Here is a 72089-nt window from a genome sequence, read left to right as displayed (position 1 = left end):
ATATATATATATATATATATATATATATATATATATATATATATATATATATATATATATATATATTAGGGCTGTCAAACGATTAATCACGATTAATCAAAATACAAAATAAAAGTTTGAGTTTGCCTAATATATGTGTGAGTACTGTGTGTAATTATTATGTATTTATATAAATACAAACAAATTAATGTATATAGTTAAGAGAAATATCTTATTTATGAACAAAATATTTTTATTTATATATAATATAAATTATATACAAATATAAATAAATACATATACTTGTAAATATTTCTCAAATATATACATGAATGTGTTTGTATTTATATATACATAATAATTACACACAGTACTCACACATATATTAGGCAAACTCAAACTTTTATTTTGTATGCGATTAATCGTGATTAATCGTTTGACAGCCCTATATATATATATATATATATATATATATATATATATATATATATATATTTCATACAAGCATATTTGAATTAACTGTATTACAAGGACTTCAATATTAAGTATTGTATATACTTTTATGAATATGTAAACACGCCGTAACCCTAAAATGTAAACTTTAACCCTTAAGTTTACTACCCTTAAATGCAAATTTATGCTGCTTATACATTTTTGTGTCTATTTAGGTAGTGATTTTGTATAAATGTATATATGATTTGAACAAAACATATTTTTTTTAAAATGTACACCTAACCATTAGTCGGACATAAACAGATGAGATAGTACAAATTCATGTGAATTAGCCACCAATTCAACAATACATAAGACACAGATTCCTTGTCTGAGATTGTGTTGTCGGTACTTTTGACGCACAAATATCTACGAATATGTATGAGATCACTCTGTCATTATACCAGTCAAATCTCTTTTCCCAGCATTTCATCATATAATCTCAGATTCTGTGTATTACTGGTTTGATTAGAGTCATAAGAAAGCCTGGTACGTGGGTAATGACACACAAATGCATTTGTATTTGAAGTGTGGCGGCTGCCTGGAGATGCAAAGGAAGTACTAAGCACCCAAATGACATGACTCTCCCAATCCTATAATCAAGGCTCAGCAGCTTCCTGTGAATCTATCCATCTTAATGAGAACCACACACACAAGCGTTCCCCTACAACCTCTTATGCTGCTTCACTTCAAAGCACACTCAGACACAACCTCGTCTTTGCCATAACATCACAGAAGCTTCTGAACCATGGTTATAGAAGAACAACCGTCTTGCCTAACCCTCCTCTCCGAGATAACAAGATGGATATACTTAATTTTTTGATCTTAAGCTCTTTTTTCAGAGAATTGCAACACTTTTACCTTTGGTTTCTGAGTGAATAACATTGAGCTGTTGAATTAGACATGACGTGAAGGCCAAGTCCTCTGCATTTAACCCTTCCAAGTTAGTGCACACACATTAGGAGCAGCGAGTAGTGAATTCACACTGCAAACCATGGATGCACACACCTGGAGCAGTGGGCAGCCATTTGCTGTGATGCATTTTCAATACCTACATTTTCCTGCCAGTATTGAGAATCAAACTGGCAACTTTCGGGTTACTAGTCTGACTCTCTAACCATTAGGACACGACTGCCCCTGCGTAGGGCTTCAGCTATTTGAATGGAAATTTCCTGATAGTTTACTCACCCCCGTGTCCCAGGATTTTCATGTCTTTATTTCTTCAGTCGAAAAAAAAAATAAGGTTTTTGAGGAAAACATTCCAGGATTCTTCTCCATATAGTGGACTTCAGTGGGGTTCACTGGGTTGAAGGTCCAAATTGCAGTTTCAGTGCAGCTTCAAAGGGCTCTACATGATCCCAGGCGAGGAATAAGGGTCTTGTCTACCGAAACGATCTGATGTTTTTTCATTATTATTTATATACTTTTTAAAGTCCCCTTGAAATCAAAATGTAAGTTTTTTAGCTTTTAATATGAATATGTTAGCCTTAAGGTTATGAATAAGCTGGTGTGTGTTACAAAACAAAATGGTTCACGGATTTTCATGACATCCCATCAAACTTCAGCTTCTCATCAAATCATCTGTCCAATCAAATCCTCTCTAGAATCTTAAGTCCTGCCCCCTCCTACACTATCAACAGACACTGAAGCTGCAACTGAAATCGGTCCTTTGTTCAAACATTTAATAGTTTCTACATGGTAAATGGCAAATAATGCACTACATAGAGGATGGGGAACGATTCAGACAGATTCAGTTTAAATATGCTTTCCATTGACGCGAATGAAGTCCGTTTTTGCGTTAATGTCATGTGAACCGCCACAGCGCAAACACATTCTGCTCTGGCCCAGGGACACGAGAACACAGAGCTGATCATATCTGCGGACCACGAGTCGGCTCAGACCACGAAAGGTATCGGACCCATTTAAATTCTGCACAGAATGCTGTATTTTAAAGTGATATAGAGGAGATTAGGAGGATAAACGGTTAGAGATTAGAAGGAAACAGAGGTTTTACTGAGTTTAACGGTGCTGGCCGAGTTGTGGTTTAAACAAAATGCTATTGGCTATTTTAAAAAAGGGGCGGAGCTGTTCGATATGTCCTGCCCTGTCTTCTGGTTTCAGTTGAAATTACATCAACAAATTAAATAATGCTGCGCGTTCCATGGCAATTCACTAGTCCTTTAACCACAAATGCTTGTCTTGCACTGCTCTGCGATGCACCACGCATTACGTTGAAAGGTCATGGCGGAAATATGACCTATGACCTATGACGTATGACCTATGATGTATGATGTATGAGGCGGAAATACTGCGGTAGGGCGAAAAACTTTATCTAATTTTCTCCTCCAACTTCAAAATTGTCAGATAACATTGTGTTACCATTTTTTTTGTGTAAAGGGCATTTGGCTTAATCTTTACACGTTCGCTTTGTAGACACTGGATCGGTACTTCCGCCTACGTCACGCATGACCTTTGTAACGTGATTATGTCATGCGTGCAGGTCGCAGAGCTAGTGCAAGACGAGCATTTGTGGTTAAAAAGTATATACATTTTTATTTTTTTAGAAAATGACTGATCGTTTCACTAGATAAGACCCTTATTCCTCGTCTGGGATCGCGTAGAGCCCTTTGAAGCTGCATTGAAACTGCAATTTGGACCTTCAACCCAGTGAACCCTACTGAAGTCCACTATAAGGAGAATAATCCTGGAATGTTTTCCTCAAAAACCTTAATTTCATTTCGACTGAAGAAAGAAAGACATGAACAGCTTGGATAACATGGGGGTGAATAAATTATCAGGACATTTTTATTCAGAAGTGAACTGATCCTTTAATGGCTCTCTCTGTCTATATATGTCTATATATATATATGCCTCTCTCCAAGGGCAATATTTGATTTAAAAATGTTTGTGTTGTTGTTTGTAAAGCATTGTATATTGGTATCTGCAAGCATTACAATACAGTGCATATACATGTGGGATGACCGATACCGGTGAAAAATTCCTTGTACGTTATGCATACTTGGCCAATAAAAGCTGATTTGATTTGATTTGACATAGGCATATATATATATATATATATATATATACACACACACACACACACACACACACACATATATATATTGTCTGGGACAAGGACACAATGATAAAGACAATACATAATATGCATTAGGGGTTTATTTGTTAATATGACCTTCATATAAAGAAAAGAAGTTGACATCCCTCTGTTACAGTCTTATATTATTCTGAGAGCCCAGTTTCTCATTGTCATTCCATGACAGTCTTTATTGAATGACAGTCTCTCTACATGCCCAAACCCAGGCACACACAGAGGAACGATGATGTGGTTGTCATCCTGCTGTGTAAACCTCTCATTTTTCATTACATGCTGGTGATTCCAAGGGTGAAATGAACCGAGACCACACAAAGAGATGCTACTGTCAGGCCGCTCTTCCTCCCTTCATAGACCGCAGATGAAATTTACGTTTTCCAGGCTGTCTCAGGAACACCAAAGAAAAATGACTGCCTTATCACTTGCAGCTCCTCTGAAGTGTTGTAGTTACAGATCAGGCCTTCATCTATTTATTATTATTATTATTATTACTATTAATTAATTGTTAATTCAGTCAGGCTCATTTGTAACGAGGGTCCAGATCACAAAAATGAAAAGGATGCTCTGAAGCAGAGTTTCCCACACCATCTCTCTTGTTTCCATGGAGATAGCTTGGCAAATGGCAACATCCTTTTGTTTAGCAGTGTGATTGGAGGAAAAAGAAAACAATGATTAGGTCTATCTAAATCTAACTAGAATCTACAGTAGTGGTTTATATAAGTAGTCTTGTATTTCTTATCAAAACACAAACCCCCCCCAAAATGATAATCTCCTTGCAAAAGACCCCTTTTGAAATATACAGGCATCTATACATGTTCATGTTATGTATTAAGACAGATTTATACTGTAAAAATTATTATCATGATTTCTGACCAGTCTTTAGAAACAAATTAAAAAAAAAAAAAAAAAAAAAAAAAAAGACTTTTTTAAATCTGTTATCTGATATTTCTCTTAACAATTCAGAATTTCTGAATTTAATGAACTGTTTTTCAGTTCACGAGTTGAGTTGTTTAGGATGTAGAGCTGAAAATTGAATGGGAGTGACGGGAAGATGAATGTACTGAATTCCCATTCAAATTACTAAGGGATTGTTACCTTGCTTGTTGTGACCTCGTTCACTGTTTAAAGGGCCTACAAAGCCTGTATAATTTTCTTTTGTGACCACTTCCCTCATATAGTATGACAACACTGTCCTCGTTTTTTTGTCACAAAAGGTGACCGAGTTCACTCGATCTGTATCTTGTTTCCTGGCTTTGAACTGTATCTTGTTGGAAATGTCTAAAGATTTTAAGGTATGTCTATACTGAAAATGAAAATTGGGAAATCAATTGCTTATAATTAATTTATATAACAAACTATTCTCTCTTAGATACTGGTTCAAACATGTGCAGGACCTGCATAGTTTTTAAACTAAACAACTATTTTGAGTCCCTCAGCTCTCCAAAGGTCAAATATCACAGTGTGGTTTTCTTTTCAATGAAGAACACATTTGCACAAATGTGACTATGGGCAATCTACTTCCATTTTATGAAGATACAGAAAATCAAGCAGTACAGTGCTATTGTCACGATTCTGTTTAGATTCAGTTTGATTGGACTTTCAGTTTGTTTTCATCTTTCACGTGTTCTTTTGTCAGGTGTGTGTTAGTCATTATCCTCATTATGTTCACTACTTAAAGGATTTGTTCACTTTCAAATAAAATTTCTTGATAATTTACTCACCCCCATGTCAACCAAGATGTTCATGTCTTTCTTTCTTAAGTCGAAAAGAAATGAAGGTTTCTACTTACGGATTTCTACTTACGAAACAAATGTAACTGGCACAGCGTTCGTTACGTAAGTAGAATAGGGAAGGCGTAGCGTAAACTTTTTGAAGAATACAGAAATGCGGTTTTGGCAGAAGCTCTTAGAAGGCAATCATTTGTTTATATAAAGCATATACATTTACATTTTTTTTCGAAAATGACCGATCGTTTCGCCAGATAAGACCCTTATTCCTCGTCTGGTTTCGTTTAAAGCCCTTTGAAGCTGCACTGAAACTGTAATTTTGACCTTCAACCATTTGGAGGCCATTGAAGTCCACTATGGAGAATAATCTTGGAATGTTTTCATCAAAAACCTTAATTTCTTTTCGAATGAAGAAAGAAGGACATGGACATCTTGGATGACATGGGGGTGAGAACATTTTATTTGAAAGTGGACTAATCCTTTAAGTTGTATCTTCACCTTCAGTCTCTGTCTGTTTTTTAGACAATAACAGCTTTCTACAATAACAGCTTTAAATTAGCATTTTTAAATTGCCCTTACTAATTTCACTTTTTTTGTGTGTTTGTTTATATTAAACATTTTTTTTACCTTTAACATATTTGTACCATTAAACTATTATTTTTCTTAAATTTGCACTTGTATTTCCTTGAAAATGCCAGTCTTGTTTAAAGTGTTTAGAAGATCATTTTTCACAAGTTATTACTGTACCACAAATGTTTTTTTGTTTTTTTTTTTTTTTTTCACTCTCTGTTCCCTGTATAGTGCACTATACATGTTCCTGAAACAATTCTAATGTTCTAATCAACCTATTACATTTGAGGGGTAAGTTTACAGTTAATGTCCATGAGTTTGAGGTTTCTATGTTAGGGATCATGTTTTTGGACAGGAATGTTGATCCAGGAACATGTTCTGCTTGGTGGAATTACATTTATAGAAGTGTAAATATGATTTCCATTGGGACTGGTTTCATGTCAGTGTTATGCAAAGTGCCAAAGATTGTGCCTCAGTCCGGTACGAGAGCAGAACACCAATCCGACCCATTTGAATTATACACAAAATATTATGTAAATCTATGTAGGGAAACTATTAGTCTTCATTTTTGAATGCAACTGTGGCTGTCATAAGATGCCAAATGTGGATTTGCCAGGTTGTTGTGTACACAAAATGCTCTGGACAAGCGGTTTACTTAACTATGATAACGTGCATGAATTATGATAACCTCAGTCAGGATTTTTAATACATTTAAATGTCTTAAATCTAAACAGGAGAAAATATATTAGATTATTAAATGTAAATATATTTTCAAATATAATTAAAAAATGTATTTAAATATTCAATTTTGGCCACTTTTTAAAAAAATATTTTTCACTTATATTAAATGTGTAAATATATTTTTATTAGAAATATTTGTATATATTATTTCCTTCATATATAATGTTTAGATATCCATATATGTAATTACATTAATTAGAAATTATGTTAATTTCTAATATAATATTTGTTTGCATATTAGTGCTATATGTAAATCTATTTTGAAAATATATTCAAATATTCAATTAATCCTCCTTTTTAGTATAATTCTCATATATGTAAATATTTTCATTTTATATACATTTATAATATGACCCTCCCCTATAAATCAACCAGTCAAAATGCCACATTTTCCAGACAATGCAACTTAAAATGTTGAGCCGGTGGACATGCTTGCAATTGAGCAATGCATTCAGGAATTATAGGGAACACTTATTACACAAAAATAGTGGTGTCACAGATCCCTTGTCTCCTGGACTCCAATTCCCATAATCCTCCTGTTCTCCACACCTGCACTCACTTCCCTCGTCATCTCCCCATCATCACTGACCATCTACACCTGGACTCCCTCGTCAGCACTCCCTATATATATGGACTCACTCCCTTCACTTCTTGTCTGTTCTTATATGTTATACGTAGTGTTTGGATGTTGTCTCTCTTCGTTGTATTAATAAACCCATTTAATTGTGGAAGACCGTGAACGCTTCATCTCTTCAACACCGACACGTAACAGAAGAACAGACCAATACCGCTGGACCTCCACAATTTAAGATGGGACTTTTTCTCCAAGCTGTGGCTCCCCACTCCTTCACCACCTCCACCACACCAACATCTGCGGCGGAACGGCTCGCTGGACTTTTCCAGGTTGGTCGTTCACTGGAGAGGTATGTGGAGGAGTTCGTAGAGCTCGCTTATTTGACAGATTGGTCGGATGCTCAGTTGATCGCCCTGTTTTTGGATGGACTGGACGAGGACACAATTTGCTTTTATGAACCTGACGATTATGTTTCCTTAACTGATTCTATAAATTTAATTTTGTATTTAAACGGCTCCAAATTCTTTGTCCAAGAGGTTCAGGATGTTAAATGTCCCTCTCGTCCAGTCCTTCCAGAAACACGGGCAGCCTGGCCAATCTATCAACCTCCGTCTTCCTCGGAAGAGAAGATCAGCTCTAGTCTCCACGGAGCCCTTTCCAGACCCCGCTGAGCCCACTCCAGTGCCAGTGGGGGTTTTAATTGTTTATGAGGGGATGGATTGGACCCCTCTAAACGCCGCCGATCCTGCCGCTCCAGCCGCCGCGGAGCCTTCTGCTCCAGCCGCTGCCGAGCATGCCGCTCCAGCCGCCGCCGAGCCCTCTGCTCCAGCTGCCGCCGCCGAGCCCTCAGCTCCAGTAGCTGCCAACGAGCCAGTATCTCCAGTCTCCGCCGAGCCAGTATCTCCAGTCTCAGCCGCTGAGCCAGACGCTCCATGCTCCTCTGCCGAGCCAGCCGTTCCTGCCGCCGCCGAGCCAGCCGTTCCTGCCGCCGCCGAGCCAGCCGCTCCAGCCTGTCAAGAGCCTGCTCCTGCCCTCTCCGAGCCCACTCAAGCCCACAAATCCACTCCTCTCCGTGGTCTCCCCAAGACTTCCCTAAACCTCCCAAAGTATTTTTTTTTGGGGGGGGGGGGGGGGGCAGGTACCTGTGGGTGGGGTACATGTGGGCGCCACACATGTGGGTGGGCTTCCTACACCGCCATGGCACCCCACGTCTCCTGACCCGCCGTGGCAGCCCACGTCTCCTGACCCACTGTGGCTGCCCGCTGCACCTGACCCGCCGTGGCAGCCCACGTCTCCTGACCCACCGTGGCAGCCCGCTGCACCTGACCCGCCATGGCTGCCCAGGACTCCTAACCCGCCATGGCTCATGGACCCGCCCTGGAGACCTCCACTCCAGTCCACTCCAGTCCACTCCTCTCCCTGCACCAGCATGAGGTCTCCAGGGCGCCCACCCCCCCTCCCCGTTGTATCACCTAGGCCGTGAGGCCACGCCTACCGGGAGGGGGGGTAATGTCACAGATCCCTTGTCTCCTGGACTACTATTCCCATAATCCTCCTGTTATCCACACCTGCACTCACTTCCCTCGTCATCTCCCCATCATCACTGACCATCTACACCTGGACTCCCTCGTCAGCACTCCCTATATATATGGACTCACTCCCTTCACTCCTTGTCTGTTCTTATATGTTATATGTAGTGTTTGGATGTTGTCTCTCTTCGTTGTATTAATAAACCCATTTAATTGTGGAAGTCCGTGAACGCTTCATCTCTTCAACACCGACACGTAACAAGTGGGGAGCAGAGGACCCTACTGAAACACCTTAACAATGTGGGGAGGGTTCTAGTCAACATTCAACCCAGAGAACTTGCTAGTTAAAGGGAGATCACTAAGCTCAATGGCGCAACATTCAGTTGTTACAAACCCTCGGTGGATACCATTCCTGATGTTGCTGCCTCTCCAAGTGGGAGCCTCAACAGAAGAGAGGTTCAACCCCAAGGAAGCCACAAGGGAGCCAGCCTTAATTAAAGACCCCAGAATCCTGGGGAAGCAGCTCGAACCCTGCTTCAGCAGCTCACAGGGGAGTGGAGGACCCTACTTCAAAACCCTCAGCAATGAGGAAGGGTTCTACTCTACTCTCACTTACCAAGGGGAGCCTGCTAAGTGCTAGCTACAGCCATTTGAAACTGCTCTCCTATAAGGGAGCTATCAAGCAGGTCCATTAAGCCAAACCCCAACCTCAGCATTTTTCACACTGGAGGGGGGTTACCCTCACAAACTGGAACATATCTCCTGGAAGCTGCTGACTGAGAGTCACAGCTCCCAGATTTGAAAGCATCAAGGAAAAAGAATTTTCCTCCTTATTACAGATGCATCCCCATGATATCTATATCAAAACCATTAATGCCCAATTTCATTAGCCGTGTGATTTGTGGCACGGATGACTAGATCTGCTTCAGGAGATAGTACAACCTTCACCTGTGTGTGGAAAGCAGAGGGGATGGATTTATTAATAACATATGCTTCATCTCACTCTGCATCCAATTCCTCAGAATTAGACATCCCACCTTAATCACATGAAAATATCAGAGCTAGCAGGAAAGTCCGAAAGGGAAAAGACTTCCCATCAGACTGCTCCCACGCTATGCCTACAACCCCCACGATCAATCTGCATTGCCGCTATGGTGGCCTCGGGAGCCGAACCGCGGGTTGCAGGTGCTCAACTCTCACCCCTCAAGAGAGAGTCAGAAATAGTGATCACATCACAAAGTGTGCATTCATGTCCCTCGAGAGCTGAACGGGTTCTGTTGAAACTATAGACTGTAACAAAAAAATGGACGACGCACCTTTCACTCTCTTTCATTGTAGAGAAGTGAAGCAGCCAATGTCCACATATGGCACTGACATCTTGGAACCAGAGAGTTCACAGTAGTTAACTTGCAGGCCGAGTCTACGCAGTAGTGGAGCAGCGTTATCAAATAATGTCAAATTACATAGAAAACAACTAACTTTCAGGTTAATCTGTGTAAATTTAAGGTTTTATTTTATAATAATGCTTTGTCTATCTACAGTACTTTACTTTTAAAATATAGTTTTTCCATCTACAATAACAAAGAAATGATTTATAAAAACACAAAAGTACATAAATTCAAAAACAAATGTTTTGTATATTTAAAATTTTAATTTTAATTTTTACAAATCCAATCTCACAACTTCTTTGACCAATCTCTAAATTAAGTACTTAGAAATAGCAACATTTACAGTCAATTTCTGTTGAATTAACAAAATGTATAAGTACAGAATACATACTTTTAATCAAAGGAACCTGCACATTAGTAGCACAGTATTAGTCATTGTACAGAAACACTGCATGTCAGGATATGTAAATTATAGAAAATATAAGCTTAGTATATCATTTAGAACAATGCAATTGCTGTATACTCTTTATACTGTAATATTACTGTTATTATTTTATACATTTACAATTACATTTATACAGAGAACAATAAAAGCAACAAGTGTAGTGACAAGCCCCAGTTAGTCTAGCACAGTACACATAGCATGTTTTTGTTTGTTTTTTTTGTTTTTTTTAATTAAAGATTAGTATCATTGGGTGAAGTGTTTACAAAAAAAGATGCATCTTTAACAGTTTCTGGAAAATGGGTGGAGATGGGCTGGTCATTCCACCAGCAGGAAGAAGTCAAGGTAAAGGTGAAAGTGATTTTGTGTCTCTTTGGGTTGGCACCACAAGGTACTGTTCACTTGCAGATCTCAAGCTTCTGGAGGGCACACAAGTCTGAGTTTAGTGAGTTTAAGTATAGGGCTACCTTTAAATAACGTCTCGTTAAGGGCCACTCTGGCTGCTACATTCTGGATCAGTTGGAGAGGTTTGACAGCATGTTGGAAGGCCTTCCAGGAGAGAATTACGATAGTCCAGTCTGGATAGAACAAGAGCTTGGACAAGGAGTTGCTTAGCATGCTCCGATAGTAATGGCCTGAACTTCCTGATGTTGTACAAGGCAAATCTGCAGGATCACACAGCAAGGATGGACTGGCTGAAACCACAAGCAGTTCTGTCTTGTCAAGGTTGAGTTGAAGGTGAAGGTCATTCATCCAGCAAGACATTTCCATTAGGTAGGCTGAGATGCAAGCAGCTACCATAATCAGGCTGGAATGAAAGGTAAAGATATGTGTCATTAGGACAGGAAAAGCTATGTTTCTAAATGACAGAACCTGGTTACAACAACAACAAAATCAGTACAAAACAGCTTCATAAGATAGTACACAATGAATAGAATGATGCAGTTATGACATCAGAGTAATTTACCACTGGTTCCTATGATTCCTAATTTTTGGTGGATTTGCACACAAAAAATGTTTGATTTTTCACACAAAAAAGTTGATTAGCAATTCATTTGTTTGTGCTGGGATGTGTTGTTTTTGAAATCATGTGGCGCATGTAGTGTTCTCTTATCGCTTGTGCACATTGCGCAGTCTTCACACAGACGAGCGCTTCAGTCTATCGCTTAAAGGGTTAGTTCACCCAAAAATGAAAATAATGTAATTTATTACTCACACTCATTCCACACCCCCGAAGACCTTCGTTCATCTTCTGAACACAAATTAAGATATTTTTGATTAAATCCAATGGCTCAGTGAGGCCTGCGTTGAAAGCAATGGTACTTCCTCTTTCAAGAGCCATAAATGAGAATATTTTTTGTGTGCCAAAAAAAACCCAAAATAACAACCTTTTAACAATATCTAGTGATGGCTGATTTCAAAACACTGCTTCATGAAGCTTCGGAGCTTTACAAATTGAACCAGTGATTCGGATCGCATGTCAAACCGCCAAACCTGCTGAAATCACATGACTTTGGCGGTTTGACATGCGATCCGAATCACTGATTCGACACAAAATATTTGTTACGCTCCGAAGCAGTGTTTTGAAATCAATCATCGCTAGATATAGTTAAAAAGTCATTTTGTCATTTTGTTTTTTTGCCGCACAAAAAATATTCTAGTCGCTTTATAATATTACGATTGAACCACTGAACTCACATGAACTGATTTAAATATGTTTTAGTACCTTTATGGATCTTGAGAGAGGAAGAACCATTGCTGGTGATGCAGGCCTCACTGAGCCATCGGATTTCAACAAAAATATCTTAATTCGTGTTCCGAAGATGAACAATAGTCTTAGGGGTGTAGAACGACATGAGGGTGAGTAATAAATGACATAATTTTAATTTTTTGGTGAACTAACCCTTTAACGCTGTTGCAGCCGGAGCCTCTATTCGTTCCAGTGAAATCACAAAACCCATAGCACATAAACGTGTCCCTGCTCTTAATATACAATCACTGATGAACATCTTTGGCTTTAATGAGAAAAAAATAACATAGATTACAAAAGGGCAGATTAGAACCCAAAACCTCTGTTACGCTGAACAAACATTTTACAAAACCAACAGCCATAGTGGCCTCACAAGGATCAAATGGATATTCACATGGGAAAATATACAGTATAAAACAAAAGTAATTTTTTGCCACTTGCAGTGCAATCATATGGAATGAGACGACTCGTTCATACAGATTTTCTTTAAGTTAATTCTTCCCACACTTAGTTGGCCATGCTCATCTGCTGTAGATCTCTGTTTTTGGAGTTGTTTAATCATCCTCTGCTAGACAACTATCTAAATATAATAGCCCCAAAAAATCGAGTAACCAATGAACTAATAAACATGATTTGGGCAGATCATGCTTTACCTAGTAACAGAAGGGTTTGACATATAATAGAATGCTTTCCCATGCTCCAATCCTATATAAACTGCTGTATTCTTTTTGCTGGGGTGATTCTCTGTGATAAATATGAGGTCCTCCGGCTGTAATTAAAGCATATTCTAAGGCATAGTCTGGAGTCTGTCTGTTTTTTTGCTCTGCAGCAAGTTAGGGAACACCCAAAGACCTTATTCCCAAGTGATAGTGTTCAAAAGGGGACGAGATGTCTTGACTGAGACTCTTAGGCGGGGTTCTGACTGAGGTCAGGTAACTATAATTCTTAGGCATCATATGCAGTCAGACATAGGCGGAGCTTGTGAAAGGCTTAGCCTTCCCCTAGCCGTGGCTTGGCCAAAAATGCACCTACACATTTAAACTAAATCTAGTAATAAAGTGAAAATGAAGTGAAAGTGTCGATTGCGGCATTATATATAGATCTCTCAAGTTGCACTATACTGTACTTTTTACGTGTTTTACAGCACTATAACCAATCACACACGATTCTGTTGAGATTATAATTGCAATGGCCAATCATAGGCATTCAGATTAGTCATCGTTGAAACGCCAGAGTTTTGTTCAGTGCGCGAGCTGAACTCGGAATTCTGACTGAATTCTTCACTCTCGCTAATGCTCTGTCTCATCATAAACTGATAAACATAAACAGATTTGGTGATTGTGCTCATGTGTATCAAAACTAATATAAACAGTTTTTGTTGAATTTCTTAAATGCATTGGCCAAAATGCCTGAGTTTTTGTCCACTGCTGAGATCTGCACACTCAAATCCTTTCGTTATTTAACTTTTAACAAAAAAAAACAAAAGATATTATGTAGGCTAAATAAGATAGGCCTATCATTGTACAGTCAGCTTAATCGATTAGCAGAACTTTGTGAGATCACAATGAATTAAGATGAGTAACAGCTTAGTGATTATAAAGGGAACACTTTTATCCACGCTTTCTAGGCGATATATAATTCATTCAAAATTTGAAGATAGCTTATTTTTTACTGCATTAGGTAAGACAATGGTTTGGCTATTTATTTTTCGAACTTGCTGTCATGCCAAATCACAAAACAGTGCTTACCTATTCAAATTAATTATAGTGGTTTGTGAACATAACCACATTAATAACAAGAGCGTTTATGCTGGGATGTGTAGGTTGTTGTTAGGTGACACATAACTATTTCATGACATTCTGTTTAAATGTGCTTTTGTGGAGGAATGGCATCTATCTTTGGTCCAGTAGGCATCAACCTTTTCACCTGAGGATAATATTGTGGGTATCTGGGACACCCAAGGGGTATTGCACAAACATAGAATTAAGAAAGCCAGGATAACAGAAAAAGCGTGGCTTGACCTAGTTTAATCACCGCATCCTGGCTTAGTCCGTTGCAGGTTTGCTGAGCCAGGATTAGTTTGTGCAGATATGTCAAGACAGGTTTAGATAGTTGGGATAAGTGCACGTTCACGGCATTCTTAAACAGACCACAGGATTGATCACAGAATCAATTATGCAAAAATGGATAGCCTAAAAACCTGTGAGCAACAGCTTCTAATGGAAACATGAAGAGGTGAAACATATAATCAGTGTTGCCAAGTAATTTTCAATGGAAGTTGCTAAAGGTGGGTCGATTTGTTTCTAAAAGTTGCAAAATGACATTGTGATGTCTTCGCGTAGCCATGACACAAAACTGCGTTTTTGAGTAGTATACACATAAAAAATATTATTTTGAGCAAAAACAGTTTTAGGCAGTGCATTGGTTAGTCATGTGCTACACTCTAAGAAAATTCTGTAAAAATAGTGCACAATATGAAGGAATTATCCATATTACTTTTTCACAGGTGTTATACCTGTGTTTTAAATTACGCATTGCATTTTGTGTTTTAGGGTTTCACAGGGTTACAACTTAACATGTAATGTCCTGGCAGAAAATTAAAAAAAAAAAAGTCTTAAGGCCTGTACACACCGGGACGAATATCGCACATGTTTATCGCCAACGTTTTTTGTGTTCATACCTAAGTGATTTTCACTGCCGATGTGCAGAGTGAACGTGCAAATTCACTCCCTGACAGTATATGGCGCTTGTGCTTAACGGTAGTGCAAATAAACATATTTATGATATTGTTAATAAAGTAATAAATTTAAATAAGATTTCAATGCTGAAAAAAAATGGCATATATGGCATATGACATATGAGAGATGGTAGTCAGAAATAGTAGTGCAAATAAGTCACAATGACAGTAGTGCAAGTGAACAGTAGTGCAAATAAACATATTTATGAAACAGACATTCTCAAATATATTTCTTGAATGTAAAAGACAATAACAGTAAAAATACAAAAATAATACACATCTATTGGTGTGGCCAAGAACTGGCAGAGCACCCATAGCGTGCATCTCAATCAGCTCTCTAGTTCAGTAGTCAGGGCACTGATTAGGGAGTCAGCCACATTCATTTACACGGTATACTGATACATGACCTAGGAAGTTAGGGAGCTGTTTGAGACGCAGGGATAGTTTGTAGGGGTCTTCCTCGTCTACTTACTTCCTCTTCGTTGTCTTGGTATCAGTGTGTGCTAGGCAAGACCGTTTTGTGCTTGAGCACCACCAAGTTGTGTTTTACTGTAACTTCAGCAGCTCCAGGAACGTGAACAAAAGTGCCAGTCTCATTGGTCCCGTTTTTAACGCGGCACGTCAAAATGAACCCGAGGCGTTTTTTTGTTTTTTTTAAATGACACTTTTACGTCTGCCGTTTTTCATGTCTGTGTGCACACTCACACTGGCGCCCTTTGTTTAGTCACGAGGCGTTAAATGTCGGCGATAATCACGCACAATATTAGTCCCTGTGTGTACAGGCCTTTACAGTGTACCTAACTGAGCAACAATTATAGGTATAAGATAATAACATGCTCCAAATAACCAGTGCTCCACTGAAACTATCATAAGTACAGTTCAAGGAGTTACTTGTCATTTCCACAAATTAACAGGATGACGGATGACGGAACACAACATACAGTGGGTACGGAAAGTATTCAGACCCCCTTAAATTCTTCACACTTTGTTATATTGCAGCCATTTGCTAAAATCATTTAAGTTAATTTTTTTCCTCATTAATGTACACACAGCACTCCATATTGACAGAAAAACACAGAATCGATGACATTTTTGCAGATTTATTAAAAAAGAAAAACTGAAATATCACATGGTCCTAAGTATTCAGACCCTTTGCTGTGACACTCATATATTTAACTCAGGTGCTGTCCATTTCTTCTGATCCTTGAGATGGTTCTACACCTTCAAATGAGAATCATGAGGTCAAAGGAACTGCCTGAAGAGCTCAGAGACAGAATTGTGGCAAGGCACAGATCTGGCCAATGTTACAAAAAAAATTCTGCTGCACTTAAGGTTCCTAAGAACACAGTGGCCTCCATAATCCTTAAATGGAAGACGTTTGGGACGACCAGAACCCTTCCTAGAGCTGGCCGTCCGGCCAAACTGAGCTATCGGGGGAGAAGAGCCTTGGTGATAGAGGTAAAGAAGAACCCAAAGATCACTGTGGCTGAGCTCCAGAGTTGCAGTCGGGAGATGGGAGAAAGTTGTAGAAAGTCAACCATCACTGCAGCCCTCCACCAGTCGGGGCTTTATGGCAGAGTGGCCCGACAGAAGCCTCTCCTCAGTGCAAGACACATGAAAGCCCGCATGGAGTTTGCTAAAAAACACCTGAAGGACTGCAAGATGGTGAGAAACAAGATTCTCTGGTCTGATGAGACCAAGATAGAACTTTTTGGCCTTAATTCTAAGCGGTATGTGTGGAGAAAACTAGGCACTGCTCATCACCTGTCCAATACAGTCCCAACAGTGAAGCATGGTGGTGGCAGCATCATGCTGTGGGTTTTTTTTTCAGCTGCAGGGACAGGACGACTGGTTGCAATCGAGGGAAAGATGAATGCGGCCAAGTACAGGGATATCCTGGACAAAAACCTTCTCCAGAGTGCTCAGGACCTCAGACTGGGCCAAAGGTTTACCTTCCAACAAGACAATGACCCTAAGCACACAGCTAAAATAATGAAGGAGTGACTTCACAACAACTCCGTGACTGTTCTTGAATGGCCCAGCCAGAGCCCTGACTTAAATTGAGCATCTCTGGAGAGACCTAAAAATGGCTGTCCACCAACGTTTTCCATCCAATCTGACAGAACTGGAGAGGATCTGCAAGCAGGAATGGCAGAGGATCCCCAAATCCAGGTGTGAAAAACTTGTTGCATCTTTCCCAAAAAGACTCATGGCTGTATTAGATCAAAAGGCTGCTTCTACTAAATACTGATCAAAGGGTCTGAATACTTAGAACCATGTGATATTTCAGTTTTTCTTTTTTAATAAATCTGCAAAAATTTCAACAATTCTGTGTTTTTCTGTCAATATGGGGTGCTGTGTGTACATTAATGGGGGAAAAAAAATGATTTTAGCAAATGGCTGCAATATAACAAAGAGTGAAAAATTTAAGGGGGTCTGAATACTTTCCGTACCCACTGTAGCCCCGGAGCTGAAGCAACAGGGAGAGTCTGACCAGGGGTGTGAGCCGTCATCACAGTACATCGCCGTGGGAGGCCTCTTGGAGTTTGAGGGGATGGAAGCGAGCCCCGCCCTCTTTCCCACCACTGAAAGCGAGCACCGGCTGGACTTGCTAGACAGTTTAATGGAGTGTGGTGAGATCAATTCCGTATTTCCCTGGAATTCTTCTAAATCTGAACCCGTATCTGAATCTTCTTCATCAGTCCTGTTATCCCCACCCAGCCTCTCTTTCTCACCACCTCTACTAACTGCCATCAAGGACACTCTGTTTTTTGGGGGGTTTTGTGCGACGCTTCATTTCCAGACCACCGCCAAGCCTACCACCCAGTCATCATCGTCTCCCATCAGTCCCACCGTGTCACCACATCCTCCTCTCAGTGGTGAGCCTACATGGTCCTGCTGGGAGCCTACTCCTGCTGGGCGTTACGAGCCCATGGCTCTGCCTCCAGCCTCGTCGTGCTCTGTCCCGCCTCGATCCGTCGACCTGGCTCCTGCACCTACACTCTTCCTCCCCTCGACTCCGGTGTCGACCATCAAGCATTCGTCCTCGCCAGACTCCCTTGGACCGTCGGCTCCCCTTGGACCGGACATCGCCAAGCATCCGCTGCCTCCTCTCAAGCTGCCTCCATCTTCCTTCCACGGCGTGAGGTCACGCCTTCTCGGGGGGCCTCTTATATGTGTTTGTGCACATATAATTCCCTCCTGTTAAGTCACTCCTTGTCTGTTTACCGTCCATGTAAATGTGTGTTGCACCTAGACCTGTATTTATCAAGCCTCACAAGAACACTGCTAAGAATTGACTTAAGAGTAAAAAAAATCTTGACTTAAAGCTGTGCTTAACTTAGTTATCAAGCATCTCAGTCATAATTTAAGTGAAGTGAAGGACTAAATCTTAAATGTGTCAGTCTTAGAGATGATTCACAACACTTTACTGTGCCACAAACGGGATTTTGGATGATGACTTGGGCATGGACCAATCACTGAACAGATTTCCTTATTTAAGAATTTTCTCAGATAAATTCACATTGAATGGTAAAATTCCTAAGAGGAGTTTACATTCAACACACATTTGACAATAAAGAATTTTAAAAAGAATACATTATGATATACACATTGGAAAGGAAAGATAAACATGTTTTCCACCATGTTTTAATTGCAAATTTTAAACTGGTGTGCTGTTAACTGACCTGCCTATATGTAGCCTAGATTTTATGATATAATCAGCCACCATGGATTCTGAAAGAAAACCAAACTAGCTCAAGGAAGAAGCGCTACTATTTGCTGAATTGGTCTAACAATTCAGCCCAACATTAATCAGTGGTGACAAAGATGATGCCTGGTCTGTCCAAACGATACAGTTTGATTAATTGCTCATCGTCAAATATTTCAAAAACCTTCCTGCTCCCCTGAAAGATTTGTGCACGTCTCTGTCTCCTCAGAGCCATCACAAGCCCCTACTGGCAACTCCTAACCACTTGAGAGACCTCTTGAGCGGTCTTAAAAAACTGAGAGAGTAAGAGTGATTCTTAGCTTTAAGAAATTTGATAACTTGCTTTTATACTTAAGTTTGAAAGTAGGAGTAAATTTCATGAATTCTCAGCACTTAAAGGATTAGTTCATTTTCAAATAAAATTTTCCTGATAATTTTCCCATGTCATCCAAGATGTCCATTTCCTTTTTTCTTCAGTCGAAAAGAAATTAAGGTTTTTGATGAAAACATTCCAGGATTATTCTCCATAGTGGACTTCAATGGCCTTCAAACAGTTGAAGGTCATAATTACAGTTCCCATTCAGTCGGTCACGTTCGACGTACGTCGGACAGACCGACGAATGGGAATCTCGCCAGAGAGGCCAATCTACTTCGAGTGTAACTAAACGAGCCAATGCACATTGGCATGCAATCATCTGCATCAGCTGCTCGACTCGCAGCGCGGGTATATAATGAGCAGCAGGTGCGTTGCATCTTCAGCTTTTTGCTTCGGAGCCGAACTACTGAGCAAACACGGTGGTTTCTACGAGCGAGTGTTTGAAGACGGACTTCAACGAGCCAGCTCTCTCTCTGACTGCTCTTCTCGTCCGGTGCAGGAGGAACAGCACAGCAGCGGGGCCGATTTTTTCTTCTTTGCTTTCGTTTTTGCCTTTTTTTATTTGAGCAAAAAAAAAAGCTGTGTATCAGCGTGAAGGCCGTTTTCACGGCTGGTGACGGTGCGCTTTAAGAGCGCTAAAAGGCTGTTCTTACAGCTGGTAAGAGCAGCGTCTGCAAAGAGAGTGCACACGACAGGCTGCACATTCCCTGTCTGTGCTGCAGCGGCTTTCCCCTGCGTGCTTCGGCACTGAGAGAGTTAGTCCCTGAAAGAGCTTACACGAGTAGTTCGCGTCTTTTTAAAGATGTCGTTCTACTTGTGTGCTGCTGGATGCGGTCGTTGCCTGGCGCCTCGGGATGGTCACCAACGCTGTATCGCGTGCTTGGGCTTAAGGCACGCTGAGGCGGCGTTTGTGGACGAGTCATGTACCCATTGTGGGAAGATGACCGTCTCGGAGTTGCGGTCTAGACTCCAGTTCCTGCAAAGGGGCGGAGTCCCAGTGCCGCTGCCTCGTTCCAATCCTCCTCAGAGGGTTGCTGCGGGCGGCGGCACTGGTGACCTGAGGATCACGGTGAGCGCGTTTCCTTCGGGGAACCAACCCCCTAGGAACCCTCATCCCTCCTGCACTCCGCAGCCGGTAGAGCTGCCGGGGGAGCGCGGTGGACCACCCCAGAGGTGTGTACCATCCGTATCCTTCGGAGCTCCCCAAGACGACCGGATGTCGATCGCTGCATCGGAGGGTGAGCCTGACGCTTCTGGGGATGACGATTCGGCGCAGCTGCCTCCCTCGGGAGTGACAACTGTGCCCGATTCAGACCCGGAAATGATGGCTATGCTTTCCCGGGCCGCCAACAGGGTCGGGCTCGTGTGGAATCCTCCACCGTGTCCCGAACCCTCGAGGTTGGACGATTGGTATCTCGGGGTGGCAAGGGCTGGTTCTCAGCCCCCCACCCCAGTGCCTTTCTTCCCGGAGGTGCATGAAGAGCTCACTGGCACGTGGACGGCACCTTTTACTGCCCGAAACCGTGTCGGTGGGTCCTCCTCCCTCACCACCCTTGACGGCGGGGCAGCGAAGGGTTATACGCGCATACCCCCTGTGGAACGGGCCGTTGCTATGCAACTGTGCCCTAACTCCACCTGGCGGGGGGAGCCGTCTCTCCCTTCCCGGGCCTGTAAGCACTCGTCGGATCTTACCGGCAAGGCTTACCAGGCCTGTGGGGAAGCTGCCTCTGCCCTACACGCTATGGCGTTGTTGCAGGTCCATCAGGCCAAGGCACTGAAGGATCTGCACGAGGGTGGTCATGACCCACAAGTTCTTCAGGAACTTCGTGCCGCGACGGACCTCGCGCTTCGTGCGACGAAGGTTACGGCGCGGTCAGTGGGTCGTGCGATGTCCACACTTGTGGTCCAGGAGCGCCATCTCTGGCTGTGTCTCGCGGACATGAGGGATACCGACAAGGTCAGGTTTCTTAATTCCCCCGTGTCCCAGACCGGCCTGTTCGGCGACGCGGTCGAGAACTTTGCCCAACAGTTCTCGACTGTACAAAAGCACCTCAGACTGCCCGTCGCCGAGGGCGCCCCCCTAGAAGAAGGGTGGCAAGGCCAAGTCCAAGCGGCCCTAGGACGGGCGACCCGGAGATGGAGGGGACTGCTCTACAGGAGGTGGTGACCGCACCGCTCCTTCCCCCGGAGGAGGGCCGGGTGGAGAATCTTTTGTTTCCTTCTGTTTTTGTTCCGCCGCTGGCCCAGCAGCCAGCGGTACCCAAATTCTCAATAAAAGAGCAGTTTCCTCTATCTCCGGGTCCGAAGAGGGCTCGGAGAGCAGTGGGAGGGCAAGAACCTCACCACTCTCATCCCCCTCTTCTGTCGCCAGCGGACAGCAGCGAGCAGCAGGCAGTCAAAGCCTCGACTGCTCCCTCTGTCCACCCGTGGAAGCAGGTAAGTGTTGCACAGCACACTGTGACGCCGCTTCGGGCCGCCTCGCAGAGAGAGCCTCCCGGGCCGCGTCCCTGCGTTCCACCTCGCTGCCCCGCTGCGGGTGCGCCTGTGGTTCCTCTGGTCCCGCTGGTGCGGTCTCTGGGAGCCTGGTTAGCGCTCCCCAGTCCGTCCCGCTGGCTCATTCGGACCATCAGGCTCGGCTACGCGATTCAGTTCGCCCGGCGTCCCCCCAGGTTCAGGGGCGTCCACTTCACTGTAGTGAAAGATGTCGATGCCCCTGTCTTGCGTGCGGAGATCGCAGTCCTACTGGCGAAGGATGCGATAGAGCCGGTCCCTCCAGCCGATATGAGGTCAGGGTTCTACAGTCCCTACTTCATTGTACCCAAGAAAAGTGGCGGGTTACGACCGATCCTGGATCTGCGAGTCTTGAATCGGAGCCTTCACAAGCTACCGTTCAAGATGCTCACGCAGAAACGCATTTTCGAATGCATCCGTCCCCGGGATTGGTTTGCAGCGATCGACCTGAAGGACGCGTACTTTCATGTCTCGATCCTTCCGCGGCACAGGCCTTTCCTGCGGTTCGCGTTCGAAGGTCAGGCATATCAGTACAGAGTCCTACCCTTCGGGCTGGCCCTGTCTCCCCGCGTCTTCACCAAAGTCGTGGAGGGAGCCCTTGTTCCCATGAGAGAACAGGGTGTTCGCATCCTCAACTATCTCGACGACTGGCTCATTCTAGCACAGTCCCGGGATCAGTTGTGCGAACACAGGGATTTGGTGCTCAGACACCTCAGCCAGTTGGGGCTTCAGGTCAACTGGGAAAAGAGCAAACTCGCCCCGGTGCAGAGGATCTCTTTTCTCGGTATGGAGTTGGATTCGGTCGAGCAGATAGCACGCCTCACAGAGGAACGTGCTCGGTCGGTGTTGAACTGCCTGAATACATTCAATGGCAGGACAGCGGTCCCACTGAAGTTCTTTCAGAGGCTCCTGGGGCATATGGCGGCTGCTGTGGCTGTAACACCGCTCGGTCTGCTTCATATGAGACCGCTTCAGCACTGGCTTCACGGCCGAGTCCCGAGATGGGCGTGGCAACGCGGCACGTTCCGGGTGCCAATCACTCAGGAGTGCCGCCGAACCTTCAGTCCGTGGTCGGACCCCTTGTTTCTCCGGGCAGGAGTGCCCCTAGAACAGGTGTCCCGGCATGCTGTGGTGTTCACAGATGCTTCTGCCACCGGCTGGGGTGCCACGTACAACGGGCATGCAGTGTCAGGGGTTTGGACGGGACCCCATCTGCATTGGCACATCAACTGCCTCGAGTTGCTGGCAGTACGTCTTGCTCTGGGCCGCCTCAAAGGCCTGCTACGGGGCAAGCATGTACTGGTCCGTATGGACAACACTGCGACCGTTGCGTACATCAACCATCAAGGTGGTCTACGCTCCCGTCGCATGTCGCAACTCGCCCGCCATCTCCTCCTGTGGAGTCGGAAGCATCTGAGGTCGCTTCGCGCCATTCATGTTCCCGGTGTGCTCAACCGTGTGGCCGACGAGCTATCACGAGCTGCGCTGCCAGGAGAGTGGCGACTCCACCCCCAGGTGGTTCAGCTGATCTGGAGAGAGTTCGGAGAGGCTCAGGTAGACCTGTTTGCCTCACCAGAAACCTCCCACTGCCAGTTGTTTTACTCTCTGACCGGGGAACACTCGGGACAGATGCACTGGCACACAGCTGGCCCCGGGGCCTGCGCAAATATGCGTTTCCCCCAGTGAGCCTACTTGCACAGACCCTGTGCAAAGTCAGGGAGGACGAGGAGCAGGTCTTGTTAGTTGCGCCCTACTGGCCCAACCGGACCTGGTTCCCAGAACTCTCACTCCTCGCGACAGCCCCTCCCTGGCCCATTCCTCTGAGGAAGGACCTTCTTTCTCAGAGACGGGGCACTCCCTGGACGGGACGCGGAGGTTCTAGGTGACTTACCCCCCGAGGTACTTAACACCATCACTTCGGCTCGTGCATTGTCTACGAGACGTGCCTATGCCTCGAAGTGGAACCTGTTCGTCGAGTGGTGCTCTTCTCGCCGAGAAGACCCCCGAAGATGCTCGATCCGTGTCGTGCTTTCCTTCTTGCAGCAAGGGTTGGAGCGTAGGCTGTCCCCCTCCACCCTCAAAGTCCATTCTGCTGCTATCTCCGCTTACCACGACCACATAGATGGCAAATCTGTTGGTCAGCACGACCTGGTCGTCAGGTTCCTTAGGGGGGCGAGACGGTTAAATCCTCCTCGTCCCCCCTCCATACCCTCTTGGGCCCTCGCTCTGGTGCTAAGAGCACTCCAGATTGCTCCCTTTGAGCCTTTGCAGTCGGCAGATTTAAAGATTCTGTCTATGAAGACTTTGCTGCTGGTTGCATTGGCCTCTATCAAGAGGGTAGGGGACCTGCAGTCATTTTCGGTCGACGAATCATGCCTAGAGTTCGGGCCGGGTGACAGCCACGTGGTACTGAGACCCCGGCCTGGCTATGTGCCCAAGGTTCCTACCACTCCCTTCAGGGACCAGGTGGTGAGCCTGCAAGCGCTGCCCTCGGAGGAGGCAGACCCAGCCCTGGCTTTGCTCTGTCCAGTCCGCGCCTTGCGACTGTACATAGACAGAACTCGAAGCTTCAGGACCTCAGACCAGCTCTTTGTCTGTTACGGAGGCCAGCAGAAGGGAAAGGCTGTCTCCAAGCAGAGGATGGCCCACTGGATAGTGGATGCCATCGCCCTGGCTTACCAAGCTCAGGGCGTGCCCTGCCCGCTCAGGTTGCATGCTCACTCCACGAGAGGTGTAGCATCTTCCTGGGCGCTGGCTCGTGGCGCCTCGCTAACAGACGTCGAACGTGACCGACTGAATGGGAACGTCTCGGTTACAAAGGTAACCCTCGTTCCCTGAAGGAGGGAACGGAGACGTACGTCCCGTCGCCACAGTTGTTGTCCTGCTGTGCTGCCGCCTGCTTAGTTCGGCTCCTCAGCGAAAACCTGAAGATGCAACGCACCTGCTGCTCATTATATACCCGCGCTGCGAGGCGAGCAGCTGATGCAGATGATTGCATGCCAATGTGCATTGGCTCGTTTAGTTACACTCGAAGTAGATTGGCCTCTCTGGCGAGATTCCCATTCGTCGGTCTGTCCGACGTACGTCTCCGTTCCCTCCTTCAGGGAACGAGGGTTACCTTTGTAACCGAGACGTTTCAGTGCAGCTTCAAAGGGCTTTAAATGATACCAGACGAGGAATAAGGGTCTTATCTAGTGAAATGATCGGTCATTTTTGAAAAAAATGTAAATGTATATGCTTTATTTAAACAATGATCGGGTTCCAAGTGCTTCCGCCAAAACTTACAGAATGAACTCAGTGCCAGTTCAATTTTTTTTCCGTAAGTAGAATAGGGAAGGCGTAGGACATGCAGTGTAAGCTTTTTGAAGAATACGAAAGTACGGTAGTACTTGGAAGGCGATATAGTATATATACAGTACAGTCCAAAAGTTTGGAACCACTAAGATTTTTTATGTTTTTTAAAGAAGTTTCGTCTGCTCACCAAGGCTACATTTATTTAATTAAAAATACAGTAAAAAAACAGTAATATTGTGAAATATTATTACAATTTAAAATAACTGTTTTCTATTTGAATATATTTCACAAAGTAATTTGTTCCTGTGATGGCAAAGCTGAACTTTCAGCATCATTACTCCAGTCTTCAGTGTCACATGATCCTTCAGAAATCATTCTAATACGCTGATCTGCTGCTCAAGAAACATTTAATGTGTACAATTGTAAAAAATATTTGTGTACAATATTTTTTTTCAGGATTATTTGATGAATAGAAAGGTCAAAAGAACAGTGTTTATCTGAAATCTAATCTTTTGTAACATTATAAATGTCTTTACTGCCACTTTTGATTGATTTAATGCATCCTTGCTGAATAAAAGTATTCATTTCTTTAATTTCTTTTCAAAAAAATAAAAATAAAAATTCTTACTGACCCCAAACTTTTGAACGGTAGTGTATAATGCTACAGAAGCTTTGTATTTCAGATAAATGCTGTTCTTTTGAACTTTCTATTCATCAAGGAATCCTGAAAAAAAAGTACACAACTGTTTTCAACATTGAAAATAATCATAAATGTTTATTGAGCAGCAAATCAGCATATTAGAATGATTTCTGAAGGATCATGTGACACTGAAGACTGGAGTAACAATGCTGAAAATTCAGCTTTGCATCACAGTAATAAATTATTTTGTCAAATATATTTAAATGGTACACAGTTATTTTAAATTGTAATAATATTTCACAATATTACTGTTTTTTACTGTATTTTTAATTAAATAAATGTAGCCTTGGTGAGCAGACGAAACTTCTTTTAAAAACATTAAAAATCTTAGTGGTTCCAAACTTTTGGACTGTACTATATATATATATATATATATATATATATATATATATATATATATATATATGTATATAAGTATATACATTTCCATGTTTTTTTTTTTTTTTTTTTTTCGAAAATGGCCAATCGTTTCACTAGATAAGACCCTTATTCCTCCTCTGGTATCATTTAAAGCCCTTTGAAGCTGCACTGAAACTGTAATTTTGAGCTTCAACCGTTTGGAGGCCATTGAAGTCCACTATAAGGAGAATAATCCTAGAATGTTTTCATCAAAAACCTTAATTTCTTTTCGACTGAAGAAAGAAAGACATGAACATCTTGGATGACATGGGGGTGAGTAAATTATCAGGAAAATTTTATTTGAAAGTGAACTAATCCTTTAAGGCTAAAATGGCACTTTGAGAACCTTGATAAATATGGGCCCAGGTCTTTTGCCTGTTGGATTCATCATTAAAACCAGTATTTTGGATTTATTATCTTCGTCTGTGTCTGCCTTCCTCCAACCACCGTGACATAGCAATTAGATTAAGAAGAGAGAACAATTGCATCAACGATGTTACGAATACAATGTGAAGCGGATGGAGTGTTGCAGTGCACTTTATAATTTACACCCACCACCTTAAGATGAGGAGCACCTGAGGCAATGGCTGAAGGCACTAAACTTGAAGTGCCTACCCAAGCGCCCTTATGTGTGTTCATACCATTTCATGGACGGGAAGCCGACTGAAGAACACCCTTACCTCGAGAAATGGCTCGGCTACGAAAATGGCTCGGTCTTTCCGCGCTCATGGGCAAAGGAGTTTCTCTGAAAGGCTCGCGCGAGACTGAACGGAACGCGGGAAATGAAGTATACCCGGGCCTTAACCGCTCTAAATTGTAATGGACTGGAGCTCACGTTCACATAGGGAACACGGAAGCACCGCGATGCGACCGCAAAAGGCACTTTCACTTTCACGATCAAAGTGCACGCCATTGATAAGCATTGTAAATTAAGTATTACAGTATACACATACCAATTAAACGCACAGATCTCCTCTCGTGCGTCCTCCACTGGATGAGGCAAATATCACTTTCGTTTCTATTTCAGATATCTCTTTTATAGAGGCCATCAATGCTTTTGCCTTTCAAGATGTAATTACCGAAATCAAAACAGGCCATAAACTATAAATCCTCACGAAAACTTCAGTCAAGCCAGCTTGCGCGTCAACCTGAGAGATCAGCCTCCTTACCTTAAAGTGTCAAATTTCTCGGTTTCTGAATGGACGGTTTGGCTTGATTGACAGACGCTAACGTTCGGGCATGTTTATGTACCATCGACCTGTCCTAAAACGTTAGCACGCTTTGATCGATGGTTTGGAGATCGCGTGTTTCTCCGTTCGAGAGCGCATTTCCTGTTCACATCCGCAACAAAACAGCTGATTATTTACGAACGGAAGCTCACAGAAATGTGAAAATGGTCTCATTTGAAAGAAAATATCCTAAGCTAAAAGATGATATAGTGTGACTAATTGAAGCAGCCCTTATCAAAAGTGCGGGGTCGACTTCTATCTTTTCAAAACTGTGGGGGTCCTGACCCCCCGTCCCCCGTGCCAACGGCGCCCCTGCTAAAGTTAGATTTGTGAAGTCCGTTCAATGAATGTGAGATCAGTAATGAGCAGTTAACAAAATACAACAAATCTTGCCCACCTATATATTTCATATTTACGATTGTACAATGGTACATATTTACTATAGTATTATGGTACATTACAGCCTTACAGTAGCTTACATTATTCCTGTAAATTACAGAGATTGCAGATGATAGCAGGCCAGATGTGTCAGTGATGCAGTGGACAACTGTGAGGATGATCACATCCACATGCCCCTGAACTGTGATGCAGAAACACAATAGGAGGAACCATCTGTCTCTGACCACAACTACACTTCAAAATCACAACTCAATCTGAAGCCACCTACATCTGATATGAGAACACAATGCGTTGAGCTGGCACCATTGTACACAACTCTGCTGAGAAACAACCACCATTCATTCAGTCGCTGAACCCCCTTACCAATACATATACCAACAGCTTCCAGCTACACACTTGGGATCAGCTCCTGATGACTCTGATGGAGCTGCGTCTTAATTTATTGCAGGGTGATCTTGCTGAAAGTTTTGGTGTTTCAAAGCCTGGTGTTGTGATAAATTCAAAACTGCAAATTCAGGCTTACCTTCGTCCAGGCGATGAAATAATTGCAGACAGAGGCTTCACCATTACCGATCTCCTCTATGAAAGGAAGATGAAACTTGTCATTCCAGCATTCAACAAGAGAGGCATGCAACTCTCAGAAGACACCACCGACACTATGCACATTGCCATGTTGAGCGGGTGATATGACTAAAAAACTTCAAAATCCTTTCTTACAACAGTTCCAATTAACCTCACCCCTAAAATTGATAAAATTTAGAGAATTTGCCCTGTGTAACCTTCTAAGCAGTATAATTTCTGATGTAGAGGAGGAATAAGTGTTGATTTGTAGGTGCGTTCCACGTTTGTCTGTGCTGTGGTTTTGATTTAAATAATCAGTTTAAATAGTGTATGTAGTTATTTTTATAAACCTTTACAATGTGACCAGATGTGATCAGATCTAAATTATTTCTATAAACATTTACAATATGATCAGTTGTGAAGTTTTTTTTTTTGTTTTGTTTGCCATATTTTATCTGTCAGTATTTTTTTTAATTAAAACCATATAATTTGAGCTCTTAAATCTTAAATTAATTAAGTCTTCTGATTTAAATGGAATATGTCAAGTTTGCAAATTAATTCTATCTTGGTTTATTGCATATGAACATTAAATGGTGAAATATTACCTCTACATGAAAGTACACCTCAGTAAAAGGTGTCTCTAGCTTCCTGATGACAACAAACTCTTACAACTGATTTTATCACAACTTATATTAAATTATACATTTTCTAAAATACAAATCACAAAGTTATCTCTTGTTTACCAAAAATTATTTAAAATAATTCCAGTCTTCTTCACCTACACCCTCTACATGCTGCTCCAACTCTTGACAATCCCTGTTGGTTACCCCTGGCCACTTTTTCATATCATCTACCCACGTTAACAATGATGATATGAGACCATCTGATCGTCGTATAAAGTTTTCTCCGTGCTCCCAATTTAAAACATTTACGGCATTAATGTTATTTGTCATTTCGCTAAAGTTATAGGTCGCTATAAACAATCTTCTAACTACTGATCTAGCTACCGGATGTGCCGCTTCAGTTTAGCGGAAGTCGGATGACAAAATGTGGAAGAGCGAAGTATAAGTAAAAGTGGGAGTGGCGGAATAAGGTAAATAGTTACTATAGAGACAGAGCGACATGCGTCATAATCTGAAAACCACGCCCACCAGGGGGAAAACGATCCAACCGTCTCCATTGACTTTGTATTGTGTGAGGCTGCCTCATTGTCATATCTGACTTATAACAAAAAACAGAACAATGTCTAAAAGCTGCTATGTGACAAGGTGTGCAGCAAACAAGCTAAAAAATACAGAACCAAAAACCCAGAAGTTTTTATAAGCTGTCGACCCAAAAAACAAGCGTTTAAGGACACAAAACTGGATGAGTCTAAATGAGTCTAGTCCTCAAGGTTATGATTATCGACACAATCCTCGACAGAAAGGAAAAGGGGGAGGTGTTGCTGTAATTTATAGTAATATTTACAGTATCAGCCAGAAGTCTTTCAAATATAATTCCTTCGAAGTGATGGTGCTTTACGTAACATTATATAAGTTGACATTTGTGTTGGCTACTGTATACAGGCCACCAGGGCACAATACAGACTTTATCAAAGAGATTGCCGATTTTCTATCAGAATTAGTACTAGCTGCAGATAAAGTCCTTGTTGTTGGTGATTTTAATATCCATGTAGTCAGTCAAGTCACCTTTATTTATATAGCGCTTTTTACAATGCAGATTGTGTCAAAGCAGCTTTACATTGATAGCTGGTACATAATTTGGCTGCACAGCAGCTCTTAAATAATAGTGTCAATGCAGGCAGATCAGAAGCACTGTTGAATAAATGTCAAGAATACTATTGAATATCAAATGTCGAGTGTCCCCAACTAAGCAAGCCAAAGGCGACAGCGGCAAGGAACCCAAACTCCATCAGCTCCATAGCTGGTACATAATTTGGCTGCACAGCAGCTCTTAAATAATAGTGTCAAAGCAGGCAGATCAGAAGCACTGTTGAATAAATGTCAAGAATACTATTGAATATCAAATGTCAAGTGTCCCCAACTAAGCAAGCCAAAGGCGACAGCGGCAAGGAACCCAAACTCCATCAGGTGACATCAGGTGGCAAACAAGTGGCAAATAGGTGTTAAAATGGAGAAAAAAAAAACCTTGGGAGAAACCAGGCTTAGTCGGGGGGCCAGTTCTCCTCTGGCGAACAGTGCTTTGTTACAATCAGGTTGCTATCATAAATCTGATAGGATCGCAACAATCAAAGTATTTATTTCAGTTCCATCCAGTTGAGGATCGTATTCATCACGCCGGTATGGACGGTCTGTTGAGGAACTGTGCTACTGGCTGTCTGTCGATGAGGCATTCACAATGGATGATCCAGTTGACTCGATCTCTGCTGATACTTCAGGGCTGCGTTGTGGTCGTGTCCAGTTGAGGATCGTATTCATCACACCGGTATGGACGGTCTGTTGAGGAACTGTGCTACTTGGATACAGGCAATTAAAACAGAGCATGACATGTTATATTACACTGAGAACTATGTCCACTGGAGGGGAACGTAATCAGTGACAGGAAATATAATATATAAAACTGACATTTGGATATTTGACTTATCATTGACTAAATGTTTACTGCACATGTAGGATTACTGAGGCATACTGAGTGTCAGGATCCCAAAATTTACCCATTCTTCCTGCTGATGCTTCACTTCTTATTGCCTGTATCCACTTTTTTCTCCTTAAAGGCTGGTTTTTACGGATCAATAGCTTATAAAAAACTTAGCTCTGGGTTTTTTAGCTTGTTTGCTGCACACCTTGTCACATAGCAGCTTTTAGACCTTGTTCTGTTTTTTGTTATAAGTCAGAAATGACAAGAAGGCAGCATCACGCAATCAAAAGTCAATGGAGACGGTTGGATTGATTACCCCCTGGCATGGGCGTGGCCTAAATGCACTCTGTCTCTATGTACAAGCAATGTAGTTACTACTTTTTTTTTTTAGTTTACTAGCATCTAGTTTCTGTTCATTCAATGACAAGCTTTTGAAGAGATCAAGGGCAAGAGATCAAGATATGTGATCTTCACCTTAAGTCATTCAGGTAGGACATTTTATGTTTTTTGGTTTGTTTGTTGTTGTTTTTTTATACCCATCCCCCCCCCCACACACACACACAAGAGATTGTGAACTAGAGCCAACAGGATATATAACTAATCCTTGTCACACAAAGTTCCTCCTATCTTGTTTAGCTGGTTTTTTTGTGTTTGACAGCAGTGTCTAGAAAATAGCGTAATACATCCTGTGTATCATACCAGGCTCAGTGTCCAGCGAAATGTTTGTTGTGAGAGCTTTTAACCAGCGCAAGGTGATGTGGTATTCATTTTGTCTACTCATTACATGTATTGTATTTTATGTGTTTATATCCTTGGGAGCATATCATGTGGACGCAGGAGAAAAAAAACTGCCTGCTGGTGAGTCACCTTTATTTTATTATTTAGGCTGGATTAGTTTATTTATTTATTTATTTTTATGCATTTAGTCTTTCTTAAATGTTAATTTTCTCATACTCTAAGTCAATGATTTATTTATTTAATGGAGTTCATGTCCTATAAGATCTATATCAGGATGCCAGATAATTTAGAAACAGTTTGAAAAGAAAGACAAATTGAGGGATGTAAAATGAGCATTTAAATAAAGCATAAATAAATTATTATCCCCATTAAATAATATATTCAAAATATTTGGTAACACATTACAAGGTTCATTAGTTAACATAAGTTAACTACATTAGTTAACATGAACTAATAATAAACTACTTCTACAGCATTTATTAATCTTTGTTAATGTTAATTTCTAATCATTTACTAATACATTATTAAAACCAAGAATCGTATTTGTTAACATTAGTTAATGCACTGTGAACTAACATAAACAATGAACAGCAGTATTTTTATTAACTAAGATTAACAAAGATTACCAAATACAGTAACAAATGTATAACTCATGGTTAGTTAAATTTTAGTTAATAAATTATTAAAATATCAATTATTTTAGAAGTATTGATCTTTTTATCATTATTTAGCATTATTACAGCATCTTCTGTATTGAAAAAAAAAAAAAACTTGTTATGGCGCCACCCAGGGGACATTTCACCTTCAAACTGTAGTGGTTTATAGATGACTTTAGTTAAAGATGGCTTTAGCATGTACTGGAATGTACTAACCATCCAAAATATTGTTAAAGAAAATAAATGGAAACATTTGCAAATTTCATTGCTATTTCATACATTTGAAAATCATGAAAACGGTCAGTCATGGCTCTGTTAATCCAGTATGTGAACCTTTCAAATTTTGATGCATTTACATACTTTTGCTTTGTATATTTTTGTTTCCTCAAGGGCCTGATGTAAATAAAGATATCAACAAGAGGATAGAAAACGAATCTCGTGAGGCACAGGAGATTGAGGTAAGATTTTTGACTTGTAGGTTTGTCATCATCATGATTTATGTTCAATACCTGAACCAGAGTCAAGACCATTTTTGTCCCATTTCCCTGATTTAAAATAAATATTTTCTTTTTCCTGTGACTTTCCTAAAAAAAGATTGCTGATGACCAACAGCCAATCAAAACACATCAGGTGTGTATAAGATTACATTCATTAAGTGAATTGTGATTTAAATTTGAAAGAGAATTCTAAATTATTTTTCAAATAATGTTAAATAAAAAAAAAAAATGTTTTCTTGATAAAGTAATCCAAAACAACTATTTGTATAAAATCCTCAATATCGTTTTTACAAAGCTATCAGTTGTTTTATCTGAATCCAACATTAATTGTATGTAACACCATCCCTTTATGAGTAATAATATCAAACATTTCACTCTTATTACTTTTGAAAGTTAATTATGGGTATAGGGGTCTAAAAAGTGCTCAGTTTGTAATTGTACATTGTAAATAAAGTAAATAAGCAAGTCAATAAAAGGTAAATGAAAGGAACAACTGTATACACCGATTAAAGATTAGATAGTTTCAGAAAGGTCTCATATTGCAGAAAAAATATAATTAACAGTTCAAGTCTGCAGCAAAATGTGTGCTTGTGATTGGTGGGGGGTATGAGTCATCTCAGTGACTCGATTCTTTTTACCCTCTTGAGTCTGAGGCTGATTTGGGGCTTGGAGAAGTTTTGACATACCCTGACATTTGTGCTTTTTTCAGTTGTTCATAAACATATTAATGACAAAAGTGTCATTACACTGTATTCAGCACAAACTAGGCTACCATAATATGTGAGGAACATGTATGTACATGTTTGTGTTTTTGAAGGAATAATGTTTATGCGTGGTTATTGAAAAAACAAAAAAACTTAAGTCACTGAAATAAGGCCAAAAAAAGTATATTAAATCTGTGTTCACAAGACTTCTGGGTATTGGAGGTTGTAGACTAGAGTTTTTGCTTCAAAATTATGTAAAAATTATAATGCCTACTTGTTCATATAAAACAATATATTGATTTAGTTTTTGTAAGACACTTTTTGTCAAGAAATACAGTATGCGTGGAGGCGTGAATGATCATGAATAATGGGCCATTTACACCTGAGAAGACAAAAGAATCGTGTAATAATGACCTGAAATGACTTGCATATTAATGAGGCCTTTCAGTCAGGTAGGCTGTGAAAAAACCCTCTGTAATCATGTCTCAGCTCAATATAAAATAATGGTATTCTATTATATTCTTTAAAATATAATGTATTTCTGTGATGCAAAGTGTCTGAACAATTATGTTACCTCTGTGGCATTTCATATAGGCTTTTAGCTTAAAAGCATGCACATTTGGAGAAATATTGATGGATTCTCATATGTTTATGTCAATATTCTATACTGAGGAGTAATATTTATTCAATATTTATTATCATCACTATGAGTGCTGGATACTGTGTTTACAATTCATACTTGCAGCCGGAGGGCGCTCTGTACACCTTTAGTCCACAAATTATTCTAACGAAGAAGAGGACATTTTAGGAATGGTGTTTTCAATTCATACTTGCAGCCGGAGGGCGCTGTCTGTACACCTTTAGGCCACAAATACATATAAAGAAGAAAAGGAACAAGGAACTAACGGCCTGTCTTCTAGAGGTCGCTAACCATGGCTTTAACATCCAGATAGACACTTTTCAGGACAATAAATACACGATTGTGACAATGCATACAAGTATTGCCTCTGAATTTGCCTCTGAATAGCGCTGGCTCCGTGGGCGCGGCCGCATTAGCGGATAATGAGCTGAATCACGGACTTCTGACATGGCTCTCTTTTCATACAGATTACATAAACACAGAATGTTTGTTTTCGATTTGACTTGCATGATTTAAAACCTGACATTTCAAAGTTTTTTTTAGACATAAATGTCTTTTTTTGTCATTAGTATTCATAAGTTACAGTTCATTTTCTGAGAACTATCAGATTGGACTTCGTGCAGAGGGAGACGAGAGATCACGCATTATGTTAGTTTTCTTTATTTTACAAAAAGCACAACATTGTGTTTTTACTCTGAGTGTACACAAATAAAAGAAGACATTCTATAGTTTCAATTGATATGTCTCTATGACAAGAAATGACGGAGTATTTTAAGTCTGTTTTGCTGCAATGTGAAAAAAATCCTGCAAAATGCGCGGGCGCGTTTTCGGACCTCAGGGAGTTAAACCAGTTTGATAAAAAGATTAATTTAAATTGGTTCACTGACCACTAATATGTAATTGTCATTGATACACCAGGCTCCACCATCACTCCCTCACAATATCGCCTGAGTACTGAGCACCTGCACATGTCTGGTTGATGACTTTGGACTACTTACCTGAACACTTACCTCTAGTGATTCTCAGACAATTTCCTACCTGCTCTGTGAGTCTCCATTTCTCCAGCAATCCCTCTTCCTCACCTCCTTGGATCTTTTACGGAAGTGTGTGATCCCCACTGTCACCTGTCATGAATCCACAAGGTCTAACACCACCTGTAACAAAGTAAAAGCCTCCATTCTGTTCTCATTTTCATCTGTTGATAGAGTTTACTTAGCTGCCTGTCCAGTATCTGCAATGCTGCAAATAAAACCTGTGTTATTCTCACCATATTGCTGTCTTCAAACCTGGTATTTCGAGTTTAAGAGCTTCCCTTTCCAAGAGCTTGTAGATTCTCTTTGCCTTGTTCTTACCACCACCACTTCCATCACCACACCCAACACTTCTTCTCCTGCCTAGTATGCTGCCAGTCCCATGACCAACGCAGTGCCCTGGGTTGACAGAGGACTGCAATGGATTTCTGCTTCAGTGTTCATTGGCCCTGATGCAGTCGCATCGCTTTCCCACTGAGCAAACCAAGATACCCTTTGTCATTTCTTTGCTGACGGGGCGAGTGCTACAATGGGCAGAGACAATTTGGCAGGAAGCAGTCCGATTACACAATCTCTGGACAGTTTCGTGGTCCATTTCTGGGAAGTGTTTGGTTAACCACCTAGTGATTCATCAGTCGGTGAGCAATTGTATAATTTGAAACAAGGAAGAATGTCAATCAATGATTATGCCCTTAAATTTCACACCTTAGCGGCAGCCAGCAAATGGAATGAATGCTCGCTCCTCACCACCTACTGGCAAGGACTAGAGCCAAACCTGTGGCTGCATAGTGATTGCAGCATGAGTTTAAGAGCTTCCCTTTCCAAGAGCTTGTAGATTCTCTTCGCCTTGTTCTTACCACCACCACTTCCATCACCACACCCAACACTTCTTCTCCTGCCTAGTATGCTGCCAGTCCCATGACCAACCCAGTGCCCTGGGTTGACAGAGGACTGCAATGGATTTCTGCTTCAGTGTTCATTGGCCCTGATGCAGTCGCATCGCTTTCCCACTGAGCAAACCAAGATACCCTTTGTCATTTCTTTGCTGATGGGGCAAGTGCTACAATGGGCAGAGACAATTTAGCAGGAAGCAGTCCGGTTACACAATCTCTGGACAGTTTCGTGGTCCATTTCTGGGAAGTGTTTGGTTAACCACCTAGTGATTCATCAGTCGGTGAGCAATTGTATCATTTGAAACAAGGAAGAATGTCAATCAATGATTATGCCCTTAAATTTCACACCTTAGCGGCAGCCAGCAAATGGAATGAATGCTCACTCCTCACTACCTACCGGCAAGGATTGGAGCCAAACCTGTGGCTGCATCTCTCCGCATTCGATGATACCATCGGCCTTGAGCAATTTATCCAACTCTCCATCCGAGTCGCCCATCATGTGTGGCGCTGTATGAAAGACCAAAAGGGCCAGCAGTCCTCGTGTGGGTCCAGTATATCTCCAAGTCACAAGTTTACATCATGAATCCATCAACTTCCTGGTTCTGGAGAGATCCATCACTGGCATTGTTATAGGGCATCCCTGGATCATCAGACATAATCTGTAGAGAAGTCTGTTTTCCCAAATGTTTCCCTGACCTTCCATGTATCCTTCCACATTAAGAAAAGTTGCTGTCTTTCAATTCTACCTCCTCGAAAGCCACATTGATCAGCAATCAGTGGAAATTCCTCCCTGTTATGCCCACTTCAGCAACATCTTCTGTCCCAAAACTGCCTCCACATCAGTCATGGAACTGTGCCATAGACATTCTTCTGTGTGAGCCAGTGCCCCATGGAAAGATATATCCGCCATCCATCATTGAGCAGAAGGCCATGGAGGAGTTCATTGAGGAAGCTCTATGCCAAGGGTACATTTGACAGGAGACTCCAGCCAAACTCCATCCATGTCCCCTCTTCTCCAAGAGACTACCCCAGCAGAGAGGAACTATGAACCTTGAATTTTTGAGAGATGCCAAACATCTGAACCCTTGTCAAGCCCTGACTTTTCTTCACTCGTCTCGATTTCAAGATTCTCTATATTTCCCAAGACACAAAGAATGTGAAGGCTGAAGCACTTTCTCGACTCCAAAATTCATCTCCAGAGTCTGGAAGGCCTTTTTCACTCTCCTGGGTGTGACCATGAGCCACTCTTCGGGCTACCATTCCCAATCGAATGGGCAGGCTGAGAGGAAGGTGAAAGAGATCAGATGATTCCTGAGAACCTTCTGCCATGGCCACCAGAACTCCTGGAACTAGTTCCTCGCCTGGGCCGAGTATGCACAATACTCCCTTCACACAATCTGCCACTGGATTCATGCCCTTCCAGTGCATGCTTACTTTCCAGACCCCTTTGGTCCTATGGTCCAGAGAACCATCTGACATTCCATCAGTAGAAAACTGGTTCCAGGAAAGTAAGAGGATCTGGGACGCTGCACATCACCACCTTCAGAGGGCAGTGCACTGCCAGAAGAGCTATGATTCCCCCACAGAGCCTTGTCACGTAGATGACAGGCTCTACCAATGATCCTGGATGATGGAGCTGTGTTTGAGGTACAATAGATCTTGGACTCCTGGCACCGTGCCGGCCATCTAGAATATCTAGTGGATTGGGAAGGGTATGGACCTGAAGAAAGATCCTGAGTCCCAAGAGATGATATCCTTGATCCTGATATTCTCACTGCTTTCCATGCTACACATTCAGATCGTCCAGCACCTCGGAGCAGAGGGCAGCCTCCACAATGTCGGGGTCCTTGATCCTCAAGAAGGATGTCCTCAAGAAAAGGCCTAAGTCTCTGTCTTGGAATTCCTCCGCCACACAGGCCATGAATTAACTCAAGAAGGCATTTACCCAAGCACTACTCCTTGTACACTGTCACGGATACACCAGACTCCATCGTCACTCCCTCATAACGATCACTATCACTTGAGTACTAAACACCTGCACCAGTCTTCAATCAGTGCACTCATCAAGAGCACTATAAGAGCACACACTTCTCACTCCATTTCTCACTTACCTGAATGCTTGCATCTAGTGATTCAACTACAATTTCTTACCTGCTCATTGAGTCTTCATTTCTCCAGCAATCTGTCTTCCTCACCTTTGGTGATTCTAAGTGTGTGCTCGCCACCATCATCTGTCACGAATCCACAAGATCCAACACCACCAGTCATCTTCATTTACATAGCGCATTTTACAATACAGATTGTAGCCATGATGCTAACATGGCGTAAAAACTTAATAAACAAACAAAACAGATTGTTTCAAAGTAGCTTCAGTGATAACAGGAAAATAACCAGTAACAAAGTAAAAGATTTGATCCATTCTGTTCTAATTTTCATCTGATTTATTAAGTTTACTTACCTGCCTGTCCAGTATCTGCACCTCTGCAAATAAAACCTGCTATTCTCACCATATTGCTCTCTTCAAACCTGGTATTTCCTGACAGTACTAGGTGGGGACAACCACTTGATGTTATTTTTGTGCCACATCTGGAGAATTGAGACTTTCAATAATTTACTCAACCAATTCATAAAACACTAAATAATTCAAAACCAAAAATATATATATATATATATATATATATATATATATATATATATATATATATATATATATATATATATATATATATACAGTGGGTACGGAAAGTATTCAGACCGCCTAAAATTTTTAACTCTTTGTTATATTGCAGCCATTTGCTAAAATCATTTAAGTTCATTTTTTTCCTCATTAATGTACACACAGCACCCCATATTGACAGAAAAACACAGAATTGTTGACATTTTGCATATTTATTAAAAACTGAAATATCACATGGTCCTAAGTATTCAGACCCTTTGCTCAGTATTTAGTAGAAGCACCCTTTTGATCTAATACAGCCATGAGTCTTTTTGGGAAAGATACAACAAGTTTTTCACACCTGGATTTGGGGATCCTCTGCCATTCTTCCTTGCAGATCCTCTCCAGTTCTGTCAGGTTGGATGGTAAACGTTGGTGGACAGTCATTTTTAGGTCTCTCCAGAGATGCTCAATTGGGTTTAAGTCAGGGCTCTGGCTGGGCCATTCAAGAACAGTCACAGAGTTGTTGTGAAGCCACTCCTTCGTTATTTTAGCTGTGTGCTTAGGGTCATTGTCTTGTTGGAAGGTAAACCTTCGGCCCAGTCTGAGGTCCTGAGCACTCTGGAGTTTTTCATCCAGGATATCCCTGTACTTGGCCGCATTCATCTTTCCCTCGATTGCAACCAGTCGTCCTGTCCCTGCAGCTGAAAAACACACCCACAGCATGATGCTGCCACCACTATGCTTCACTGTTGGGACTGTATTGGACAGGTGATGAGCAGTGCCTGGTTTTCTCCACACATACCGCTTAGAATTAAGGCCAAAATGTTCTATCTTGGTCTCATCAGATCAGAGAATCTTATTTCTCACCATCTTGGAGTCCTTCAGGTGTTTTTTAGCAAACTCCATGCAGGCTTTCATGTGTCTTGCACTGAGGAGAGGCTTCCATCGGGCCACTCTGCCATAAAGCCCCGACCGGTGGAGGGCTGCAGTGATGGTTGACTATCTACAACTTTCTCCCATCTCCCGACTGCATCTCTGGAGCTCAGCCACAGTGATCTTTGGGTTCTTCTTTACCTCTCTCACCAAGGCTCTTCTCCCCCGATAACTCAGTTTGGCTGGACGGCCAGCTCTAGGAAGGGTTCTGGTCGTCCCAAGCGTCTTCCATTTAAGGATTATGGAGGCCACTGTGCTCTTAGGAACCTTAAGTGCAGCAGAATTTTTTTGTAACCTTGGCCAGATCTGTGCCTTGCCACAATTCTGTCTCTGAGCTCCTCAGGCAGTTCCTTTGACCTCATGATTCTCATTTGCTCTGAAATGCACTGTGAGCTGTAAGGTCTTATATAGACAGGTGTGTGGCTTTCCCAATCAAGTCCAATCAGTATAATCAAACACAGCTGGATTCAAATGAAGGTGTAGGACCTCAAGGATGATCAGAAGAAATGGACAGCACCTCAGCAAAGGGTCTGAATACTTAGGACCATGTGATATTTCAGTTTTTCTTTTTCAATAAATCTGCAAAAATGTCAACAATTCTGTGTTTTTCTGTCAATATGGGGTGCTGTGTGTACATTAATGAGGAAAAAAAAGAAAAGAAAGAACTTAAATGATTTTAGCAAATATATATATATATATATATATATATATATATATATATATATATATATATATATATATATATATATATATATATATATAAACAGATCTACTTAGAGACTCCTGAGGAAGTTAAGCATTCTACCATACAACTTTTCTTCAAGAAAAAGATCTCCCAAAATTAAAATAAGATTAATTTATTATTGTTAATATAATTAATATTATTGTTAAAATATTAAAATAATATAGCTTCATTGAAATGCTAAAATCAATCGAGATGTAAACTCAATTTTTATTTTTATTTTCTTCCCCCACCCCCAATATTTTATGTTAATATGTCAATATTTTGTGTTAAATAAAAATTTGGAAAACAAGCATCTTTGTAATAATTACAGCAGAAATACATCGTCTCGGACTATTGGTGTCAATGAGTCAAAAAGATTGAGAACCACTTTGATCCTTTGTTTTTTATCTTCCCATCAGGGTCGAGTGAATCTGCATGTTTTTGAAGACTGTTGCGGCGGATCCCTTGATCAACTTAGGAATAACCTGCTCTATCCGTTATTTCCCAATGTAAATTCTACACATTTAGTTGTATACTATAAACAATGATAGTCTCAATGTATAATATAATATCATTGTGTTTTATAAAGGTGCGTACTACGGTGAGCAGACTTGCTGTGTCCCCTCAATGGAGCAATTATGGTCTGAGAATCTTTGGCTACCTTCATCCTTCAGAAACTGGTAGGTCCAGCATGAAAAGAAATGTTTTTTGTTGTTGTTGTTGTTTATTGTATATTGAATGTAATTAAACACATATAGAGGCAATTAACAAATGCAATGATATTGTTCTGTTTATAGAAGAATATATTTTTGCTGTTGCCTCTGATGACAACTCAGAGTTCTGGCTCAGTTTAAATGAAAGTCCAGAAAACCTTCAACTTCTTGCCTATGTTGGTGAGGTAATAGCTAGTGTAAATGTGGGTGTGTTTGTTAGAGATTCAAGTGGTTGAGATTTACTATGTAAGTGAATATAAAATTATGCAGTTTATCACACTGGTGGAAGAAGATTCTGTCTTTACTTTACTTACTTGATGTAAGCCAACATGTGGAAAATGTTAATCATAATGTAGAGTCACACACTAAGACCATAAATCAGTGGTCTCAAACTGCCGGCCCGCGGTCCATTTACAAACCCCCAAACATCAAACATGATGATCTTAAATTTATTAATTATTAATTTACTATTAATAAATGTGTAAAGTTGCATAAAATGGAAATACTCAATAAAGTAGGCTAACTACGTTACCTCAGATGGATGAATGGTTGGATTCCACAACTGGTAAAATAAAACATATATAAGACAATACAACATTTACTGTAGGTGCCATAAAATTTACTGATGATTTCATTTGAAAAATGTTCTTTTGCGCTTCTGATTTGGCAGTGAAATTCGCCAATTTTGGGTGTGTAAGATGTGAAGGATTCTATTTTCACCCCATAATGGTGGCCGTGCTACCAGAGCGCAACCTAGTGACTGTTGCCCAAAAAGTATCAGAGTGTCGCCTCTTGGGTTCTGTATTCTTTGACGATGACAAGGAAGTTTCAGCAAAAGAAAAATTTATTTCTAGTCCTTGCATTAGCTCTACTGCTAGATATATTTATGGAGATGAGAAATAAAAACCCGCCCTGTACAGCTACGATCAGCTGTTCGGCTGAGCATTCGATATTACGGAAAAGCCGAAGCTCATCAGTTGGTCCTTGTCACATGACCTGCGGTGCGCTTGCGGCATTCTGAAAAGTTTAGATGTTTTCATCTCGCATGCGCATCGCGACCACATCACTTCTATTGTGAGTGTGCTTGCCTAAATTACAGGAAAAGCACTCTCGCAAGTCGTGAGCGTCGATTTAAACCACCGAAACGTGTCCGGTGCTACCAATAAACATTACTGATGCTCAAACGGCATCTTGGGCAAATGTGGCTCAGCTGTGTGAGCAGAAGCGCTCCCAGGTGTCTGGCAAGAAATACAATAGTGTACAAATGTATTCAGGGATTGCATTTGTTCAGTATAGTGTTGTTCAGTGAAAGATTTTGATGTTATATTGTTTGGACAAAAGTTTTTTTTTTGTTTTTTTGAAAATATCTTCTTTTGTGTTCCAAAGAAAAAAAGTCATAAAGGTTTAAAATAACATGAGGGTGAGTAAATGATGACAGAATTTTTAGTTTTGGGTGAACTATACTTATTAATTTCTTTTTTTAATAACTGGTTGTACCGTATATAAATCCAAGCACCATTTCTGTTAATGATACACTTATTACTAAATATAAACATACTTAAATATGCTATATATCATAAAGGCCCGGTTTCACAAACAGGGCTTAGGCCAAGCCAGAATTAGGTCTTTTTTTTCAATTAGGGTATTTAAGTAGCTTTTATAAACACCCTAGAAAAAAACATTACTGGTGTGCATCTTGAGACAAAACAATGGTTCTGACATATTTTAAGACATGTCAGTGAAAATTACTTTCCGTTTAAACAGCTCAAACATGCATTTTAGTCTAGGACTAGCTTAAGCCTTGTCTGTGAAACTGAGGGAAAATATTTAGAAACAAGCTATTGCATAATATGTTTGCAGATGCAACTTGGCTTTAAAATTTTGGTATATGCAATTATATAGAGACATAAAATGTGACTTGATTGCCTAAATTCTCTTCAATGGTTTCATAAAGGAAACATTTAATCTCTTAGATTATGATTGTGCCATGTTTCTTTTCACAACTCAGACAGGATATGAATGGACTGCTCCAGGCGAGTATTGGAAATTTGCATCCCAGATATCCAAACCTATCTTGTATGGGATATTTACATTTGGATTATTTATTTCAAAAACATACTCATAAAACTCTGTAACCCAAATAATGCTGTTTTCTTCCCTAGGTTAGTGAAAGACATGAAATATTTTTTTGAAGTCCTTTTAAAACAGAATAGCGGAGCTGATCATCTGGAAATAGCGGTATGTACTGTAGGTCACCGTGATTTTTGCCAAGTAAGACATGTTCCTGGATCAACATATTTTGTTGAATTTATTCCTAACCTTTTCCCAACCCCTAAACCTAACCCTACCCATAACTTATCCCTAAAATCAGAGGTAAATGATAGTTAAATAACACTGTTGTGGAAGCACCTAACCCTGTTTGTAAGCCTAAACTTGACATAAATGGTAAACTTGTCCCTCAACTCTGATTAGTTGATTGGAATGTTGTTCCAGGATCAACAAAGATGTCCATTTATTGTATGTGTGTTACAAAGATAGTTTAGCTTGTACAATGAACTTAACATGGTACATTTTGTTGATCTGTTTTTCTTCTGCAGTGGCGTTTAAACCATGACAATGGCATATTTTCTGTGATAACCTCTGAGTTTTTATCATTATATGAAGGTATGTTTGTCTCAAAATTACAAAATTATGAGCCTGATGATAGAAATGGTCAAAGTTTTGCAAAATTTTGTTAATGTGATGTTATGAAGGCATCTGTCAAAAATGAATATAACTGTTATGTGTACTTTGGCAACAGAAAGGATATTCAGGCTTAACAACAGACATTTTTTTGTATGTGCACTCTCCCCGGCCATATTAATATATTTTCTATTGAAAATGATGATAACATATACATTCATTTCTTTGTCAGATGAATCTTCTCTACAAATGGGAGATATTGAGCACATACCTCAAACAAAAGCAAGTTACGACAGACTCCTTGATCCGATTCCCTTGTCACCCCATCCAGTGCGAGACAAGATCAGAGAAGACCCACGGGATCACATCTATAAATGTCGTCATAATCTCCAATGTGTATGGAAATTTGACAATTAGAATTGCCTGAATGACATTTAAATTGTTTTCTTTCTGTTAAACAGACAACATGCTAGATGAATCCTACCTGAAAGACTTGTTTCCCGAATGCCATTACAAACCAAGTTACATACTCAGTAAACAGATTGAACGATATCAAGGTGTAAATTTGGTGAGTTAAACATTTTTTAATCTCTGCTAACATTTACTAACCTTAGCATGCTAACATTGGAGCTAATGTTAGTGATTCCTACTTGGCAAAATAAATAATATTTTATCAGATGTACAGTCTGAATTCAATGTAAAAAAAAAAAAAAAAAAAAAAGAAGAACCACAAATAAATTGGACAAAATCTCCTTTAAGGGATGTCCTCATTTGTAAAAATAGTATAAACATGAAGTTGTCTGTGAGGGTTAGTTTATTGTATTTATAACTAGCTTTTTTTAAAGACTATAGAAGTCTATGGAATGTCCCCATTGAGATAGCCAAGTAAATTGTGTGTGTATGTGTGTGTGTGTGGTCCAGGTATTCCCGACATTGTGGGGAGCAAATTTTAGTCCCAATGAGAAAAACAGCTTATATAAACAATCTCCATCCTTGGTCTGAACCAAGTCAGTTATGGCACGAGAAGAGGGTGTTATGTACTGGATATGTTAGTTTCTGTACTGGATTAGTTAGTTTCCATGGATGTTAATTAGTTACACACCTGTTCTTTGTCTGGTTAATCATCTTGCCCTGTGTATATAAGCCCTCTGTTCCTTCTGTTCGTTGTCTTGTGTGTACGTTATGTGGATTATTGCCTGTGTCCGAGCTCTCTTTGTTTATTAAATATATTCTATTTGTTCATTCTCCATCATGCATCATCTTCATTTGGATTACACACAGCCTGCCCATGACATTTCAAGTATAAACATGATAACATGATTTAACAAAGAACAATATATTTAAACTTTGACCTAGATTAATAAGAAATAAAATAATTGAACTGTAAAGTGTTTCCGAAAGACCAAATTAGAGACCTTTTTTTTTTTTTTTTTTTTTGCTAAATATTGTAATTAAATTGATAAATCGTATACATTTTGACAACTTGCCACATTAAAGAGACAGATCCTGTAAACAATCAGGCTAATTAATATCTTTGGCCCTGTTTCTTGTTCTTGTAGGTTCAGTTTTCTTCAGTGTACCCAAATGACTACACAAGACAAAGTAATGATCACGATGATGAGATGTGCTTTTACAATCAAGATCCATCATTTCAGGCAGAGTATGAAGCATACAGTATTGCATTAATCAGAATACACCTTGATATTGTCTTGTTCTGTAGTCTTCACGTTAGTTGACAAGTTTCACCTGCTTTTCTTGTTTATAACTAACTGTATGGTACTTGTGCAAGTATTGTGCATGCTTCCCTTTTTTAGAAAAGGATTTGCTGCTTACCTGATCGAGGTTGAAGACCCTGATATACAAAAGACTGATACAGGTAAAACTCTTATCCTGATATTAATACTGAAAATGAAGGTTCCAGAATGAGTTTTACACCTTGAAGTAATAGGAAAAATGTCTTATTATGAAGGATTCTGCTCATGAAATGTCCTTTTTGGTTGATGTCACCTAGGCCACGTAGACAATTGGTTAATGTCAATAGCTAATTGCTATTTAGCCATTGTTTTAGGCTACTGTTTTGCATCTTGTCAAACCAAAAATTATTCAGACATTTTTGATATTTTTGTTATATTTTTACTAGTGGATGCAGGACACTATAGTTCATTTATGCAAGTGAGGATAGCAAAATAAAGTAAACCGTGACATATTACCAACAATTCTTCATACAGTGGACTACCAGTAAAATTTGAAACCAAAAATTATTCAGACACTTTGACCTGACCATGTTTTGCATAAATGTTATCTGTCATAATTAAGATTATGTTTTTCTCACAGTTTAACTCTGAGATCTTGTCATATTTTATTACCATTTTTTAAACTATAGCGAATAAACTGTATTAATGAATGAAATGTTATTTTACATTATAAGCACACGTGACATTTGAGACCTTTGATTTCCATATCATTACCCTACAGTACAGCAATGAAATGGTTCTTATTATGAAGACAGTTATTTGTAAACTTGACAGTTCTTTTTCTGGACCTAGAGTGATTAGAGTAGGCTTCATTTATATACTAAATAATTATTGAATTCAATACTCTAAAAAAATGTTCAAAATCTAGGTGAAGGTCCTTTTTGGCAGCGTGTCTATGACGTGAAACCCCTCAATGCTGCTTCAAAGCGAACTGCTATTGTGGCAAATTCCTGCAGAACAGCTGGAAACATTGTGATGTCCCAAAGTCATGCCATGTCCATAGTTAGAGCCTTTTTGGAAGCACTGCATTCAAGAGAAGAGACATGGTAAGTTTGTCCAGGGTTTGCCTCTTTCAACATTTCTCACTCAAGAAAAGTGTTAAAAAAAAAAAGGGGGGGGGGGGGGGGGGTTCAATTTTCTATCAAGAATTTAACTATTCTTTGTTTAGATGATTAAAAAAAAAAATGAAGATTGTTTCATTTCATATTCAGAATATTAAACCTTTTATTGACTGGCTTATGAATATCTTATACATTTACAACATTCATTTATATTGATGTTTTGGGTATCAACATGAAATACAAGTCACATTTCTCAGTGCTTTAACTTGACAAGACACATCTTACCCCCAGAATGTGAGGCAAGTTGTGTCACTTTTTAAAATGATTTTTGTACAGTTATATGTTCCAGACGATTTAAGCATAACTTAAGTGACAGTTTACCCTATGCTGCATAGGCAAAAGTATGTACACCCCTTCCTAATTAGCATGTTTCACCTTTTCAGCTGCACCCGTTACTAACAGGTGGATAAAATATTTTTAATAGAATGAGGCCCTTTTTTTGTTGACAATACACAAAGAAGGTGTGGTGTGCCCACATACCTTTGGTATTACAATATTTGTGTGTTTTATATATGATTTAAAAAATGTCTGTTTTTTCATATCCACAGTGGCTACTCCTTGTTGCATGTGGTGAATGTTGTAAGGCGTGAAGACAAGGACTTGGGCAGTCGTTATCTGGTGGAACTGGAACTTATGGGCCCACAGGGTCAGAAAGTTCTTGTTTCACGTTATGTTTATGCAAAAGCTGAGGATTCATCTAAACAAGTGTTTCTCTGCAGTCCAAAAGCATTCAACTGGAACCCATCTGCTACTGTTCATGTAATTGTGGCAGGTGAAACTAATCAGATTATCAATATCTGTCTTATAACTGTACTGCATTCAAGTCTTGGTGGGACTTACAATAATTACAAAATGTCAAATTTGATATTCAACTATAGGAGCTATTCATGTCTTTAGACTCCAAATGCTCAACACATCAAAACAGATCCTTTTAAAAGCGAAATACATGGTTATAGTAATCAAGATTAAGCTATATCAAGCAGTAAAATAAGTGGAGATCATGAAAATGATAAAAACTGAATTTTTAATTTTTTCTAAGAGTGCTAAGAAAGCTGAGTGTTTGTATGTGATTTGTTGAGAGGGTGCATGTGGAAAGATCCTTTTCAGGCTTGAAGTTAAGTGCAATATGCTATGTGAAATTTTGTTTCCAAAAGCACCTCTTTGAAATTCACATTCATCAGGAAAAGTGTGATGCACTAAAAGTTCACATGATGGAACAACACTTTCATGGACTCTTGTGTTTGTCCTCTATGTACATATGAGGCACCATCTCAGTGGATTTGCAGCATTTTTTAACATTTTTGACCAAAAACACAAAAACAAAAAAAAAACTACCATTGACAAAAGCAGTTGCCATTCTGGTTGTTTTTGTATGATGCATTTATGAATAAGTCTTGTGATTAACTTGTAATTACTGTAAAATTACCTTGTATTTACAATAATGACAACAATGTGAAAGTTTTACTAGTCAAAAATTCTGGTTACACTTTATTTTGTCCACTTTAGACATTCTACTAACCATGCAACCATATATGCAACCATACTAACCATAAATTGCAACTACATGTCAACTTACACTCATTAGACTATTAGTAGAGTGGTAGGTTAGGGTTAGATGTTAGGGTTTAGTTTAGTAGAATAAGTTGACATGTAGTCACAAAGTTGCTTATAGAATGTCAGTTGGGGGCCCATCAAAATTAAGTGTTAGCAGATATTAAGCAGTCTACTAATACTCTAATGATTGCTAGTTAACATGCAGTTGCAAAGTTACTTATAGTTAGTGTTCATTGTGAATGCACCATTCTAAACTGAATGCAACAATACTTTGATTTGATTTTTGATTTTTGTCTCTAAACAGTGAAAGATCAGGCCAGATGGATCATACAGTTTATCAGGGAAATGGAAAATGTGTACAGAACAACTGGGGACAAAAACTTTAATGTAATAATTGTAGACTACAACAGCTCTGACATAGATATTGAGAAAAGACTCAAAAAGGCAAAATTACCAAGGTAAATCACTTTTTTTAAAAACGTTTTTCTACATGATTGTGTTTGTCAGTGCACAATATCAATGGCTAATGGTGTCACCATTCACACTGCAAATATACAGTTACAAGTTTAAGAAGATGGAGGGTAATTTTCAAAGAACAGGTGGCCTTCAAGCTGGAATAGATCTTGTTGAAGTAGGTAACCTTATTTTATCAATCAAAGTTCTTCATGTTTCTGATATCTTACTCCTGTGAAGCTCTAATGGATGAATGGAATGTTTTCATTTTGGAACTTTCTCCTCAGGATGAAAACAGTATTTTGTTCCTGTGTGACCTGCACCTCTACTATCCTGTGAATATTATAAACAGTATACGAAAACACTGTATTGAGGGAAAAATGGTCTATGCTCCAGTTGTGATGAGGCTAGATTGTGGTTCTTCCCCAAGAGCCCCAAATGGTACTGGTCTCCAATTTTAATTAGAGTTTCCAGGGTTCAAAAAGTTTTGCCTGGTTGACAATAAAACAAGTGGAAAAAACTCATAGATTTAGGGACTACAATATCATGGACTTCGTTTTTGTCAAACTTAACTTGCCTTTACAAGGCAGTGTGTCATGTCAACAGTGCAGTTTAAAGTGGCTCTTATGTTGAACCAAAACCTAAGATTACCTATACCTTCCATCAGGAAATGCAAATCTAGTTCATGCAAATCTAGTTCATGCAAATAATGCTAATGTACTCTTTATTTGTTTTTCAATATGGCATTGGTTGAGTAAGCTCAAATATCTTTGCTCTTCCATAGGCTTTTGGGAGATTGATGGTTATGGCTTGATGGGAATCTACAAGTCAGACATGGACCGTATTGGTGGCATGAACACCAGAGAATTCAAAGACAAATGGGGGGGTGAAGACTGGGAGTTATTAGACAGGTAATAAAAGCCTATTGTCTTTGGCATTATTAAAAAAAAGTCATAGTGTTTCGTTGTTTACACCTGTGCCCTCAGTTATTTTTCACTAATTGAAAGAGTTTTTCAGTTAAAGAAATTATAGTACTTAGGCAGGGCAAGAAGCACAGGTGGCGCAGGCAGGGCAAGAAGCACAGGTGGCGCAGGCAGGGCAAGGAGCACAGGTGGCGCCGGCAGGGCAAGGAGCACAGGTGGCGCCGGCAGGGCAAGGAGCACAGGTGGCGCCGGCAGGGGCGGAGCAGGAGAGACCTCTGGAGTGGTCTCCAGGCCCACAGCGGCCTCTTGAAGGGCGTCCGCATCTTGAGGAGAGGAGGATGCCTTTCTCCTCCTCCTCCTCCTCTTCTGAGGGTGAGGCGATGGTTCACTGGTTGGAGCGGGTTCTTGAGCGGACTCAGTGGCTGGAACTTCCCCTGCATCCTTACGCACCGCAGGGGCGGCCATCTTGCCCGTGAGCAATCTTGCCTCGCGTCCAGGGCGTCTGAGTGCGTCGCAACCAGTGAACATGAGTCCATAGTAACCGGCGAAGTTGAGAGCGTTAAAACAGGCGAAGTTGAGAGCGTTGAAACAGGCGAAGTTGAGAGCGTTGAAACAGGCGAAGTTGAGAGCGTTGAAACAGGCGAAGTTGAGAGCGTTGAAACAGACGAAGTTGAGAGCGTTGAAACAGACGAAGTTGAGAGCGTTGAAACAGACGAAGTTGAGAGCGTTGAAACAGACGAAGTTGAGAGCGTTGAAACAGACGAAGTTGAGAGCGTTGAAACAGACGAAGTTGAGGGCGTTGAAACAGACGAAGTTGAGAGCGTAGCGGCCGCCGGGCTTAAGTGCGAAGCGACCGCCGGGCTTGAGTGCGAAGCGGCCACCGGGCTTGAGAGCGAAGCGGCCACCGGGCTTGAGAGCGAAGCGGCCACCGGGCTTGAGAGCGAAGCGGCCACCGGGCTTGAGAGCGAAGCGGCCGGCTGACTTGAGTGCGAAGCGGCCACCGGGCTTGAGAGCGAAGCGGCCAGCTGACTTGAGTGCGAAGCGGCCACCGGGCTTCAGAGCGAAGCGGCCAGCTGACTTGAGTGCGAAGCGGCCACCGGGCTTGAGAGCGAAGCGGCCGGCTGGCTTGAGAGTTTCGGAATGCCAGCTGCTCGTGCTGTAGTCAGTGGAGGATCATTCGTGCTGGATCGCAATCCTCTCCGCTCTCGGGCAGGACCAGCGACGTGACGTGATTCTGGGCGATCAGCGGAGACGTGACGTGACTCTGGGCGATCAGCTGAGACGTGACGTGACTCTGGGCGATCAGCGGAGACGTGACGTGACTCTGGGCGATCAGCGGAGACGTGACGTGACTCTGGGCGATCAGCGGAGACGTGACGTGACCCTGGGCGATCAGCGGAGACGTGACGTTGCTCTGGGCGATCAGCGGAGACGTTGACTGGTGTTGCTGTTATGGGAGCCGCCATCTTGTGAGTGTCCTTTGGCGCGGCAGCCATTACATGATTAAGCGAGGTGTCGCATTCCTCCGCGACACCCACAGTAAACAGAGAGCCAACAGTCAATAAAGCATAGTCTATGAAGCTGCTAAGTGACGAACGCGGTCCCTCTCGTCTTAATTTATTCTGGAGAGGCTGGTTGACGCCATCACAAAAAAAGTCAATCAGTGCACAGTCCGGAAGATCAGAGAGGTAAGCAATGTCTAGATATTCCTGCACATATTCCTCTAACGAACGCGTGCCCTGCGTACTCCATAATAATAGTTGCATAATGTCCATACCGTGCAAATGCTCTCTGGGAAAGCTGCTGGATCGTGGTGGCGGTGAAGTCTTCTGTAACGAAGCGGGACTCAGGCAGAGATCCATGTGCAAGCTTTTATTCAAAGTGAGCATAGTCGTACAGGCTGGGTCGATCAGGGGCAAACAGGAACAGCAAGGAACAGGCAGAGTCGTAGTCAGAGTACAGGCAGAAGATCGAGGACAGGCAGATATCATTCACAGGACGGTAGACAAGGCAAGGGTCAGGACAGGCAGCAACGGGTCAATATCAGGGAACAGACAGTAATGGCAACAGACAGGCAGACAGGCAGACAGGCAGACAGGCAGACAGGCAGACAGGCAGACAGGCAGACAGGCAGACAGGCAGACAGGCAGACAGGCAGACAGGCAGACAGGCAGACAGGCAGACAGGCAGGATATAAACGCTCAGAAATGACACCAGAGTAATCAAGACTTCGCGATTAGATGGTGTGAGTGAGAGTCCTTTTATAGTCCAGGTAACAAGCTGCAGCTGGGTGTGGTGATTAGTGAGGAGTGTGTGCATGGCTGTATGTGGCGACAGGTGATTGGTGTGGAGTGAACATGTGACTGACAAGGAGAATTGTGGGAAGTGTAGTCCGGGGAGTGACAGGAACAGACAGTGATCGTGACACATGGGTACCGCCATTTTGAAATCACATGACTAAATATGTCATACAATTGTTTGTTACTAGTACTTCTTCTACTAGTAGTAGTAATAAGAAGAAGGAGAAGATGTTTAATTTATATACACATTAGAGATGCGCGGATCAGCTCCAACGTCACCCAAATCCGCGGCCAAACACAAATCATCCACCCGCACCTATAATTTTCTCTGATTTAGATATCTGCACCCAATTGTCAATTGCAATTATTCTTATGTGTTAAGCGTGATGATGATATGGTAAATGCATAATCACCTTCAACAGCGGACTCGGCGACACCAGAGCTGATGCGCGCATCTCTAAATGTAACATAATACGCTGAGGAATGCTGCTTTTAAATGAACATTTAAAACAAAAGTTCTTTGACAAAATTTCATTTTCTTAATGGCATAAACACAGGCTTTACTCCCTCGAAACTTAAACTAGAATGCCACTTTTTCTTTCACTTCCCAAACAGGCGAACACAAAAACACACAGCCCAATTAATGGCTCGATATAGGCTAATTTATTAGCCCTATCTGTTCAGTACAATCCGGAATATTATACAACTTTTTTTTTACAAAAACTCCTTGCTTCTAAAGCCTACAGATATAGAACAAAAATGGCTGTTAATGGCCTAGTCTTATTTAAAAATTTTCTTTGCACTGTGTAGTCTACTGTGCCAGGATTCAGGCGATTTACCTTGTTTCTATAACGCAGCCTAAATGAGCGTTCGCTCGCAGCACTTGTTGCAGGAATGCACAAGATACTCATAGCAAGGCTTTGCAGCCATGGGAATAAGCGATCTTGTTTCTCCAAGAAAGAAAGCAAATTTTCCTCTAATGACTCATTGAACTGAATGTTTGATGTGTGAGGAATTCAGTTTGAGTGAGGAATTCATTCAAGTGCACAAGCTGGTTTTGAAAAATGCCCTCCATCTGATGCAGCTGGTCTTTGTCATCCAGGAGCTGTCTGATGTCACTATACCATTTTAGGGCCCTATTTTAATGATCTAAGCGCATAGTGCAAGTGCACTTAGGGCGTGTCCGAATCCACTTTTGCTAGTTTAACGATGGGAAAACTGGTCGACGCGCATGGTCTAGAAGGGTTGTCGCTATTCTCTTAAGGGTGTTTTGGGCGTAACATGCAATAAACCAAATCAAAGTCTCATCTCCCATTCCCTATAAAAGCCAGTTGCGCTCACGCCATGGCGGATTTGCTATTTACATGGCGGAATTTGCAAGCGGAAAAACTGAACGCTTCTCTAGCAAGGAAACGGATCTGCTCATGGGCGAGGGTAATTTCAGGATTTTGCAGGAGTGAGGACCCAGGCGCAGAATGAGCAATAAGGGGATTTTATTAAACACTAAAGTGAAGGCACTAAAGGGAGAATAAGGTGAAACAGTCAAACAGCAGGGCCGGGCAGACGACGCGATGACAGGCAGGGAGGATGACCACTGGGAATCAGTCTAAGGTGACAACAGACTTGAGGACAGCTTGGGAAGCAGCACCAGGTGAGATGAAGGCAAGGCACAAGAGAGGATTAATTAAATAAAACATGAGGCAACAAAATTCTGAAGTAGAGAACTAAGACTAGAGAAACAAAATAAAATATAAAAAGTAAAACGACTGAAACTAGCAGACACAAAATAAAGCAAGAGAACACTCTAGCAGGAAACTAAAATAAATAAAGGATTAAGGTGCGTTCACGCGGCCTCGTAATTCCTGTAGTTACGAGATTCTAGCTTGTAAAATGCGTTCACGTCCTCGTAGAAATCGTAATTACAGCTTGTAAGCTGGGAGTTTTCTGAAAGCTCCCACATGTACCACGTGGCCGCTGTACCACCTGACCGCTGTAGATTCATTTAGGCGTTGATAGTGGTGCCATGGAAACGCATAATTCCCAGTCCAAGGACCAAAAGGACATGAACAGCTCCGAATATAACGTCACGTGTTGCCATTTCAAGATACCGGTAAATACGAGGTGACGTGAACGCAGCTTTAGTTCAAATCCAAAACAAAAGAAATGAAAAACATGAAGCCTTGGAGAACTAGAGCAAAATAAAGAAAAGAACTAGACAAAACTCAAGAAAAACTAGAATTTAAAAGCACAATACACACAATGAACGCAACAAACCAGCAAAGACATGAGGGAAAGAAGCACAATATAAAGGGACCAGAGCACATGAGGAACAGGTGAGCACAATTAGTGAAACGAGGACTAGACAAGGGGGCGTGGAGACAGCAAACAAGGAGGCAGGACAAGATGAGCACATGGCAAACACGAACAAAGACAAAGCCATGTGCTGACACACAACACAAACATAGAGACATGGAACAAAGACAACACAGACAGGGCTGCCAGGGCAGAACCCCGACAGTTAAAGCGCACAAGCAGAACAGCTATGGGACAAGCGGGATTCCACCAAAGCATTTTTATCTTTATGCACATTCTAATCTTTTACATTGTAATCCTTTTATTTTTAATATTTGGCATGTTTGTGTGCTGCTGCGCGTCCTTGTGTGTGTAATAGAGTGTACGCGAGTTGTGCACCCGCCTATAGGCGCATATTACTAACGCGCTCTTTAAATAACAAAACAAATATTGCACCATTGACTTTAGACCTGGTTTCAGTTGGTCAATGGCGCAGTCTATTTCAGTTGCCTCAAAATAACAATGCGCCAACAATGCACCTGAACACACTTCGTTTTCAGACCAGCACGCCCATAGGTGCACAAATGGGCACAAATGCATCTGCTATTTAAACAACATGGCACAGGACGTGAAAATGATAACTGTGTCGGGCTGAAACTAGCAAAAAAGACTTGAGTCCCTTGCAACCCGGTGCCGGGTATATGATAGGGCCCACTGTATAGATTCCAGCATGTCAACTTTACTGTTCCATCGAACTTCACATTCTTGTTCGCTAAACTTGCAACAGCTCCTGTTCTCTTCAGAAACGTCACCTGGCTTTTGCACTTATCTAACATTTCAGCCACCTCTTGATAACTTCTGGTGCATTCTTCTCACTGAATGTGTGTCTCACATTTAACAAAGCACAAACCAATGTACTTAACAATAAGAAAACAAAACAGTATAACAATAAACAATACACATATTAAATACACAACAGATGCAATAACATGCAAAAACTCATTGAATATCATATTTTAATGCATTGTAAGACTGTAATACTGATGTGTGTACTGAAAAACAGATGACAAGAAATGCAGCAAAAACTAACAAAACAGCTTCACTGTGAAGTGGCAGAATTAAAATAAATCTATATAAAATAAATAAATAAATAAACTAAACAGGCAATAAACATCCATTCATGCAATTAGGTGTTACTGCAACAAAAAGTGCGCCGTTACATTTACTACTGTTTTACTATTTTCTCAAAATATCTCTTTAAACCTGTTTCTCTCTCTCTCTCTCTCTCTCTCTCTCTCTCTTAGAATCTTAGGCAATGGGTTAGAGGTGGAACGACTCCACCTGAAAAAATTTTTCCACCATTTTCACTCCAAACGTGGAATGTGGGTAACCAACGATTCAGGCTAAAAAACACACACATGCCTACAGTAGTGCTGATTGCATCTTTTACAAGCAGAATCAGCCTTTCGAATGAAGTTGGTGGAGGGTTGAATGTTTTATATTTATACACTGTAAATGTATTAACTTAGTACATAATACCATTTTTTTTGTAAATTTTTGGTTAAAATGTGTTGGTTTGTGTATATATTTGCATCTGTTGGTTTAAAGCAATACTAAAATGTGTATTTTGAGTGTGTCACACCACAGAAAAATGTATTAACCACCCAGTCAAATTTGAATGATTAAAAAAAACTCCAAGTAAATGAAATAAGTTATTAAATTTATGAAAAAATAAGCAGTATTTTCTGTTCTTAAAAAAAGGGGCGTGTCTGCTGTTGCCGCTGAAACCACGCCCACTTGCGAGAAAGATTCCATCACTCTCAACTCTCGTGACGAAGGCATAGCTAGCTAGCAAAGTATAGGCTGTAGTAACTAACTTAACGGTAATGACAATAACTCGCGCACTCGAGCAGCCGAGCCACTGATGCTAATACACTGTAGTTATTAAAGTGTTAATAAAATCCTGTACACAGAAAATCACAGTAAAATCCTGAACACAGAATTGGTGAAAAACTGTTTAACGGTCTAACTCCACAATTCAGAACTACATAGTTCACAGTCTTTGTAAAGTGTTTCAGCAATGCATTTGCAACATTTATAAAGTGTTTAGAAACAATTCTCAGAATTAACTTTACACAGACTTTAAGTATTTTGGATTTGATCAATTGCAAGCATATGATGACATGAATACAGTTTAATGACATTGAAATATTGTAAGGGGCAGTTCACACAGAACACGTTTTTCCATTCCACTGTGCTGCTTTTCTATTGTTTTTCAATGTAAACATATGCTGATGGACATCTTTAACTGTTGCACTCGCATCTCGTTTTGCACCTTCTTATGCATGACAAATTATTCTAAAAATGTGGCATTCAAGTTAAAATATCTTCAACTTAAAGGGGTGGTTCACTGGTTTTTTGATTGTGTTTATGGGGTGCAGTTTAACATGTCTTAATGCTTCGTTTTTAAAAAAAACACAGTATTTTTCATATATTTGTAATGTCTGGACCAATCAGCCACACAATTATTCATTGTATTTAATGAATTACCCATAAACTCACTCTCAATATCAAAGTTCTCTGAACTCATCCCCCCTAAAACTGTAACCAGCATCCCAATGTTGCTAGCACACAGGCCAACCTAGGTGTCCTGTTACAGTTATATGGTACTTTTATGATCCAGAAGAATTCTGGAGAGACTAGTGACTCATTCTTCCTGAGAAGGACAAATAAACTCTCTTAATCCTATGTATTCTCTATATAACCACTTGGGAAATGTATAAACATGTATCCAATTTTCCCATCTCATGACTTTCCTTTTATAGGCTTTATTCTATGTATTAATTCTCTCTTTTGAACTATTTTGGTATTAATGTTCCATAGTTGCAAATGTATAGTTAACTGAGATCACATTGGCAGCATGTTTGGTATCTACGGACTCCAACTTTAATTTCCTATTTGGTAATTTATGTTACATGTTACTAATTCTGTGACATGTTAGAATTATAGGAAGCTAGAAGGTTATTCTCTCATTCATCCAATCCAGTGTCTTATGCTAATATCTTGCTACAGAACAAAGACTCGTAAAACTTCCCTCTGAAAGGGGAACTCCTTATTGGCTCAGACACCTCAAGAGGGTGTGACATCTTCACCCCTTATATTCACTGATCACAAGGAACCCCCTCTCTTCCTGCTCGTCCTCCTCTTCTTTTCTTTTACTGACAAATGCTGACGTCAAGATGATGCTGTAAGAAGCTAGAAGCTTCTAAGGAACCCCAAGCTTGTGCCAGGCCTCGGCCTAGACCTTCCATTCACCAAAGATCCTCTGAATCCAACTGGTTCTCTTTCATCAAGACAATATCAGCAAAGATTCAACGGAAGCCTCCACAAATTGCATCAGGACAGTTTTAATTCAACTTGGAGAGACATGCAAGTATCAAACTTAGTCTCATTATCGGATACATTGAGTATCCTTACCCCTTTGAAAGAAGGGCCTGTTAAAACTAAACTGTTGGTTTGCTCAAGGCTGTTGATCTGCTGAAATGTACAACAATGCTGTAACCTCTTGCTTCCTGTACTCTGCTTTAGCCCTCTCTCTCTTGGTAAACTGTATGCATGTATGTGTGTGAATGTTAGAGTAGTTTAAGTGTTTAGTCTAGTTAATAAAGTCTTGTTCATGTCACACGTAAGGTTGTCTGTGTTTTGCGCTCATATACGGGAGTCCCTATTCATGTAGGTCCTGACTACAGGCTTTTAGTAGAATAAGATTGTTATTTCCCATAACCTGGAAATTAACATTTCTTAGAATTAATAAACAATTAACACTGTGTGTTCATTGAACAACAGGTTAATTGATTGTAATATTAATTTTATTACATTAAGTTAATTTTATTAACTGATTAAAATATTAATAATTAATTATAACTAGTTATGATTAATTATTCATATTTATTTTGAGCTAATTTGCTAAAATTTTACCTTTATTCTACACCGCTGTTTCCCTTCTCCTAAAAACTCTCTGTTGAGTTCCTGGTTCTATGAAGCCCATCCCTCAGAAATACACAATGGACTGAGATTGGTTAGCTAGCCCTGTGTATTGTGATTTGCTGTCTGGAATACGTTGTCACGAGTCACGTTGTCCGGAAACGCCACGCCCCTTACCATAATGGGCAAACATCGCATGTGCTTTGGTCAAAGTCCAGTCTTTGCTTCGGTGGAAATGTAAATAATGGCTACAATATTGCCATATCAATTTGAGCCCGAATCAGACCCAGATAGCAGTAATGATGAAGAGGGTCAAGCAGAACCTCCGCAAGCATGGCTTTTAATGGACGTTTATGAATGTTAAGTATTTTTGTTTGTATTTGTGTCAAAGTGTGTAGATATGCTGTCACTTGTAAATGTTACTACTGCCCTATAGTGTTCTGATTAAAGCTTTACTGTAGCTGAATACATGACTGAGTAGTAGTTACTGAGTAGTTAATTTATGAACGAGCATGTGGGTACACACCACATAAAAGCCGTAATGAAACAATGCTGTACACTGATAACAGAAACGCCAACAAACACCAACAGAAGTTCGCTGGTGTGCTTACATAGAAGTTTATTGGTGTTTGTAGGCGTTTGTTGGAGAAGAAATTAAATAGAATTTAGCTAACTGGCTAGCGAAGCCAAACCACCTTGGTCTTTGTTTACGTCCCAGCAAAGTGGGAACTGCTCCCATCTTTCAGTAATAGCCTTTGTGCAAATCCAGCATTAAACTCGTGTAGATTCTGGAAGCTGTCTTTCGAAAAATGTGCAGCACAGACAGCTAAATTAGCATTACAATTGTCAGGAACAGAATTAAAGATAAATTTTAAACATTGTTCCCGAAGTCCAGTGTCCCTAGGAAGAAGACTTGTATGCATGCGACATGGCCTCGCCCACTTTGTTGAGTGTTCCCGGGGGCAGTGTTTATGTTAATTGCAGGGTTTATGATGTCACCAACCCGGGAAGAAGCTCATTGTAGTCCAAACCGGTCGTTTTTGTAGGCATTAAACTACCATAACTTTTAAAAGACAATATCTCCATTTGCATTGAACTTTCAGTGCTGTAACTTTGCAGATACTGTTTATGCTCAAGCAGCAACATTACACACTAACTAAAGTTAAAAAAGTGAGATCGCAATGAACCACCCCTTTAAAACTTGTCTCTAGAAAAGTTCCACTGACCTTTTGTATCATGTTTTTAACAGCAAAAATGAGTTTAACAGCAAAAACGAACAACAAATTCTTGATCTTTATCACACACAAAGTCAAATAAAAGTAAGTCCTACTCATACTCTGGAAAAATACTCATACTCAATGTACAAACATCTTGCATTTATTTGTTTAAAAATACAATAAAAATAGTTATATTGTAAAATATTATTACAACAAAATAACTGCTTTCTATTTTAATATTTTTCAAAATGTAATTTGTTCCTGTGATGGCAAAGCTGCATTTTCAGTCTTCACTGTTACATGATTCTTCAGAAATCATTGTAATATGCTAATTTGGTGCTCAAGAAATTTTTTTTTTTTTTTTTTTTTTTTATTATTATTAATGGATTGTTGATTATTTTCAGGATTCTTTAATGAACAATGTTAAAAAGAATAGCATTTCATTAAAATAGAAATCTTTTGCAAAACTATAAATGTTTTAATGTCACTTTCCTTACCACTCACCCCAAATTGTTGAGTGGTATGCATACTTAATGTATGAAGGCCCACAGTCTATTATAGCCACGCTTTGTCTCTTCTGCCGTTGAGTTCACAGTGTCAAATGTTCTTCAAGGTTAAGTGAGATTAGTTGCAATGAACAAATAGTCTAAAAATATAGTGTGAACCACTTTAGATGATGCCAACTTTAGTCACTACCCTCTCAACTTTCTACCAAAGACTTTTAGTATCCAATCACAATTTAGTTACTATAGCACTAGCATTAGTCAATCAATTAATAACAAGTATTTTATTTCCAAGTGTTTATTTCCACACTGCATTAAGTGTTCACATCTCAATGGGAATGTGTAACATTCAAACATGGACAAACCATACCTGTAAAGAAAAGCAGAGGATGCAGTTTAAGTCAAGTCACCTTTATTTATATAGCTCTTTATACAATACAGATTCTTTCAAAGCAGATTTACAGTGATGAATAGGGAAAAAAAAATATGCAAACAGAATTCAATTATGCTGTAAAGGAGTTCTAAAAGACAGTGTTATTGTGTCAATAGTATTTAAAACACAATGACAGCAAAAAAAAAAAAAAAAAAACATTACTGTGGAGGATATTTGCAAGAATGTGGATTAATTTCAGCAAATGGAGTCTACATCAGTACAGATTTTTTGTCATTGTTTTGTTTTTAGCATAAACCTCACTGTTTAAGCAGACAACCATGTCTGGACTTCCAGTGTTGCTGTTGTGTGAACGACCCATGTAGGTGACAACAGGAAAGCTCTCTTGTCCTGCATGCTTTATGTTCCCAATGACGTGTGCACTTTCTAATGTTCATCTCTTCAAGGTTGAGTCAGATTAGATACGGGGTACAACAGGACTAAAAATACAGCGTTAACTGTGCAGTACTGAAACAATGGCCAGCTTAACCTCTTTATTTATTGCTGTCACCACAGAAGATGGCCCGTCACCTAACCTGCTAGCTTAGCTGGTCTTATCATATTCACCATGAAATATCGTATTTAAGGCAGAAAGTAAGAATGGATAATGATGAATCATATCATCATATTGTAACTGACTGAACAAAACAAATAATCATTTGTAAATAAAAAATAAAGATGTTTTACAGTTTAAATATTAGTTACATTACATATTATTCTATTGTGTTTGCATTTCCATGCATTTTAATGCTATTAAAAATTTAGAACCTAACAATTAAGTTTTTTCGTTCTCTTCCTTAAAAAGACAGTGCATAATGTATATGTGTGTGTGTGTGTGTGTGTGTGTGTGTACTTGTCTACCTATCTAACAGGGGACATTGGTGTCGTAACACCACCGAGCAAAGAGGGGACATTTTTCAGGTCCCCACTTGGTCATGCTTTAAATCATGTTAAAATCAAGTAAAAAACGCTCTGGTGAATTTTTTTCATTTTTGACCAAGTGGGGTCCTACAGGTGTGTGAGTGTTTGAGCCCATACTCAGCAGCACCCCTGTAGGCTGGAGCAAGAACTGCAATGGCCCATAAACACACGTCGTTCACACTCCTCTATTGTTTGAATGGCTTGCCGTCCTAGAGAGGGTCTGAGACTGCGAGCCGTTTAACAGGCTGCTTAAGGAACTGATTCTTGAAATACGGAACAAAACATTGTTTAGAAGGTAGTTGTTATTATTTAATACATTACTTTTTTATTTGCTGTGTACTGTTTTATTGACATTATACACTTTATTATTGACTATATTATATACTACAAAAAAATCCTTATATCTCTTTGTGGCGAGGGGGAAGTGGTTCAGCGAGGTCTGCAACTGGAGAGAATAGCGGGAGACGCTTGGTAAGTGAGTGGGTTGGATGCAAATCACAAACACCTGTTTCTCGTTCTAGTGATTGGCGCGGAGACAGGATAAGACGCCGTGAGAAGCAGGAGTGTGTGAGAGAGAGGGGAACTGCTGACTGAGACACAGCAAGTTACTTGGAGTGAAGCCCTTTGTGGATTATATGTGTTGCTGTTATTATTGTCTTTCTGTTGAACATTGGTTTCAATAAAAGCTCAGTCAGCAGTTGTTTGCCGTCCCAGACCTCTTCCTTCCCATACACGAACGTGAACTGTGTTACATTGGTGCTGAAACCCGGGAGGAAGGAGGGACATGCTGTCGGAGAGCCCTCGCTGCTGAGGGGGATCGCGGTGCTGCGGAGTTCGGGCAGCGCGGGAGTGTGAAGACCGCGAGAGGCTGCCCGAGGCGGTGGTGCTGGAGCCTAGTGACAGGTGGGATGAGAGCTCGAGGCCGTGCCCCTGGGACGAGGTGGGGTGGCTGCCTTCCAAGAGGGAGCGGAGGAGTCGCCGCCGTTCACTGTGGGCCGGAGCCTGCTGCCATCCGCCATAAAGGGGAGGAGCAGGGAACGGGGGACTCGCTGCCGGCTGCCCTCAGTCGGAGGAGCCATCGCCGGCCGTCAGGAGGCGGTCGAGGATCGGGCCGTCCACCGAGCGTCCAGTGCCACCGCATGGCACCGCGAGGAAGAGCCTCCCGGCTGGCTGAGGACCGAGCAGCAGTGTGTCTGGGAACCGGACCCAGAATTTTTTTTTTTTTTTTTTCCTCTCTCCCCTCTCTCATCCTGTCGCTCCCCTTGCTTCCATCTCCTTTCTCTCGTCTTGTCTGTCCTTACCCCCAGGTGCTGCGGCCGCCGAGACAGGCCCCGGGGGGGAGTAGAGCGCAGTCTCGGGAGTACCCCCCGGCCTGCGAGGGGCGATGGGGGTATGTGGCGACCAGGGCGGGCGAGAGCCGTGAGGGAACGGCGCGAGGCCGGTGACGCAAGTGATAATGAGCATCACCTGGGAGGCGCACCGGCCTTGAGTCTCTCACGGAGGAGCACCGGGAGCATAAAAGGAGGAGCGACGATCGTGAAGGACGAGAGAGGACCAGGCCTGGACTTTATTTTACATTTTATTATGTTTGTGTGGCCGGCAGACGTCCGTAAGGGTCTGCCGGCATTACTTTCGTTTTGTTCTTTGTTTATTTTGAATTAAAGTTACGTTGAATGTTCGCCAGTTCCCGCCTCCTTCTTCCCGTTTACGAACTGTTACACTCTTATACACTACCGTTCAAAAGTTTGGGATGTAGTAACTGTGGACAAACCAGACAAATGAATCATTCAGATGATTCTTTCAAAACATATTTCTAATTCAGAATCGAGGTTTCGGCTCCGGCTTGTCTACAGAGAGAACCAAGGCTGATTATTTTTACGACACCCTATGCTTCCTGATAGCACGAGAAGTGACATACCAAAGGGTCACCCAAGAAGATAGATCCTTTGATCACCAGAGCAAAGAAACAGAGAGACAATGCAGACCCCTTTTGTTTCCTTACTTCACAGGAAAGCCAAAGAGACTGTTCTACAAATAAAACTGCTTCAAAATTGTTCCAACAATTTTAATGGACTTATCAAACATCTTTTAACTACATACATTTTGCATTATGTGTCCACAAGTACTACCTGTAAACAGTTAGGCTTTAGAACACTCACAATTCATGTAAATATGTTAACTCTTGACTGAATGACTGAAAGTATGCCTTATTTGGACTTGATTTATTTCTTTTCATCTTTCGTAAATCATGGCTTGAATGAAATCTGTTTAAAATGTATCATATTCCAGTTAATAGAAATTATGTTAAAATGGCACTCTGCTAAAGCAGAGACAGACCGGGATGTAACACTTATGTTTTATTGGGGGCAGAGGAAGGCCCTCTCAAAACAGGACAATGTCTGATTGGCCAAGACTCCTCAGAGGTGTGACAAACAACTAAGTTTAAATGATCATATTGCAAGATAGTGAACTAGGAGTTGGTTCTGTTCTGGAAAAGAAGCCAAGACAAGTACCAAGAACAATGGAGTAACAAGAAGAACAGACAAGCCGCTCATTCAAGCCATCCAACCTTCACTCACTTTTCTTTTCTTTACTTAATTTTCCTTTACCGCTGAAAGACTTGTGTCCTAAGTTTCACCGCAAAGTTCAACCAACGACTTTTGCCGCTTCAACTCCAGCGACAAGGAGACTTCCTTTCATTGTTCCACACGGACCTGACCTGGACCAATCATCGACTTGGGAAACCCTTCTCTGCACGACGAGGGAAATTCACCTTTAAGTCAACGCAAGCAAGTACCTCCAGATGAAAACTGAACTTTGGGTCTTTGAAATGCATTAATAGGAATTCTGTTAATCATATCTCGCTCTCTCTCTCTCTCTCTCTCTCGCTCTCGCTTTGCATGTTGGGAGTTTGGGTTATGGGAGCAACAAACGGGTGAGAGGAGTGTTGGGTTTCTCTACTACTCTGTTAAGTTTTTTTCCCCCATTTTTCATTTCTTTTATGTTTTATTTTGTTTAGTTTATATATTAATCTAATTTTGAGTATTATACGTTTCGTTTTCGAGGAGTTTTTAGATTTCGTGGCGGAGGCCTGAGATGGAGGCTCACCCAAGTGGGGGTGTTGCCTCACTCTCGCTCCGTCATGGAGTCAGGTGTGTACCTGACGCCGATTCAAATGTAGAAGATGTGCTTGTCACGGTTGGTGAGCAAATTGGATACGAAAATATTATTTCAGCATCAAGGATGAACAAAGCGGTGGTGATTTTCCTTAAAGATGAAAGTATGGTGAGTAAACTAATTGAAATTGGCATTTGGATAAATGGAGCGTTTACTGTTGTTTCACCACTTGTGTCGCAATCTGTAAAAGTTACGACCTCTAACGTGCCCCCTTTCATACTGAACAGTGACATTGAAAAAAAATTGTTGAGGTTTGGAAAAATGGCCAGCGAAATGGAAATGATTCCGTTGAGGTGTAGGAATGAAGCATTGAAACACGTGTTGTCTTTTAGGCGTCATGTGTTTATGTTTCTTGATCAACCATCGCTTGATATTTCTTTCCGAATTAAACATGAGGGTAAATCATATATGATTTACGCGAGCACCGGAAATTTGAAATGTTTCGAATGTGGTGACGTTGGGCATAAAAAGATTGCTTGCCCACATAGTAAAACGCAACTGGAAAACAATGATGAAGTCATTCCTAGTGTACAGAATGGAGGAAAAAATGTAGAGATTAGTGAAGAACCAAACAAAACAACAATGGATGAGGAAAACAAAGATGAAAATGTAGGTGAGTTAAATGTAATCAGAAGAAAAGAAAGTGGAAGTGTAGTTGGTAGTGGCTCTGAAAGGAGAGAAAATGTGTGTGTAGGTGCTGGTGATGGTGATAATGGTGATGAAGAGGGTCTTCGTGCTAAGTTATCAAAGGTTGTGACAAAGGATGTACAAGTTACTGGGCAGATTTTTTGTCCCAGTTAACTGATACTACTGATGAGCAAGATGACAATGAGGATGATGATAATTTTTCAGAAGCATCGGAAATTCTTTCTCAAATTGGTGAAGATCAGTTATATACAGTGAACGAGGTTAATGACTTCTTGGATGCGACATTTGGAAAAACTATTGAGATTAACGAATTTTTCCCTGATGCAAAACATTTTTGAATTAAGAATTTTGAATTAAGTAGAAGAAAAAGATTTAGATTGAAAAAAATTGTAACAAAATTGAGAAGAAAAATGGCCCTTGAAAAAGGTTTAATAACTCCTTAATGAGGAAGTCACTTGGGGTGTTTACTCTGTTGTTTTCTTTGCTAACCCTTCTTTTTTTCTTTCTTGATCTTTCCTTTCTTTTAATGGGGAGTATTAAGATGGGAACAATTAATATTAATGAAGGAAGGGATGGTAAAAGAAGAGCAGTGTTGAGAGAATATATTGAAAATAAAGATATGGATATAATTTTTTTACAAGAAACACATAGTGACTTAGCTAATTAATTAGAATGGAAAAAGTGGTGGGGAGGGCAAATTTTTTTAAGCCATGGCTCTAATACAAAAGGAGGTGTTGCCATTTTATTCTCAAAGAAAATTACAATGACTTTTGTATGTAGTGATGAAATAGAGAAAGGTCGAATTTTTGCAGTTCAGGTTAATCTGTTGGGTTTTCCATTTGTGTTTGTTAATGTATATGCACCTAATAGTGGTGCAGAAAGGATAAAGGTTTTTAAAAATTGTCAAAATATGTTGGGGAAATATGAAAAAAATAATTGTCTTGTGTTGGGTGGTGACTGGAATTGCACATTAGATTTTACAATACAGTAGAAAAACAATATACTTGGTGTAAATCTTCTAGTGATTATATCAGCTTTGCTAGATTAGATCGTTTTTATATTAATAAAGACTAGTGTAATAGAATTTTAAAGGCCTGTATTTACCCCACTGGTTTTTCAGATCATCATTTATGTATGATTGCTTTTAATTTACAAAAGACAAGATGTCATAGTTATTATTGGCATTTTAATGTAAAATTGCTGCAAGATGTTTCTTTTTGTGAAAAATTTTATTTATTTTGGGCAAAATGGAGAGAGCGAAAGATTGAATTTGATGATGTTGTGCATTGGTGGGATGTTGGAAAGGCACACATCAGGATCTTTTGCCAAAATTATACAGCAAATGCAAATCATTGTTTTAAAAAAACTGTTATGGAGTTGTAAAATGAAATCAAATCAATTGAAAGAAGTCTAATTAGCCAAAATGGTGAATCAACTGAAAGACTGAATGAAAAAAAGAAAGCTCTGGCCTCACTTTTTCATGAACGAGCTAAAGGAGCATTAATAAGAGCTCGTTTTCTTTCCGTGAGAGAGATGGATGCACCAAGTTCTTTCTTCTTTAGTTTTGAAAAGAAGGAAGGAGCGCGGAAAGCAATGCTACATTTAAAGAAATCAGATGGATCAGTAACGACTAATCCTAAAGAAATGAGAACAATGGCTATTGATTTTTATACAGAACTGTTTTCGGATGGGCCATGTGATATTGGCTGTATGGATGAACTTTTCAAAGATTTACCAAAGTTAACTGATAAACAGAGGAATCAACTGGACTTTGAAATTGATATTGATGAATTAACAAAGGCTGTTAAACAACTATCCATTGGACGTGCCCCGGGGATTGATAGACTTCCAGACGATTTTTATAAACAGTTTTGGGACTTATTAAAAGAAGATTTGCTTGAGGTTTTTAAATCATCTTACAGGAAAAAAGTACTGCCAACAAGCTGTAGAAGAGCCGTTTTGTCTTTGTTACCAAAGAAAGGGGATCTTGGTCTTTTAAAGAACTGGAGACCAGTGTCAATCTTGTGTACTGACTATAAAATCTTGGCAAAATGTCTTTCAAATAGATTGAAATTGAATTTAGAACATATAGTAAATGAATATCAAACTTATTGTATTCCGGACAGAACTATAATGGATAACATTTTTCTTGTTCGTGATATAATAGATATTGCAAAAAGAGATGGTGACAATATTGGATTTTTTGCAATTGATCAAGAAAAGGCTTTTGATAGAGTCAGTCACTTTTATTTATTTAGATCCCTTAAAGCTTTTGGTTTTGGTGATCTTTTTATTTCATGGATCAAACTTTTATATTCTGGTGTTTTTACAATGCTAAAGGTTGGAGGAGGGTTAAGTAAACCAGTGTCAGTACATAGAGGTATTAGACAAGGTTGCCCTTTGTCAGGAATGCTATATTCTTTAGCCATCGAACCTTTGCTGCATCAATTGGGAAATCATTTGGATGGCGTTCTAATTGAAGGACAAAAAGTTAAACCTAAGTTTTCTGCCTATGCTGATGACATTACTGTGTTTATCAAAAGCAAAAGAGATGTGGTTGTTTTAAAAGAAGCTTTAAAGAAGCATGAAAATGCCTCTTTAGCAAAGGTAAACTGGGGAAAAAGTGAAGGTTTTGTTTTGGGAAATTGGTGTAGAGAAGAACAACCAGTTTTACCAGGAGGTGTGAAATGGGGTAAAGAAGGTCTAAAAATTCTGGGTATTTATTTAGGAACTGATAAATATATCCAAAAGAATTGGGAAGGATTGTATGATAAGATGTGTGAACGTTTGTCACGGTGGACATGGGTCCTTCCTCAGTTATCATTTAGGGGGAGAGTCCTGGTTGCAAACAATTTAGCTGCTTCAGCACTTTGGCATAAACTAAATGTCTTAAATCCACCTGATGAAGTAGTTCATTTTTTACAAAAGAAAATAAATGACTTTTTTTGGTCAGGTCAGCATTGGGTAAAAGCTGCTATTTTATATTTACCAGTCAGTGAGGGTGGACAAGGCCTAATAGATATTAAAAGTAGAATCAAGCCCTTCAGGCTACAGGCAGCACAGAAGTTGCTTTACTCTGGAAAAATCTGTTGGGTTGATACAGCTTGTTCCTTGTTACGCAGTATGAATTGTTTTAAATATGATTTTAATTTGTTTTTAATTAGCCTGAAAGATATGGAATGGAAGGATTTTTCTCCATTTTATAAATCAATATTGAAAGTGTGGAATTCTGTTTTTCAAGTAAAGAGGAATTTAAATTGTGAAGATTGGTTAAAGAATGAACCACTCTTTAATAACCCCCAAATACAAACAAATGTGTTGAAAATGAGAAGTTTGCAGTCTTCTATGGTGAGAGCAGGATGCACATGTTTGTCTAATCTAATGGTTGGTAACATGTGGAAAAGTCCTCAAGAATTGTGCAGTTTGACAGGCATTAAGTCTGTTAGATTTATGGAAAAAGTAATTAAGGAATTTTTTTCAGCTCTTCCTTCTGTTTACAGACAAAGTATAAAAGAAATCAGCTGTGATAAAAAAGAGGGGGGAATGAAAGAAAGTTTTCCTGAACTTCAGATTTCAATGATAGTGGATGAAAAACCTGAAAAAGGATCACTTGTTTTTTGTATACCTGAACTGAATGCATTTGAAGTCGTTTCAAAGAAAGCCTTGTATTTATCATGTGTGAAAGTCTCTCATCAATTTGAATTGAAGAGTTGTAAAGAATCAAAGTGGTTGGATATTTTTGGGCAAGATGCATCTCCAAAGAGATTTTGGAGATCTATATATATGTCACCCATTGAAAAACGCACTGGGGATCTTCAGTGGAGGATTTTACATTGGGCAATTGCGACGAATAAATATTTGGCACATGTTGACCCCACTGTGGGGAAAGTATGTTCTTTTTGTGCTCATGAAGAATCTCTAAAGCATTTGTTTTTAGATTGTACTAGGCTGAATGGGGTGTTTCAGACCTTAAAGGGGTGGCTTAGAACGCTTGGAGAAGATATGGATGAAAATATGTTTATATTTGGCCCAAAGTATGTTGCCTCAGATAAAATTAATTAATTAATTAATTAATTAATTTTTTAATTGGTGAAGCCAAGCTGGCAATATGGATTACAAGGAAAAATAAACTTAAGGATAGTGGAACGACTGAACCTGAACTTGTTTTAAGGGCTTTTGTATCTTCAAGAATTAAAGCAGAGTTTGCTTTTTTTAAGTTGACGCAAAATTTGGTGGTATTCAATGAGTTTTGGGGGCAGGCTGAAGTGCTGTGTGTAGTTGATCAAGATGAGAGTTTATTCCTTAAATTGTAATTTTTTATTTTTTTATTATTTTTGTTTTTGTGAATTTGTATTTTTGTAAATGTATATGTATTTGATGTTTAATGTAAGTATGTTTTATGTGATAATTTATTGTTAGGGAATAACTTTTTTAAGAAAAAATGATATTTATTAATCTTGGTGAATAAAGAATTGTTAAAGTCAAGTCTCTCTAAAGAAAGTGTCTTGTATTATGTGATTCTAAAATTTAATGTCTTAAACTATCGATTTAGTTACCGTGCTCTAATCAGTGTTTTCACGATTGTTGGATATTTATATCCGTTACAAGAGCTTATTATGGCTCGAGCAAATGAACGCTGGGCGAATCAGTTGCTCGGTCGTAATCTAAACAACTCTTTATAAATCCCTATAAATATTTCATTTGAGCTAATTTTACTTCCTAGGGTGTTTTCCCTACAGGGATCTGTAAGATTTTTAATGTTTTTAAAAAAAGTTTCATCTGCTCACCAAGGCTGCATTTATTTAATTAAAATTACAGTAAAAACAGTAATATTGTGAAACAATTTACAATTTAAAATAACTGTTTTCTATTTGAAAATATTTTAAAATGTAATTTATTCTTGTGTTGGCAAAGCTGTTTTTTGTTTGTTTGTTTTTTAATATAGAAATCATTTATGCATCGTTCTACATCTGGATAATATTTGACCAATTTAGCCACTAACACATTTGCAAACTGGGACCTTGTAAAAGAAAAGGGGGAAAAAGCCTACAAAAATTATTAGTTTCAAACTTTGCATTACATTAATATGAAATTTTATTTAAAATTTACATTTTAAACAGTATTTCAAAATATATACTCATCCAGTATAAAATTAAATACAACTGTCATCAACCAAAGTAAAAAAAACAAAAAAACAAAGCAACTGAACAGGTGTCAGACTATATCAGGTGAAGATTCAAAATTTTATATCGACTTGCTGCGTTGAAAATGTTCATCTGATTTAATCAAATTATGCAAACTGAATGTCTTTTTTTACACAGGCACTTTAGTTGAACCAACTGAAAAATTTCAATAAAACAGTCAACCTAAAATTTTGAACTTTGACCTTGACATAGAAGTCTTTTAAGTTTGTTTTAAGTGTCTGGGTTTGTATGGATAGCATTATTATTATATATTATATTTAGTTATATGGGATAAAACAGTAAACAGTAAGTATGAACAGTATGAAATATTGCTAATTGCACTTTACCATCTAACAGGGGACCAGTGTCCTTTTGTGTAGTGAAATCACTACTGCATAGGGGTGTGACGAGACCGGTATCTCACGAGACGAGACGAGACTCGAGATTGAGCTCACGAGACGAGACAAGATGGCGAAATACATGACTAGAAAAAATATTCTGCAGGTGTATTTTAAATGTTTTAACTAATCATCTTGTAATGAATGTCATTTCAGTTCTACTTTCTGAGACTGAATTATCATCTGCAGTAAAAGACAACAATACTCAAGCACTGTAAAAGGTTTTGCTACTAACTCAACTGACTGACTTCTCTTCTGTATGATTTCAGTCTCTTCAGACCTTACTGTACATGATTTGTACTGTATTCATCGGGGAGCCGCTGTCAAATGCGGAGAATTGAAATCACGTTTGAATGCGCGCTCGCGTTTACTTTCACTTTCAACGGTCGCGCGTACTCTGTAAATATGGAGCGGCGGCGACCGTTATCCGACTGAATTAAATGTTTTTTTTTTTATTTAAATACAAAGCAAAATGACAGTGGAGGCGTAATGTAAACGTAGCGGTGGCATATTCTTTCCTAATCATCCTAACACTCTGTCATGGCAACATCACGAGACTACTTTTCGCCTTGACGAGAAATCTCGTCACAGTTTAGTCTCGCGAGATCTCGTGCCACGAGATCTCGTCACACCCCTACTACTGCACATGCAAATGCTGCTGCTGCTTAACTTTAGCATGAACACTTTTGCTTGTGTGGAATTGGGCATTGAATGATGAATAAAAATAATAACATCTAAATTAACATATTTTGTTCAAGTCAAAAATATTATTTAACATCAATGAACCAAACCAAATACATCAGTTTATACCAACAAAACTAAGTTTTGTTTTAAATCAATAAGAAATTACTCTTTAAGGTAACAGTTGTGGGTCATCACTTTATACAGTGAATATTGATTTGATTGTTGATTATTGATGCCTTTAGTCTTGCCTGGCAAGGCCAGACTGATATATATCTACAAGATGTATCATCTGGTCAGTCTGCCCTCCGTCGCGATTCGAGTCAACTCCAAAACGTACCGTGCAATCAGATTTGTTTATTTCAGTGACGCAAACAGCGTCACTCTAGTGCGGCGAAAGTCCCTTCAATATCAACAAAGACTGCGCACGGGAGACCTGAGAGTTCGTTCTATTCAGCCGTGAATTCAGTTTTAAATGACCAAAAACACATTAATTATTTACTTTTCGCTGTTGACTCTCTTGTCACTTTGCTAACATCATATCTGCCCTTCTCTGATTGGTTTACTCCACTTCCCGTTTGCTCGGATTTGCTCCACCCTAGAAATCGAATTGATTCAATGGCTGACCAGACTCATCCGCTGGTACAGTGGTGAGGCTGGATTTTCCAGGCAGCCTTTAGTCCCCTGTTAGATGGTAAATTGCCAGATCTGTTTGGTTGTTTTGCCATTTCTTACCATCACAAACACACTGTAAAGATATTGGAGGTCAGATCTTAAAATCTTATGTTGACTTGCTGCAAAATTGTCAGTTATCCCAATTAAATTATGTGAACTGGTGTTTTAGTTTTATTATGAACATTACT

General features: G+C 40.2%; 1 protein-coding gene across 2 annotated transcripts; it reads left to right on the top strand.

The window, feature by feature from the left end:
• The first annotated feature begins 31360 nt into the window (after positions 1-31360).
• b4galnt3a (beta-1,4-N-acetyl-galactosaminyl transferase 3a) lies at positions 31361-56851 on the top strand. 2 transcript variants are annotated; one of them, XM_048156320.1, is made up of 20 exons: positions 31377-31675; positions 32602-32669; positions 32806-32841; positions 40712-40801; positions 40882-40972; positions 41090-41190; positions 43014-43081; positions 43168-43243; positions 43603-43669; positions 43920-44063; positions 44149-44255; positions 45247-45347; positions 45502-45563; positions 46310-46487; positions 47111-47334; positions 48421-48574; positions 48675-48747; positions 48857-49010; positions 49354-49480; positions 55389-56851. In XM_048156320.1, the coding sequence occupies exons 1-20, from the start codon at positions 31537-31539 to the stop codon at positions 55489-55491; spliced, it is 2163 nt and encodes a 720-aa protein (XP_048012277.1). In that variant the 5' UTR covers positions 31377-31536; the 3' UTR covers positions 55492-56851. The 2 variants fall into 2 exon arrangements, with proteins under 2 accessions (XP_048012278.1, XP_048012277.1); XM_048156321.1 differs by lacking the exon at positions 49354-49480 and having other exon boundaries at positions 31361-31675.
• Positions 56852-72089: the final 15238 nt, after the last annotated feature.

Source organism: Megalobrama amblycephala, linkage group LG14 (genome assembly GCF_018812025.1).
Source record: "Megalobrama amblycephala isolate DHTTF-2021 linkage group LG14, ASM1881202v1, whole genome shotgun sequence".
Classification (NCBI taxonomy): domain Eukaryota; kingdom Metazoa; phylum Chordata; class Actinopteri; order Cypriniformes; family Xenocyprididae; genus Megalobrama; species Megalobrama amblycephala.
Note: the sequence above shows the minus strand (reverse complement) of the source record. Positions and strands in the feature narration are given on the sequence as shown.

Coding starts and splice junctions, on each gene's coding strand:
- b4galnt3a (XM_048156320.1), top strand. CDS start 31,537: ATGTTTGTTGTGAGAGCTTTTAACCAGCGCAAGGTGATGTGGTATTCA. Junction 32,842..40,711: donor AGCCAATCAAAACACATCAG/GTGTGTATAAGA, acceptor TCTTCCCATCAG/GGTCGAGTGAATCTGCATGT. Junction 47,335..48,420: donor TGTTCATGTAATTGTGGCAG/GTGAAACTAATC, acceptor GTCTCTAAACAG/TGAAAGATCAGGCCAGATGG.